The 72,089-nt window shown below is 41.1% G+C and overlaps 3 protein-coding genes, 2 long non-coding RNA genes and 1 pseudogene across 7 annotated transcripts in view; 4 read left to right on the top strand and 2 right to left on the bottom strand.

Moving 5' to 3' along the window:
- LOC137796279 (catechol O-methyltransferase-like) overlaps positions 1-441 on the top strand; it is a 4,115-nt gene extending 3,674 nt beyond the window's left edge. For both annotated transcript variants that reach the window (XM_068594133.1, XM_068594125.1), the window contains one exon: positions 1-441. This exon is cut by the window's left edge and continues 49 nt beyond it. In XM_068594133.1, the coding sequence (XP_068450234.1) occupies positions 1-284 (284 nt within the window). In that variant the 3' untranslated portion in view covers positions 285-441.
- A 20,688-nt stretch (positions 442-21,129) lies between these two features.
- Positions 21,130-24,773, top strand: LOC137788446 (uncharacterized). Of its 2 annotated transcripts, XR_011077741.1 has the most exons (4): positions 21,130-21,297; positions 21,517-21,649; positions 23,078-23,215; positions 23,678-24,773. It is a non-coding gene; the product is annotated as an uncharacterized lncRNA (long non-coding RNA). The 2 variants fall into 2 exon arrangements; XR_011077740.1 differs by having other exon boundaries at positions 21,130-21,649.
- On the bottom strand, positions 22,456-29,339 carry LOC137788453 (uncharacterized). The gene is made up of 3 exons (XR_011077742.1): positions 29,066-29,339; positions 23,539-23,828; positions 22,456-23,199 (listed from the first exon to the last, which is right to left on the bottom strand). It is a non-coding gene; the product is annotated as an uncharacterized lncRNA (long non-coding RNA).
- A 14,999-nt stretch (positions 29,340-44,338) lies between these two features.
- LOC137794794 (signal-regulatory protein beta-2-like) lies at positions 44,339-49,312 on the bottom strand. The gene is made up of 7 exons (XM_068591812.1): positions 49,308-49,312; positions 48,416-48,441; positions 45,861-45,992; positions 45,304-45,645; positions 45,032-45,163; positions 44,900-44,943; positions 44,339-44,783 (listed from the first exon to the last, which is right to left on the bottom strand). The coding sequence occupies exons 1-7, from the start codon at positions 49,310-49,312 to the stop codon at positions 44,661-44,663; spliced, it is 804 nt and encodes a 267-aa protein (XP_068447913.1). The 3' UTR covers positions 44,339-44,660.
- A 1,835-nt stretch (positions 49,313-51,147) lies between these two features.
- Positions 51,148-52,573, top strand: LOC137794745 (immunoglobulin kappa light chain-like; annotated as a pseudogene).
- A 15,199-nt stretch (positions 52,574-67,772) lies between these two features.
- LOC137788391 (uncharacterized) overlaps positions 67,773-72,089 on the top strand; it is an 8,426-nt gene continuing 4,109 nt past the window's right edge. The window contains exon 1 of the mRNA XM_068581195.1: positions 67,773-72,089. This exon is cut by the window's right edge and continues 1,399 nt beyond it. The gene's annotated coding sequence lies outside the window, so the exon portion shown is untranslated.

Raw genomic sequence — 72,089 nt, 5'->3', positions numbered from 1 at the left:
CATGTCTTGAGCTCAACCGAGGGACCAGCGAGGGGCTCAATCTGGTGCTGATGGACCACGACCCCGAGCGGTACCTCCCAGACCTGCTGGCTCTGGAGAGAGAGGAGCTCCTCTGCCCCTCTGGCTGCTCCGTGCTTCTGATCCACAGGAACCAAACAGCCGGAGAGCTTAGAGGAATCCTGGGTCACATCAGAGCGAGGCCCGACTGCTACAGCGTCAAGTCACAGCTTCAATCCATGACGGAGATCTTCTACCAAAAGAAAAGCACAAAGGTGAACATGTGAGATCAGAATGTAAAGATGTGTGCTTTCAGTTTGTGTGGACTGTTTCAACCAGTGGTGTTGAATACTTGACCTTCTCTTGTATTACTCTTTCCACAAGAAATACAGAATGAAAAATATATAATGAATAAATGATTTTTAATAAAACTGTTAAGTTAATTCTTTCCGAAAGAAACTAAATGAAATTGTTCATTTTTAAGTGATTACAATATCAGTATGTAAAAAAGTATTTATTGTATAAATTACTTACTACTGATTTACAGCCAAGAAGGAACTGTTAATATTGCTATGTATGGAGCTAGTTTGAACTATTTTACAGTTATTTATTCATACAGTTATTTAGTGAGTATGACTGTAAATATTTCCTTACAAAATAATGCTGCAAAGTGGGTATTGCTGCCAAATCAGATTATGTTGTGTTTATTAACATACAATGACAATAAAGCATCTAATATTCAATAGACCAGTAAATGGAGAGCTTCCCCTTCCAACTCAGCTCCCTCTTCCCCAAGACGGACCGGTACAGCGCCTGTTTTACTGCTGCAGTCGCACCAATCCGCCTGTCGATCTCACGCTCCACCTTACCCTCACTCGTGAACAAGACCCCGAGGTACTTGAACTCCTTTTGCAGGCATTTTGTCCCCACCTGAAGGGAGCAATCCACCAGTTTCCGGCAATGAACCATGGCCTCAGATTTGGAGGCGCTAACCCTCATCCCCGCCGCTTCACACTCGGCTGCAAAGCGCCCCAGCGAATGCTGGAAGTCATGGTCCGAGGAGGCAAACAGGACCACATCATCTGCAAACAGCAGAGAGGTAATCCCGAGGCCCCCGAACCGGATTTCCTCCGCCCCCCGGCTGCGCCTAGAAATCCTGTCCATGAAAGTCACGAACAGGACAGGTGATAAAGGGCAGCCCTGGCGGAGGCCAACACCCACTGGGAACGTGTCTGACTTACTACCGAGGATACGAACGCAACTCCTACTACAGGCGTACAGAGACCGGATAGTCCGCCCAGCACCCCAACAAAACCCCCCGAGGGACCCGTTTAAAAGCCTTCTCCAAGTCCACAAAGCACATGTGGACTGGTTGGGCAAATTCCCATGACCCCTCCAGTAGTCTTGCAAGGGTAAAGAGCTGGTCCACTGTTCCGGGACGGAATCCGCACTGCTCCTCTTGAATCCGAGGTTCGACAAGCGGTCTGAGTCTCCTTTCCAGCACCCTGGCATAAGCTTTTCCCGGGAGGCTGAGCAGTGTGATACCACGATAGTTCGAGCACACACTCCGGTACTCCTTCTTGAAGATGGGAACCACCACCCCCCGGTCTGCCAGTCCATGGGCACTGTTTCCGACCCCCATGCGACACTGAAAAGGCGTGTCAGCCAAGACAGCCCAACAATGTTCAGTGCTTTCAGCATCTCAGGGCGGATCTCATCCACCCCCGGCGCCAAGCCACCAAGGAGCTCTTTAACTACCTTAGTGACCTCTGCCAGGGATATGGGTGCACCCACCCCAAAGTCTTCAGGCTTTGGGGTGGGACATGTTGGCCGGGTTTAGCAGTTCCTGAAAGTGCTCTTTCCACCGCCCGACGATGTCCTTAGTCCGAGTCAGCAGTTCCCCTCCCCCGCTGAGAACAGCCTGGGGCAGGCTCTGCTTTCCCTTTCTGATCCGTTGGATGGTTTGTCAGAACCTCTTTGAGGCCAACCGAAAGTCCTTCTCCATGGCATCCCCAGGCACCGACGACCTTCCGACCACAACTCCTGGTGGCCGCTTCCACGATAGGCAAGCCATTTCTCCCAATCACCCCCCGCCAGGTTTCTCTGTCATTACCCATGTGACCGTTGAAGTCTCCCAGGAGAACTATGGAGTCGGCAGGAGGTGCCCTCTCCAGGACCCCTCCAACCGAGTCCAAGCAGGCCAGATACTCCAAGCTGCTGTTCGGTGCATAAGCACAAACAACAGTCAGAGCCTTACTCCCCGCAACCCGGAGGTGCAGGGAGGCGACCCTCTCGCTCACCGGAAAAAACTACAACATAGCGGCGCTCAGACGGGGGCTCGTGAGTATCCCCACTCCCATCCGGCGCCTCTCACCCTGGGCAGCTCCAGAAAAGGACAAAGTCCAACCCTTCTCCAGGAGCTTGGGTCCAGAGCCCTTGCTGTGTGTGGAGGTGAGCCCAACTATATCTAGCTGGTACCGCTCCACCTCCTGCATCAGCTCCGGCTCTTTCTCTGCTAGCGAGGTGACGTTCCATGTCCCTAGAGCTCCCGGGTCTGGCTCCAGGAGGTTGCCCTGGTTTCCCTTGTCCGGGCGAGGTGACTATGGTCCGTGTGCTGCACTCCATCAAGGTTTTTTGAACCGCTCTTAGTCTGGGCTCTCCCCCGAGACCTGTTTGCCTTAGGAGACCTTACCAGGGGCTGATTCCCCGGACAACATAGCTCCCAGGATCACTGAGCCACTCAAACTCCTCCACCACGTTAAGGTGGCGATTCGTGGAGGAGTCAGTACCTGCCCATTTCTCTTTTACTAGTAGAGCCGATACTCTCCTCTCAATCAGTGTGATGCTTTTGGAGGAAGGAGTTTCTGATGAGACCTGAGGGATATGTTGGTGAAACACTCACTATGTTATCAAAGAACCAGGTTAAAAAAGAACCAGGATTACATTACATAATCCTGGTTCTTTAACCAGGTTAAAAAAGAACCAGGATTATACCACATAATCCTGGTTCTTTGATAACATAGTGAGTGTTTCACCAACATCTCCCTCAGGTCTCATCAGAAACTCCTTCCTCCAAAAGCATCACACTGATGAAGATAAGAGTCTGTATCTCCCACAGTGAAACAGCGAACGAAGTTAAAAAAATAACTGTTTTTCTAACTTTGTTTGGTGTTTCACTGTGGTTCGACAAGCAGTCGGAGCCTCCTTTCCAGCACCCTGGCATAAGCTTTTCCCGGGAGGCTGAGCAGTGTGATACCACGATATTTCGAGAACACACTCCGGTACCCCTTCTTGAAGATGGGAACCACCACCCCGGTCTGCCAGTCCATGGGCAGCCTGGGGTAGGCTCTGCTTTCCCTTTCTGATCCGCCGGATGGTTTGTCAGAACCTCTTTGAGGCCAACCGAAAGTCCTTCTCCATGGCCTCCCCAAACCTTTCCAATGCCCGAGTTTTAGCATCCGCGACCGCCGCAGCTGCAGCCCTCTTGGCCTGCCGGTACCCATCAACTGCTTCAGAAAACTCCTGCGCCAACCAGGCCCGAAAGGCCTCCTTCTTCGACGACGCGACAGGCACCGACGACCTTCCGACCACAACTCCTGGCGGCCGCTTCCACGATAGGCATTGAACAAGGTCCACTCGAATTCCATGTCCCCAACCTCCCTCAGGATGCGTGAAAAGTTCTTCCGGAGGTGGGAGTTGAAGACCTTACGGACAGGATCCTCAGCCAGATGCTCCCAGTTCACCCTCACGACACGTTTGGGCTTGCCAGGTCTTTCCTGCCGTCTCCCCCGCCATCTGATCCAACTCACCACTAGGTGGTGATCAGTTGACAGCTCTGCTCCTCTCTTCACCCGAGTGTCCAAGACATACGGCCGCAGATCAGATGATACAATTACAAAGTTGATCATCGATCTCCGGCCTAAGGTGTTCTGGTACCACGTAAACTTATGAGCCACCTTATGCTCGAACATGGTGTTTGTTATGGCCAAACCGTGGCTAGCACAAAAGTCCAACAACAGAACACCGTTCGGGTTCAGATTGGGCAAGCCGTTCCTCCCAATCACCCCCGCCAGGTTTCTCTGTCATTACCCACGTGACCGTTGAAGTCTCCCAGGAGAACTATGGAGTCGGCAGGAGGTGCCCTCTCCAGGACCCGACAGATATGACAAAAGAACAAGATGTGAAGTCTGCCAAAGGATTGTCCTCACAAAAATGTAGGCGATGAGGCGCTTCGTTTTACGAGGCAGAGAGCCGTCTGAGGAAGCTGAGCGGTCTGGGTGGAGGTGACAAGCCACTGACGGCTCCACTTCTAAGGGTCCAGCCAGACCCAGCTCTCACACCCCCTTAATTTCTAGCTTTGAGTAGTTAGCCCTTGGTGGGAAGCTTACTCTTAAGCTGACTGGACCAGTACCTGCCTATTTCTTTTTCAGTAGTAAAGAGGCGATACTCTCATCTCAATCAGCGTGATGCTTTTGGAGGAAGGAGTTTCTGATGAGACCTGAGGAATATGTTGGTGAAACACTCACTATGTTATCAAAGAACCAGGTTAAAAAAGAACCAGGATTACATCACATAATCCTGGTTGTTTAACCAGGTTAAAAAAGAACAAGGATTATATCACATAATCCTAGTTCTTTGATAACATAGTGAGTGTTTCACCAACATATCCCTCAGGTCTCATCAGAAACTCCCTCCTCCAAAAGCATCAAACTGATGAGATGAGAGTATTGCCTCTTTACAGCTTCCTCTGACGGCTCTCTGTCTCGTAAAACGAAGCGCCTCATCGCCTCTTTTTTTGTGAGGACAATCCTTTGGCAGACTTCTTGTTCTTCTGTCATATCTGTCGACATATCTATCCACTATCGAGTGGGTTTGTCCCTTATTGAACAACTTTTTGGTTTTGTGGGACAGGACATTACTTCAATGCTTGCCTGTAAAAAGTGTGTAGTAGGCAGAGTTGCCAGCAGTCACACTCACACGGAGGTCATTAGCTCCCTCTTGTGGAGAATTATCTGTCAGTCAACAATTCTTTTGATAATAAAGTAACGTTGCATTCTTCAACATCTGCCACCTTCTCATCTTCTGTCAATTTTGTATCGGTTGATATCTCCCATGAAACACCAACCAAACAAAGTTTAAAAAAAGAACCAGGATTACATCACATAATCCTTTCTTTCTTCTTCTGCTTTCTTCCTCTGTGGTCTTCTTTTGCGGTTCTTTGATAACATAGTGAGTGTTTCACCAACATATCCTTCAGGTCTCATCAGAAACTCCATCCTCCAAAAGCATCACGCTGATGGAGATGAGAGCTTGTATCTCCCACAGTGAAACACTGAACAAAGTTAAAAAAAGAACCAGGATTACATCACATAATCCTTTCTTTCTTCTTCTGCTTTCTTCCTCTGTGGTCTTCTTTTGCGGTTCTTGGATAACATAGTGAGTGTTTCACCAACATATCCTTCAGGTCTCATCAGAAACTCCCTCCTCCAAAAGCATCACGCTGATGGAGATGAGAGCCTGTATCTCTCACAGTGAAACATCGAACAAAGTTAAAAAAAAATAATAAAAAAAAGAACCAGGATTGCATCACATAATCCTGGTTCTTTGATAACATAGTGTTTCACCAGGTCTCATCAGAAACTCCCTCCTCCAAAAGCATCACACTGATGGAGATAAGAGTCTGTATCTCTCACAGTGAAATATCGAACAAAGTTTAAAAAAAAAAAAAAAAAAGAACCAGGATTGCATCACATAATCCTGGTTCTTTGATAACATGTGTTTCACCAGGTCTCATCAGAAACTCCCTCCTCCAAAAGCATCACACTGATGGAGATAAGAGTATTGCCTCTTTACTACTGAAAGAGAACCAGGCAGGTACTGGTCCAGTCCGCTTAAGAGTAAGCTTCCCACCAAGGGCTAACTACTCAAAGCTAGAAATCAAGGGGCTGTGAGAGCTGGGTCTGGCTGGACCCTTAGAAGTGGAGCCGTCAGTGGCTTGTCACCTCCACCCAGACCGCTCAGCTCCCTCATCGTCTACATTTTTGTGAGGACAATCCTTTGGCAGACTTCTTGTTCTTCTGTCATATCTGTCGACATATCTATCCACTGTCGAGTGGGTTTGTTCCTTATTGAACAGCTTCATGGTTTTGTGGGACAGGACATTACTTCAATGCTTGCCTGTAAAAAGTGTGTAGTAGGCAGAGTTGCCAGCACTCACACTCACACGGAGGTCATTAGCTCCCTCTTGTGGAGAATTATCTGTCAGTCAACAATTCTTTTGATATTAAAGTAACGTTGCATTCTTCAACATCTGTCACCTTCTCATCTTCTGTCAATTGTAATTGTATCGGTTGATATCTCCCATGAAACACCAAACAAACAAAGTTTAAAAAAGAACCGGGATTACATCACATAATCCTTTCTTTCTTCTTCTGCTTTCTTCTTCTGTGGTCTTCTTTTGCGGTTCTTTGATAACATAGTGAGTGTTTCACCAACATATCCTTCAGGTCTCATCAGAAACTCCCTCCTCCAAAAGCATCACGCTGATGGAGATGAGAGCTTGTATCTCCCACAGTGAAACACCGAACAAAGTTAAAAAAGAACCAGGATTACATCACATAATCCTTTCTTTCTTCTTCTGCTTTCTTCTTCTGTGGTCTTCTTTTGCGGTTCTTTGATAACACAGTGAGTGTTTCACCAACATATCCTTCAGGTCTCATCAGAAACTCCCTCCTCCAAAAGCATCACGCTGATGGAGATGAGAGCTTGTATCTCCCACAGTGAAACACCGAACAAAGTTAAAAAAAAAAAGAACCAGGATTACATCACATAATCCTTTCTTTCTTCTTCTGCTTTCTTCTTCTGTGGTCTTCTTTTGCGGTTCTTTGATAACATAGTGAGTGTTTCACCAACATATCCTTCAGGTCTCATCAGAAACTCCATCCTCCAAAAGCATCACGCTGATGGAGATGAGAGCCTGTATCTCCCACAGTAGAGCCGATACTCTCCTCTCAATCAGTGTGATGCTTTTGGAGGAAGGAGTTTCTGATGAGACCTGAGGAATATGTTGGTGAAACACTCACTATGTTATCAAAGAACCAGGTTAAAAAAGAACCAGGATTACATTACATAATCCTGGTTCTTTAACCAGGTTAAAAAAGAACCAGGATTATACCACATAATCCTGGTTCTTTGATAACATAGTGAGTGTTTCACCAACATATCCTTCAGGTCTCATCAGAAACTCCATCCTCCAAAAGCATCACGCTGCTGGAGATGAGAGTCCTTTATGCTGCATCAGATTGGCGTGTGTTTCCTCCCTTTTGTGTGCGTGAAACAACTTGATAAATGACCTTCTGAGGGGACGGAGGAACTCGAAAATTGAGACATACAACCTTGAGATTGTTTTTTGTATGATGGCGCACTGCCAGGAATGTTACTGTGTAGTTATGAGGGAATATTGGCGGTTCAAATCTGTTCATGGTATTGTCTACCATGAGCCGGATGTTATCTTCGTCTTTGTGGTTGACTTTTAGGCCATAAACCCTTCCATCAATTACTCCAAAGAGTAAACTACCTCCCTGGTTGCTCATCAAGTAGGATCCGTGAATTACAATGTTGCCACAGAACACGTTATTTGGAACATCTGTGTTATAGCTCACAGATTTAAGGGTTTCTGTGTTTTCAATCTGTTCTCTGAAGTACAAAAATGGACGGTTGCTGATATCTTGGCAATACATCGTCCGTTGCAGAGGACTGTTGCGGTGAGGGGAGCGGCTTCTCTTAACTGTGTTCTGCGGATCTTTACTTTTATTCTGTTTAGGCGTCTCGCCAAGTCCTGTGATTGTTATTCGAACAAAGCCCGTCTGGGTTGTCACTCTTCTTGCTGTTGGTACTTCTACAACATCACGTTGCTGTTCGTTAATGTGATTAGTAAAAAGGGCACTTGTATCCTGTGTAGGCGTCTCGCCCAGTCCTGTGATTGTAAATTGAACAACGCCTGGTTTGGTCTTCAGCCTTCTCGTGGTTGGTTCTTCCACAGCATTACGTCGCTGTTGGTTTACGTGATTGGCAGAAAGGGCTTCTTTTTGTCTGTTTAACTCTTCAATCTGACATGTTTTTAATGGCCCCCAAACGCTCGCGTCTCGTCTCAAATAGACTTCCCATTCGTTGACCTGATGGATTGTTGTTGAGAAGGGCTCCGGCGCACTGAAATGTAGATATATCACCTTCAGGTCTCGTATCTGACGGGTACCAGGAGGGCAAGTCACCTTCAAGAAACGCAGTGTGTATTTCTCACAAGAAAGTGGTGGAGTAAACATTTTCACGGTGCTGTCCACTGACTTGTGGAGCTCGTCCTCTGTGTTTTTGCTAATACACCTTCCAACAACTATTCCATCATCATTTACACCAAATAAAATAGTTCCCCCTTCCGTGTTTGAAAAAGCACATCCATATCTTTTGACGAATGCTGGAAACCTCTCAATCAATAGTGATCCTCCACTTAACTTGAACTCCAAGTGTCTGGTCTCCGTTGAAAGATATGAACCATATTCAAGAGTTTGGCAACTGGCTAGGTCCAAAGCTCCCTGCATTCTTGCTAATTGTTTTAAGAAAGTCTGGAAATAATATTTCTTAAGGAAACTGTATAGCTTGACCTGGCTAAAACATACCTGACCTTCTTTATACATACTTTGTTACGATAACCCAATCAAAGGCACTTTGTCGTCACAGGGGGCGTCCCACGTCTCTAGCGCAGGCTTCCAGGAAGTGTTTTAACGCTGGACACGCCCCCTCACTGTTCCTCTGTCATCTGATTGGACGCTGCAGCTGAGCGGACAGATCGCTGGAGTTTCATACCAGAGTGAAGACGATCAAAGAATAAACGTTATATATTTTTAGTGTTTTCTTATTCACCATCTAGTTGAAATATGCGTTCATTCATTCAAAAAAGGAGCTCAAACTATTTTCTTCAAAGATTTGATCTGTTGTTTCACGGTCCGTTTACGTTACACGAACCCCGGCCGGGTACGTTTTGTTCGTTTTGTACGGGAAAACGGAAAACCACTTCCGTTTTCCGGGAAAACGGAAAACCGGTCCGTGTACGATTTGTTCGTTTGTTTTTCCGTTCATTCCAAAATACGGAAATACGGAAAAACCACCGTGGTCCGTGGAGGTCCGTGGTCCGGACCACGGTCGTTTTTCCGTATTTCCGTATTTTGGAATGAACGATAAAACAAACGAACAAAACGTACACGGACCGATGGTTTTTCCGTATTTCCGTATTCTCGAATGAACGGAAAAACAAACGAACAAAACGTACACACACACACGCGCACACACACACACACACACACACACACACACACACACACACACACACACACACACACACACACACACACACACGTAGCTACTTTGAGTGACAGGTTATACAGCAACACAACTTATGTGACATTCACTGACCTTCCGAACTAGTAACTAACAATCAACATTTAAACCATAACATTACATGTCTTGAGACCGTTACAATATAGTGCAAACATATTTTCCTATATTGGTGTGGACAATTGTGTCTTTCTCAAACTTTGGTGGTGACTAGTCCCTAATGGAGTCCATAAAACCTGCGCCTTGCTTTGAAAAGACACCCAGTTGAACTGTTCACCGTGAACGTCTCCACAGGAAGTTAAATTTAAAAAATAAACATGCTGCGTGTCTCTGTGAGCGTCGCCCGGCCTCACTACACTGTCCATCTGCTAATTGTAAGAGATAAATATACCCACTGATATCTACTTATTATCCCAGCACGGTGGGTGAATGGTTAGTGCGCGCGTCTGTCACACGAGAGCCCCGGGTTCGATAATAGGGTAAGCAACATCATATCCCCCCGTTAGGTTGTCAGCGCGCTGGGCTGGTTGTCAATTGTCTGGCCCAATGACCTGGTAGGCAAGTGGAAGGTCCCGCAACTATGGCTCGAAGAAGTAGCTGTCCAAGACTAGCCCCGTGAAGATAGATCAACGAACTCTCTGTTTGTGTGGCGCGTGAACCGACTACCGTGTGTTTTTTGTTCCTTTAAATAAAGATAACGCGATAGTGTGACACTGCTACGGAAAGCTGCGCTTCTTGGGCTTCCAACCAGCCTAACCATTTCAAGATCGGACCACCACAGCAGCTACAGTTCACGTTAATGTCCAGACAACAAATATTTATTGAACCACAATACATATAACCACGAGAGACATTCTGCTTGCAAAAATAATATTTTAACATTAAAAGGGAAATATAGTCAGTTGGAATCGGCATCAGTTCAGGTATTTCCTCTTTGCAGGAGACCCATCAGTCTGAATCCTTGTGTGGTGGATTTACTGGATTGTGAGTTGGTTGAATTGTTATGATCCAGGAGCAGATGTATTCAGTCGAAGCACTTCCGGTGATATTTAAAGTCAAATATGCAGAATGTCTGCATCTCGTTACTTATATTTTCCAACATTAAAAAGACGAGTTAGGGGTTGATATATTAAACATATCTTAAAATACCATAATGTGGCTGCAGGTTGTGCATTCAAGGCACCAAGAAGTTCAAGAAGTGGTAGATCATGTAATTGCATCTTTGTTTATCCCTCCTCTCTTACCGTAGTTAGTTATCATTCCACTGAGAAGACATGCTGCAGCTACTTACATATAACTGCAAAGTTATCAGCCATAACATTCCTCACACTATACTAATAAGACAACGTTTAAGTTTATGCTGGTATTTGGTCTATTTGACAGAAAAACATATCTGAAAAGGATGAAGTCAGCATCAATCAGATGAAGGGATCAGCATCACCTGTCCTCTCCTGTAGGTGAAGCCCTGGATGAAGCGGTGAGGCGTGTCCGTCCCTTCCAAGTGTTGGAGCTGGGGATGCACTGTGGCTACAGTTCTGTCTGCATGCTGCGTCTGCTGCCCCCTGCTGGCAGGCTGATCACAGTGGAGCTGGACCCACTTACAGCAGAGCTGGGGGAGGAAATCAGTCTGGGGCCGTTTTTCCGTATTTCCGTATTCTCGAATGAACGATAAAACAAACGAACAAAACGTACACGGACCGATGAGCTTCTTTTACTTCACTGCACTTAGAGAAATGATACAATGACAAATTATACTCCTTAAAAAGGAAAGCTAATTTGAACAAAACTGTTGTTTTCTAAGAAACTCAATGAAATTGTTCATTTTTAAGTGATATATTACAATATCAGTATGTAAAAAAGTAATCATTATAAATTACCTACTACTAATTTACAGCCAACAAGAAACATTCAGTTTAAAAGCCAGATCTTCTGCTGCTGTGACCCGGTACATAGTATCAATACCCTTTCACAAGTACTGCAGTAAAAAAAAAAAATGACTCAAGTAAAACTATTAAAGTTTAGCATAAAAAAAACATTACTTATTGTACGTTTTTTCGTTCCTGGCTCGGGCATTTGGCAATCTACAAGGCTGTGGTTCAGACCAACGTCTTCAGAGCAACCAGAGCTTTCCACCGCAGTTTGTCGCGAGCAAATCAAAGCAAGAGAAGTATTTTTTTCGGCTTAAAAGGTGCGCGGGTGGGATTTATGCAAAAAATATTACCCAGCATGCTTCAGTCCGAGCATTTTAGGGGCTAAAGATTATAAATCTTCCATTTTTGAAGTAAACGACACAGTTTTTGGACTAAAATCCTTGGTAACTGGCCAGTGCTTGTCTATGACGTGACAGTTGGTCAGACGACTCAATTTCAAACAATAACACCACACTATAAGCCGGACTTATGTAATTTTTTTGTGGCTTGGGCTGTGGAGTAGCGAGAAGGCTGCGGTTTGGACCAACGTCTTCAGGGGAACTAGAGCTTGCCATTGCTGTTTTTCGTGAGTACGTCAGAGCAATGTAAGTATTTCCTCCTGGTACAGCTAAGATTCGAACCTCAGTCTCCCGTGTCCCAGGCGAACGCCATATCCATTCACCCACGGTGTAGAATAGCCGGGTTGTATCCCTTAGTGCCGGCATAGGTCACATTGACCAAGCGAGTTAGCTCGATAGATAGATAGCTGGGTGGGTGGGAGGAAGGAAGGAACGATGGATGGATAGATAAATATTATTGATGCTGTCTAAGGGCAAAGCCACATATCAAAGATGAAGAGATATTTATGAAGTAATACAAGTAAATCCCACTTAATTTATGATTCCAGAGGAATGTTTCTGTTTCCTGATTGTCCCTATTGAATTATTAATGGATAATTACCTTATCGAGTCCAGTTTTTAATTGCAATTATATCGCTAAATAGTTCTTTCATGTTAAGTGTTGACATAATAATAAGACATGTTCAATAAATATAATCATCAACCGCAACAGAGATTCGGGACAGTCCCTGTGACTGGATCTCAAAAGTAGAGAATTGTTAGATCATAGATAATATAATGTGAGTCCAATACAAATATTTATCCATCCATCTGTCATATAATATAATGTGCGTCCAATTCAAATATGTATCTGTCTGTCTGTCTGTCTGTCTGTCGTTTCCCCCTGTTCACAGTCTTTATGTAAAGCTAAGCTAACTGTTTCTCCCTGTTTCTAGCCTTTATGCAAAGCTAAGCTAGCTGTTTCTGCCTGCTTATAGTCTTTATGCTAAGCTATGCAGCTGCTACTTCTGAAACTATTATTTTAGACAGAAGCCACAAAAACATCCAAAGAAAATAAATGCTTTAAAATGGATTGATTGGATTCGTTACACAAAAGGATTTCTTAGAAAGGTTCTTGTTCAAATAATTTTACCGCTTAAGACTAATACTTTCATCCCTGTATAGAAACTGTTTACACCCCTTTCCAAAATGTTAACAATGCTGAGGCACCACACCCAGAAGCACTCCATGTGGCCCATGTTTGTGTTATTTGCAAAAATATTTTCCCATATTGGTGTGGATAATTGTGTCTTTCTGAAACTTTGGTGGTGACTAGTCCCTAATGGAGTCCATAAAAACCTGCGCCTTGCTTTGAAAAGACACCCAGTTGAACTGTTCACCGTGAACGTCTCCACAGGAAATTAAATTTAAAAATAAACATGCTCCGTGTCTCTGTGAGCGTCGGCTGGGCTAATTGTAAGAGATAAATATACCCACTGATGTAGCCAACAGTTCCTCTGTGAATGATAGACAGAGGTATCTTTAGTGAATTTTTAGTGAACTTTAGTGAAACAGTGTTGTGTTGAGTCTGTAGAACAGAGCTCTGTCTCTTTAAGAGGAGCAGGAAGACGTGCTGTTTGCAGGCTGCAGACCAAAACCTGTGCTCGTGTTTAACCTTAATAAAAGTACGAGGACGTGTTTGTGGACAGTTCGTTTTAAGAGTGCATTATTTTCTAGCGTATTTGAGTAGCTTCATGTGTCAGACTACTGCCAGCTCTCTTTCTGCAAGTCAAGATTCACGTCGTGTTTCTGACTCCTACTTCAGCCAATCCAATGACAGCATCTTGCAAAACATGGAAATGTATTTTTCACGAACATAGTTTAGACAACAATACGAATGAGTTTTCAAAATATAGTGCAAAATATTTTCCCATATTTGTGGGGAGAATTGTGTCTTTCTGAAACTTTGGTGGTGACTAGTCCCTAATGGAGTCCATAAAACCTGCGCCTTGCTTTGAAAAGACACCCAGTTGAACTGTTCACCGTGAACGTCTCCACAGGAAGTTAAATTTAAAAACAAACATGCTCCGTGTCTCTGTGAGCGTCGCCCGGCCTCACTACACTGTCCATCTGCTAATTGTAAGAGATAAAAATAACCACTGATATCTACTTATTATCCCAGCACGGTGGATGAATGGTTAGTGCGCGCGTCTGTCACACGAGAGCCCCGGGTTCGATAATAGGGTAAGCAACATCATATCCCCCCGTTAGGTTGTCAGCGCGCTGGGCTGGTTGTCAATTGTCTGGCCCAATGACCTGGTAGGCAAGTGGAAGGTCCCGCAACTATGGCTCGAAGAAGTAGCTGTCCAAGACTAGCCCCGTGAAGATAGATCAACGAACTCTCTGTTTGTGTGGCGCGTGAACCGACTACCGTGTGTTTTTTGTTCCTTTAAATAAAGATAACGCGATAGTGTGACACTGCTACGGAAAGCTGCGCTTCTTGGGCTTCCAACCAGCCTAACCATTTCAAGATCGAACCACCACAGCAGCTACAGTTCACGTTCATGTCCAGACAACAACCAACAAATATTGGTGAGTCGCTTGATTTGTTATGATCCAGGAGCAGAGTTATTCAGTGGAAGCACTTCCGCTGATATTTAAAGTCAAATATGCAGGATCTCTGCATCTCGTTACTTCTATGTTCCTACATTTAAAAGACGAGTTAGGAGTTGATCTATTAAACATATCTTAAATACCATAATGTGGCTGCAGGTGGTGCCAGAGCTCAGTTATCTCTTTTTACTGGTTGCCAGTTAAAAATACTTATAAAATGCAGATATGATGAGTGAGGTTAAGTACCCGGATGGCGCACTGCAAACGGTTAAAAAAATGTAGTGTAAAGCGATGGACACTACTTGCACTGAACTGACGCCATCTTGGCTACGTACCGGAAGAGGAGGAGCCATTTCGCCAGTTTTTTATTAATTTATTTATATCCTCCTGCTGCGATTGTGGAGGTGTCGCAGTGTCCACATAGGTTGGAGAAAGGGGAACACAAGGGACAAAAATAGTGTAAGAAGTGCGTTCATTTTGTCAGTTTTAGTTTCGCGGGTATCGCGAGCAGATTTGCGGACGTCACTTCCGGCTTAATTTTCGCGGGTGCCGCGAACAGATTTGCGTCCGTCACTTCCGCCAATTGGTTAACGTAAGTGTTCCATTTGATACAGCGCTTATCAGCAACACAGTGCACTACATATGTTAGTGCTGTGTTATAGTGCACTGTATTGCAGTGTACTTCGTAAAGTGTTCGGTAGTAGACACGGCCATATCTGAATGGTGGGCAGGGGAGGGGGAGCGGTGCTCATGCGATTGGTTGAAAATGAGGGCGACATCTGATTGGCTACAGGTAGATCCAGTTTGAAAAAAGACATTTGCGAATCGAGCCACGGCAGGGGAGTCTCAAAAAAGCAACTTGTACATGTGGAGCCACAAATGCAGTGTGATTCACAAATAAATACATACAAATGCAGACATAGATTTGTGATTTTTTTTTTACATTTATATAAATCATTGGAATGTATTTGTGAATCCTTCTGTGTGCATTTGTAAGTCAAATATATTTGTGAATTTTTGTGCACATTTGTGAATCTTGAAAAAATTAGCGAATCTTTCTCTGTGCATTTACCATTATTGAGACTGTACTGGCTCCATATTCGCCTGAAGCCCTGATGGTGCAGCTGCTGCTTCCTGGACCTCCACCGCATCTGCACTGGACTTCTGAGTTTCCTAAATGCATTTCAAAATAATGCCTTAATCAATAAATGTAGACATGATATGAGTAGTATATGTATTTATTTTGAAAGAAATTTAGACTACTTAGGTAATAGGTTCAGTTTTCATGGAACAGGCTTATTTTTTTAATAAATTCACAATCACATAATTCACAATACAAAAGTGCTGGGTCTTTAACTTGTTCTGCCGAGCCATTCATCTGGTATCATCCATGACCTACTGCTCTATCAAGGGGCAACAGGCCAGCAGGGGGCAGCAGACGCAGCATGCAGACAGAACTGTAGCCACAGTGCATCCCCAGCTCCAACACTTGGAAGGGACGGACACGCCTCACCGCTTCATCCAGGGCTTCACCTACAGGAGAGGACAGGTGATGCTGATCCCTTCATCTGATTGATGCTGACTTCATCCTTTTCAGATATGTTTTTCTGTCAAATAGACCTAATACCAGCATAAATTTAAATGTTGTCTTATTATTATCATAGTGTGAGGAATGTTACAGCTGATAACTTTGCAGTTATATGTAAAATATTACACAAAGAAAATGATGTGACACAGTCTTGATTTTAAGAGTTAAAAGGACTTCCAACAGCTTTGTATCTGTGAGATGTTCATATAAAATCATCTTCTCTGATTTTACGAAGACAGCTCCTCTTAACTCAATGCACTAAAGTGATTCTGCATACACTGACCAGTCTGTGGGCCGGCGCAGAGGGACGGGTGTGTGTGAGCGTAGAGGTCAAAGGTCTCCAGGACGCTGTCGGCTTTGCCGTGGGTGCATTGCGTGAACAGGAAGGAGTGGGTGCTCCTCACACACACTCTCCCTCGCAGCATCCTGAGCGCCCAGGCCAGAGCTCCACGGCACAGTGACACGATGACGACCGGACGCCACGATGAGGAGGGCGGGAAGAAGCAGCGGCACAGAAGCGACCACGAGCCACATTTCAAAAGACGTGACGGAGACAGAAAGACCCGTGAAAACCTGGAGATGAAAAGAGGATGTTGGCATGATGCATTCACTGTATCACACTTTCTCCGTTAGTCTAAATAAAATATGAATTTGGGGACATTATGAAACAGTTAATATTCTGCCCTTAATTTTATAAGTCAACTTAGCAGATAGCTAACAGCTGATCCATAAAATAAAGACCTAGGAATCCAGAGTGAAGTTAAATATTTTTAGTTAGAATCTTGGTTTTGTAAAACTGAAAAACAGAACAAGAAATGAGCTTACAAAAAGTCCATAAACACACACATGAACATACAGTCACTATGCCAGAAAAGGTTAGTAGCCATTAACCTAAAACTCCCTTGACCAGTTAGCGTCTTAGCTCATTTTAACATTGATGTCAATGCAGAAAGCATCTAGACAACACAAGGTTGTACTAACACAGTGAACACAGTGCTACATACAGATTTACTGACAGACCTAAATCTTTAAAGGCTACCAGACAACAAGTTTGAAAAGTAGCTGCAGCATGTCTTCTCAGTGGAATAAGAACTAACTACGGTAAGAGAGGAGGGATAAACAAAGATGCAATTACATTATCTACCACTTCTTGAACTTCTTGGCGTCTTGAATGCACCACCTGCAGCCACATTATGGTATTTTAAGATATGTTTATTTGTGAATCACACTGCATTTGTGGCTCCACATGTACAAGTTGCTTTTTTGAGACTCCCCTGCCGTGGCTCGATGCGCAAATGTCTTTTTTCAAACTGGATCTACCTGTAGCCAATCAGATGTCGCCCTCATTTTCAACCAAACGCATGAGCACCGCTCCCCCTCCCCTACCCACCATTCAGATACTGTTGTGGGACTACTTACAATGTTATGAACCCAGACACAATGGGGTTTGATATTCCGACGTTTGTGGGACTTCCACAACAAGTATGAAGCAGAACAGCGTCAACAGCGTTGTGGTTTTGTTATTAATATTACAAAAAAGGAGGTTGTGTGTTTGTGTCTCCTCCACCTGAGTGTGTTATTGGAATAATTATGTGTAATTGAAAATACCAAATCTCACAATTCACTCATGTGCACAATGTTTACTAAACTCTGCAATATCAATACTTCATATGCAATAATGTGAATTCAGCAGTTAAATAGTTAGTTTAACGTAGTTAGTTCACAGTGGAATGACAACTAACTACGGTAAGAGAGGAGGGAAAAACAAAGACGCAATTACGTTATTGAACTTCTTGGCGTCTTCAATGCAAAACATGAAAATGTATATACAAGTGTTTCGTTAATGTATGGCCAATATAACCATTATTGGTGATACACAGCTCAAGTTGTCAAAATGACGGTTTTATAACCAGTAAAAAAGAGATAACTGAGCTCTGGCACCACCTGCAGCCACATTATGGTATTTACGATATGTTTAATAGATCAACTCGTCTTTTAAATGTAGGAACATAGAAGTAGAAGTGCAGAGATCCTGCATATCTAACTTTAAATATCAGCGGAAGTGCTTCCACTGAATAACTCTGCTCCTGTATCATAACAAATCAAGCGACTCACCAATATTTGTTGGTTGTTGTCTGGACATGAACGTGAACTGTAGCTGCTGTGGTGGTCCGATCTTGAAATGGTTAGGCTGGTTGGAAGCCCAAGAAGCGTAGCTTTCCGTAGCAGTGCCACACTATCGCGTTATCTTTATTTAAAGGAACAAAAAACACACGGTAGTCGGTTCACGCGCCACACAAACAGAGAGTTCGTTGATCTATCTTCACGGGGCTAGTCTTCGACAGCTACGAGCCATAGTTGCGGGACCTTCCACTTGCCTACCAGGTCATTGGGCCAGACAATTGACAACCAACCCAGCAACCTGACAACATTTTGGGGGGATATGATGTTGCTTACCCTATTATCGAACCCGGGGCTCTCGTGTGACAGACGCGCGCACTAACCATTCACCCACCGTGCTGGGATAATAAGTAGATATCAGTGGGTATATTTATCTCTTACCATTAGCATATTTTTGAAATTAACTTCCTGTGGAGACGTTCAAGACTAGCCCCGTTTCAAGATCGGACCACCACAGCAGCTACAGTTCACGTTAATGTCCAGACAACAACCAACAAATATTGGTGAGTCGGTTGATTTGTTATGATACAGGAGCAGAGTTATTCAGTGGAAGCACTTCCGCTGATATTTAAAGTTAGATATTCAGGATCTCTGCATCTCGTTACTTCTATGTTCCTACATTTAAAAGACGAGTTAGGAGTTGATCTATTAAACATATCTTAAATACCATAATGTGGCTGCAGGTGGTGCCAGAGCTCAGTTATCTCTTTTTACTGGTTGCCAGTTAAAAATACTTATAAAATGCAGATATGATGAGTAAGGTTGAGTATAAAACCGTCATCTGACAACTTGAGCTGTGTATCACCAATAATGGTTATATTGGCCATATATTAACTAAACACTTGTATGTGAACTGTTCTGCCCCACATTTTCATGTTTTGCATTCAAGACGCTAAGAAGTTCAAGAACGTAATTGCATCTTTGTTTGTTCCTCCTCTCTTACCGTAGTTAGTTCTCATTCCACTGGGAACTAACTACGGTAAACTAACTATTTAACTGCTGAATTCACATGATTGCATATGAAGTATTGATATTGCAGAGTTTAGTAAACATTGTGCACATGAGTGAATTGTGAGATTTGGTATTTTCAATTACACATAATTATTCCAATAACACACTCAGGTGGAGGAGACACAGACACACAAGCTCCTTTTGTTTGTAAAATGAATAACAAAACCACAACGCTGCTGACGTCATCGGCTCCCCTATTGTGCTGCTCTTTTAAGAAATCAACTGTCGATGTGTAATGAACATGTTATTTCAATCAAAGACAGCCTGGCCACCTTTGAGTAATGATGAAATACAACTAGAAGCACAGAGGGGAACCTCTGTAAGTATCGTATAGAAATGTGTGATTATCCTTTTGTCTCTAGGGTCTCATTTACTTTGTACCTCAACGTGGACACATGAGGAAGTTGAGAAACCAAGTGGCCACACAACCTCCTTATTATAAATGATACAGTTTTTCTTTAATCATTTTTCTTCAACATGTATTTAGTCTGTTATAATCACTAATATTGCTCCATTAAAGACTGGGGAATGTAAGAAAAGATTGCTGCTGCCACAGGCTATAAATGAAGTGCTTTCCTCTGTTATGCAATCATTAGCTACTTTTCTTTCCTTTTCTTTTGATGATAAAGCATCACATGGAGGTGACAATAGTTATTGACAATTTGATAATATCTATTGATATGTGACTGATGGATTCATCTGAATTACTTCTACAGCTGCAGGGAAATAAGAATCTGTCTTCATGGCGACAGCAGCTGCCATGTTTGGCTGTGACAGGACGACAGCCAGGCTGCACAGAGTCAAGTCCAAATCTCTCCCCGGTGTCTCAGTGGGTGATCTGCAGAGATGGATTTATATATATATATATAATTGGAAAAAAACAATGACCAAGAGCTCTCTGTGAGGCTTGGTGACGTGTGCCGCCCGGCCTCACCACAGTCTTCATCAGACTCCTTCTCCTCGAAGGCCGTAGGTTTAGTCTCAGCGTTGGTAGGGACCCCGCCATAAAAAAACTGTTGATATTATGTTGAAGAGGCAAACTTTATGAAAATATATTAACATTTGTGTAACTTGGAACTTATTTAAACATAACAATGATACAACCTTACTTTAAATACAAAACAGTATTGTGCACCAAATAAATACATAATAATAATAAAAAAATGAATAAAAAGCGTTCTGCTAAAAAACTTTTCAGCAGTGTAGTGAATACAGACTAAATAAAAAGTCAAATGAATCTATTCCGCAGCACTAAACAGGCTGTCATGCAATCAATAGCTACTTTTCTTTTGATGTCTTATTTAAATTCACTAAAAAGATACCTCTGTCTATCATTCACAGAGGAACTGTTGGCTACATCTTTAAGATCAATTTTGTCCAGAGCAACTGTAACTTCTTGAGCTGAAGTTACTGTACTTGATGAATTTGGGATCAGGCTGGTCTGGTTCACTCCCTATGTCAGGACTCTGCTGCACCGACTTCTTTGATGCTCAATGTGGCTCAAACTGACTGTTCCCTAAAGAGCAAAGAAAACTTATCCTCGTCTGCACATGCATATTTTAACATGATGATAATGCAGTTAAAACAGGTAGACAATGTTTACACTGTCAGTCATGATAATACACCTCAACACAGAATCAATGCAAGACTCGTTTTGTGGAACAACTTTGTTTTTTTATTCAACATCACATAATTCACAATTCAAAAGTGCTGTTGTGGCGACCTGAAATATGATCATATGTCTCACTGATTTAATACGACTGTGCCCATTTCTAATCATTTACTTTATATGTGTGTTAAAGTTAGTTCATATGTTGTTGACGTGTTTGTGGACAGTTCTCTTTCTGCAAGTCAAGATTCACGTCGTGTTTCTGACTCCTACTTCAGCCAATCCAATGACAGCATCTTGCAAAACATGGAAATGTATTTTTCACGAACATAGTTTAGACAACAATACGAATGAGTTTTCAAAATATAGTGCAAAATATTTTCCCATATTTGTGGGGAGAATTGTGTCTTTTTGAAACTTTGGTGGTGACTAGTCCCTAACGGAGTCTATAAAAACCTGCGCCTTGCTTTGAAAAGACACCCAGTTGAACTGTTCACCGTGAACGTCTCCACAGGAAGTTAAATTTAAAAATAAACATGCTCCGTGTCTCTGCTAATGGTAAGAGATAAATATACCCACTGATATCTACTTATTATCCCAGCACGGTGGGTGAATGGTTAGTGCGCGCGTCTGTCACACGAGAGCCCCGGGTTCGATAATAGGGTAAGCAACATCATATCCCCCCGTTGTTGCTGTCAGGTTGCTGGAGTAGCGGTCGTCTATCCGTCCAATGACCTGATGAGCATGAGGAAGGTCCCGCAACTATGGCTTGAAGAAGTAGCTGACGTAGCAAGACTAGCCCCGTGAAGATAGATCAACGAACTCTCTGTTTGTGTGGCGCGTGAACCGACTACCGTGTGTTTTTTGTTCCTTTAAATAAAGATAACGCGATAGTGTGACACTGCTACGGAAAGCTACGCTTCTTGGGCTTCCAACCAGCCTAACCATTTCAAGATCGGACCACCACAGCAGCTACAGTTCACGTTAATGTCCAGACAACAACCAACAAATATTGGTGAGTCGCTTGATTTGTTATGATCCAGGAGCAGAGTTATTCAGTGGAAGCACTTCCGCTGATATTTAAAGTCAAATATGCAGGATCTCTGCATCTCGTTACATCTATGTTCCTACATTTAAAAGACGAGTTGATCTATTAAACATATCTTAAATACCACAATGTGGCTGCAGGTGGTGCCAGAGCTCAGTTATCTCTTTTTACTGGTTTCCAGTTAAAAATACTTATAAAATGCAGATATGATGAGTGAGGTTAAGTACCCGGATGGCGCACTGCAAACGGTTAAAAAAATGTAGTGTAAAGCGATGGACACTACTTGCACTGAACTGACGCCATCTTGGCTACGTACCGGAAGAGGAGGAGCCATTTCGCCAGTTTTTTATTAATTTATTTATATCCTCCTGCTGCGATTGTGGAGGTGTCGCAGTGTCCACATAGGTTGGAGAAAGGGGAACACAAGGGACAAAAATAGTGTAAGAAGTGCGTTCATTTTGTCAGTTTTAGTTTCGCGGGTATCGCGAGCAGATTTGCGGACGTCACTTCCGGCTTAATTTTCGCGGGTGCCGCGAACAGATTTGCGTCCGTCACTTCCGCCAATTGGTTAACGTAAGTGTTCCATTTGATACAGCGCTTATCAGCAACACAGTGCACTACATATGTTAGTGCTGTGTTATAGTGCACTGTATTGCAGTGTACTTCGTAAAGTGTTCGGTAGTAGACACGGCCATATCTGAATGGTGGGCAGGGGAGGGGGAGCGGTGCTCATGCGATTGGTTGAAAATGAGGGCGACATCTGATTGGCTACAGGTAGATCCAGTTTGAAAAAAGACATTTGCGAATCGAGCCACGGCAGGGGAGTCTCAAAAAAGCAACTTGTACATGTGGAGCCACAAATGCAGTGTGATTCACAAATAAATACATACAAATGCAGACATAGATTTGTGATTTTTTTAAATTACATTTATATAAATCATTGGAATGTATTTGTGAATCCTGTGTGCATTTGTAAGTCAAATATATTTGTGAATTTTTGTGCGCATTTGTGAATCTTGAAAACATTAGCGAATCTTTCTCTGTGCATTTACCATTATTGAGACTGTACTGGCTCCATATTCGCCTGAAGCCCTGATGGTGCAGCTGCTGCTTCCTGGACCTCCACCGCATCTGCACTGGCTTTCTGAGTTTCCTAAATGCATTTCAAAATAATGCCTTAATCAATAAATGTAGACATGATATGAGTAGTATATGTATTTATTTTGAAAGAAATTTAGACTATTTAGGTAATAGGTTCAGTTTTTATGGAACAGGCTTATTTTTTTATAAATTCACAATCACATACTTCACAATACAAAAGTGCTGGTGTGGGTCTTTAACTTGTTCTGCCGAGCCATTCATCTGGTATCATCCATGACCTACTGCTCTATCAAGGGGCAACAGGCCAGCAGGGGGCAGCAGACGCAGCATGCAGACAGAACTGTAGCCACAGTGCATCCCCAGCTCCAACCCTTGGAAGGGACGGACACGCCTCACCGCTTCATCCAGGGCTTCACCTACAGGAGAGGACAGGTGATGCTGATCCCTTCATCTGATTGATGCTGACTTCATCCTTTTCAGATATGTTTTTTCTTTCAAATAGACCAAATACCAGCATAAACTTAAATGTTGTCTTATTATTATCAGAGTGTGAGGAATGTTACAGCTGATAACTTTGCAGTTATATGTAAAATATTACACAAAGAAAATGATGTGACACAGTCTTGATTTTAAGAGTTAAAAGGTCTTCCAACAGCTTTGTATCTGTGAGATGTTCATATAAAATCATCTTCCCTGATTTCATGAAGACAGCTCCTCTTAACTCAATGCACTAAAGTGATTCTGCATACACTGACCAGTCTGTGGGCCGACGCAGAGGGACGGGTGTGTGTCAGCATAGAGGTCAAAGGTCTCCAGGACGCTGTCGGCTTTGCCGTGGGTGCATTGGGTGAACAGGAAGGAGTGGGTGCTCCTCACACACACTCTCCCTCGCAGCATCCTGAGCGCCTAGGCCAGAGCTCCACGGCACAGTGACACGATGACGACCGGACGCCACGATGAGGAGGGCGGGAAGAAGCAGCGGCACAGAAGCGACCACGAGCCACATTTCAAAAGACGTGACGGAGACAGAAAGACCCGTGAAAACCTGGAGATGAAAAGAGGATGTTGGCATGATGCATTCACTGTATCACACTTTCTCCGTTAGTCTAAATAAAATATGAATTTGGAGACATTATGAAACAGTTAATATTCTGCCCTTACTTTTATAAGTCAACTTAGCAGATAGCAAACAGCTGATGCATAAAATAAAGACCTAGGAATCCAGAGTGAAGTTTAATGTTTTTAGTTAGAATCTTGGTTTTGTAAAACTGAAAAACAGAACAAGAAATGAGCTTACAAAAAGTCCATAAACACACACACATGAATATTAAGCTCTGATTCAACATACAGTCACTATGCCAGAAAAGGTTAGTAGCCATTAACCTAAAACTCCCTTGACCAGTTCGCGTCTTAGCTCATTTTAACATTGATGTCAACGCAGAAAGCATCTACACAACACAAGGTTGTACTAACACAGTGAACACAGTGCTACATACAGATTTACTGACAGACTTAAATCTTTAAAGGCTACCAGACAACAAGTGTGAAAAGTAGCTGCAGCATGTCTTCTCAGTGGAATAAGAACTAACTACGGTAAGAGAGGAGGGATAAACAAAGATGCAATTACATTATCTACGACTTCTTGAACTTCTTGGCGTCTTGAATGCACCACCTGCAGCCACATTATGGTATTTTAAGATATGTTTAATATATCAACTCCTAACTCGTCTTTTGAATGGAGGAACATAGAAGTAACGAGATGCAGAGATCCTGCATATTTGACTTTAAATATCACCGAAAGTGCTTCGACTGAATACATCTGCTCCTGGATCATAACAATTCAACCAACTCACAATCCAGTAAATCCACCACACAAGGATTCAGACTGATGGGTCTCCTGCAAAGAGGAAATACCTGAACTGATGCCGATTCCAACTGACTATATTTCTCTTTTGATGTTAAAATATTATTTTTGCAAGCAGAATGTCTCTCGTGGTTATATCTATTGTGGCTCAATAAAGATTTGTTGTCTGGACATTAACGTGAACTGTAGCTGCTGTGGTGGTCCGATCTTGAAATGGTTAGGCTGGTTGGAAGCCCAAGAAGCGTAGCTTTCCGTAGCAGTGTCACACTATCGCGTTATTCTTATTTAAAGGAACAAAAAACACACGGTAGTCGGTTCACGCGCCACACAAACAGAGAGTTCGTTGATCTATCTTCACGGGGCTAGTCTTCGACAGCTACGAGCCATAGTTGCGGGACCTTCCACTTGCCTACCAGGTCATTGGGCCAGACAATTGACAACCAACCCAGCAACCTGACAACATTTTGGGGGGATATGATGTTGCTTACCCTATTATCGAACCCGGGGCTCTCGTGTGACAGACGCGCGCACTAACCATTCACCCACCGTGCTAGGATAATAAGTAGATATCAGTGGGTATATTTATCTCTTACAATTAGCAGATGGACAGTGTAGTGAGGCCGGGCGACGCTCACAGAGACACGGAGCATGTTTATTTTTAAATTTAACTTCCTGTGGAGACGTTCACGGTGAACAGTTCAACTGGGTGTCTTTTCAAAGCAAGGCGCAGGTTTTATGGACTCCATTAGGGACTAGTCACCACCAAAGTTTCAGAAAGACACAATTCTCCCCACAAATATGGGAAAATATTTTGCACTATATTTTGAAAACTCATTCGTATTGTTGTCTAAACTATGTTCGTGAAAAATACATTTCCATGTTTTGCAAGATGCTGTCATTGGATTGGCTGAAGTAGGAGTCAGAAACACGACGTGAATCTTGACTTGCAGAAAGAGAGCTGGCAGTAGTCTGACACATGAAGCTACTCAAATACGCTAGAAAATAATGCACTCTTAAAACGAACTGTCCACAAACACGTCCTCGTACTTTTATTAAGGTTAAACACGAGCACAGGTTTTGGTCTGCAGCCTGCAAACAGCACGTCTTCCTGCTCCTCTTAAAGAGACAGCGCTCTGTTCTACAGACTCAACACAACACTGTTTCCTTCACAGTCAGTATGTGTACATGTAATCAATGTTCTCAAACATTGGAATAACAAAATATGAACTAACTTTAACACACATGTAAAGTAAATGATTATAAATGGGCACAGTCGTATTAAATCAGTGAGACATATGATCATATTTCAGGGCGCCACAACAGCACTTTTGAATTCGGAAAACTATGTGCCGAACAAACAGCTGATCTGTAGTTTTAAAGATACAAATTAATATATATGTATTTATTAATTGTTAAAAAAAAAAACATGACCAAGAGCTCTCTGTGAGGCTTGGTGACGTGTGCCACCCGGCCTCACCGCACTCTTCATCAGCCTCCCTCTCCTCCGAGGCCGTAGGTTTAGTCTCAGCGTTGGTAGGGACCCCGCCATAAAAAAATGTTATGTTGAACAGGCAAACTTTATGAAAATATATTAATATTTGTGTAATTTGGAACTCATTTAAACATATTAACAGTAATACAACCTTAATTTAAATACAGTATTCTGCACCAAATAAATAATACAAAATAAATAATTAAATAAATGAATGAAAAGCGTTCTGCTAAAAAACCTTTCCCAGTTGTGCAGTGAGTGAAAAAAGAATAAATCAATAAAAAAATCAAATAAATCTATTCTGCAGCACTTAACAGGTTATAAATAAAGTGTTTTCCTCCGTTATGCAATAATGAGCTACTTTTCTTTCCTTTCCTTTCGATCTCTTATTTAAATTCACTAAAGATACCTCTGTCTATCATTCACAGAGGAACTGTTGGCTACATCTTTAAGATCAATATTGTCCAGAGCAACTGTAACTTCTTGAGCTGAAGTTGCTGTACTTGATGAATTTGGGATCAGGCTGGTGTGGTTCACTCCCTATGTCAGGACTCTGCTGCACCGACTTCTTTGATCCTCACTGTGGCTCAAACTGACTGTTCCCTAAAGAGCAAAGAAAACTTATCCTCGTCTGCACATGCATATTTTAACATGATGATAATGCAGTTAAAACAGGTAGACAATGTTTACACTGTCAGTCATGATAATACACCTCAACACAGAATCAATTGAAGACTTGTTTTATGGAACAACTTTGTTTTTTTATTCAACATCACATAATTCACAATTCAAAAGTGCTGTTGTGGCGACCTGAAATATGATCATATGTCTTACTGATGTCTTACTGTGCCCATTTCTAATCATTTACTTTACATGTGTGTTAAAGTTAGTTCATATTTTGTTATTCCAATGTTTGAGAACATTGATTACATGTACACATACTGACTGTGAAGGAAACAGTGTTGTGTTGAGTCTGTAGAACAGAGCGCTGTCTCTTTAAGAGGAGCAGGAAGACGTGCTGTTTGCAGGCTGCAGACCAAAACCCGTGCTCGTGTTTAACCTGGGACTTGTTTGAATAAAAGTACGAAGACGTGTTTGTGGACAGTTCCTTTTAAGAGTGCATTATTTTCTGGCGTATTTGAGTAGCTTCCCGTGTCGGACTACTGCCAGCTCTCTTTCTGCAAGTCAAGATTCACGTCGTGTTTCTGACTCCTACTTCAGCCAATCCAATGACAGCATCTTGCAAAACATGGAAATGTATTTTTTTACGAACATAGTTTAGACAACAATTGGAAGGAGTTTTCAAAAATTAGTGCAAAATATTTTCCCATATTGGTGGGGAGAATTGTGTCTTTCTGAAACTTTGGTGGTGACTAGTCCCTAATGGAGTCCATAAAAATCTGCGCCTTGCTTTGAAAAGACACCCAGTTGAACTGTTCACCGTGAACGTCTCCACAGGAAATTGAATTTAAAAATAAACATGCTCCGTGTCTGTGAGCGTCGCCCGGCCTCACTACACTGTCCATCTGCTAATTGTAAGAGATAAATATACCCACTGATATCTACTTATTATCCTAGCACGGTGGGTGAATGGTTAGTGCGCGCGTCTGTCACACGAGAGCCCCGGGTTCGATAATAGGGTAAGCAACATCATATCCCCCCAAGTGTTGCTGTCAGCTCGCTGGGCTGGTTGTCAATTGTCTGGCCCAATGACCTGGTGCGCAAGTGGAAGGTCCCGCAACTATGGCTCGAAGAAGTAGCTGTCCAAGACTAGCCCCGTGAAGATAGATCAACGAACTCTCTGTTTGTGTGGCGCGTGAACCGACTACCGTGTGTTTTTTGTTCCTTTAAATAAGAATAACGCGATAGTGTGGCACTGCTACGGAAAGCTACGCTTCTTGGGCTTCCAACCAGCCTAACCATTTCAAGATCGGACCACCACAGCAGCTACAGTTCACGTTAATGTCCAGACAACAAATATTTATTGAACCACAATACATATAACCACGAGAGACATTCTGCTTGCAAAAATAATATTTTAACATTAAAAGGGAAATATAGTCAGTTGGAATCGGCATCAGTTCAGGTATTTCCTCTTTGCAGGAGACCCATCAGTCTGAATCCTTGTGTGGTGGATTTACTGGATTGTGAGTTGGCTGAATTGTTATGATCCAGGAGCAGATGTATTCAGTCGAAGCACTTCCGGTGATACTTAAAGTCAAATATGCAGGATCTCTGCATCTCGTTACTTCTATGTTCCTACATTTAAGAACTCAGTTATCTCTTTTTGCTGGTTGCCAGTTAAAAATACTTATAAAATGCAGATATCATGAGTGAGGTTGAGTATGAAACCGTTATTTTGACAACTTGAGCTGTGTATCACCAATAATGGTTATATTGGTATATGTTCCTACATTCAAAAGACGAGTTAGGAGTTGATATATTGAACATATCTTGAATACCATCATGTGGCTGCAGGAAAAACACACGGTAGTCGGTTCACACTAACAGAGAGTTCGTTGATCTATCTTCACGGGGCTAGTCTTGCTACGTCAGTTACTTCTTCAAGCCATAGTTGCGGGACCTTCCTCATGCTCATCAGGTCATTGGACGGTTAGACGACCGCTACTCCAGCAACTACGGGGGGACACGATGACTTCAACCATTGTCGTGGCAGCAGACAAAAGAAACTATGTTTTGTGTGTCTTGATGGCTCATCAACATATACAAAAGGCCAGGAGCCACCTTGATGCTCTAGCCTGAAGCTAAAACACACGCAGACGTTGGGGGTTGAATTGGTATTTTAGATAAAGTTATAATCTGATATGATATCCACCCAAATCTAACAATGTCCAACATGCGTTCTGCTGTGGGAAAGATAAAACATTAAACTCTAACACAGGCATCTGCTGATGTTGACACTCACCTCTGCAGCAATCCTTTAAGCTTATTAGCATCCAGCTAACCAGCTCCGGTTAGCATATAGGCTCGAGGAGAAGCTCCAGTTGGTTGTCCTCTCGCGGTCACTGCTTTGCTGCTGGGTTATTTAATCCGGACGTTCGGGTCCAACTGGTTCAGGCTCTTCTTGTCAACATCTGATCGTCGATTGAAAGATGTTTCGCGCAGAGATACCACATAGTTTTCAGTCGCCATGTCTCTGCTAGTTATGTTGCTCGCGTAGCTACGTGAGATATAGGAAGTGCGGGAAGGATACAGGTCTCTGATTCGACGAATAGTCCAGTCACGTTGAAATAAGAAGCGATGTCATTGGCTAGATTCCAGTTTCATCCGCCATTGAGAAGCTCTCTTTGCCGTAACGACCGTGAAAACTTTGCTCGCTGCATTTGGCCGGCGCCCGAGAAAGAGGGAGTGGCTTTTCTCAGTGAATATTTATATTTGGTCACATTTAACTTAGATTACGGTCTCCCACACACTTCTAACGCGTCAACACGGTATATTTCTTGTTTAAATTAGTCGGTGTATTTTTTGACGGTTTATATATATTATTATTTTTTTCTTCTTCTTTTTTCATCTCAAAATGTAAAGAGGGGCGTCGCCTTAGCGCCCTCTATTGACGAACCGCCACTGCATGTAACTGCAGTTATCAGCCATAACATTCCTCACACTATTATAATAAGACACTATTTAAGTTTATGCTAGTATTTGGTCTATTTGACAGAAAAACACATCTGAAAAGAATGAAGTCAGCATCAATCAGATGAAGGGATCATCATCACCTGGTGCTCTCTCCCTGTAGTAGATTTGTTTTATATATATATATATATATATATATATATATATATATATATATATATATATATATATATATATATATATATATATATATATCCGCTGTGGTCCAGGACTTGGACGATGCCTCCTGTTTTAATGGGTCCGGTGCGAGTGGCTGGAGGAGAGGAGGATACAGGCTGCGGGGCTGTACATAAATACAATGTATAAAGCAAATGTTTATTATAGTGTTTATTGTTAGAATACAATTAAATGGCTGTTAAAACATACATACATATATAGTATATAAATATGTTTTCTTTTTCTGAACAGGTACAAGTAATACCATTTGTATTTTATCAGGGAACAACATAAACAGTGTGTTCAGTAGTAAGGGTCCCAGTGAGGGACAAACCACTCCTTCTTTTGTCCACGTTCAGTCTGTTGCTTACCTTAAAGATGTCTGTTAAAGACCAGCAACTGATTCACTTTATACTGAAGCAATAAGTTCATGTTTTTCAGTTCAGTTCAGTTTTTCTTCCTCAGTGAGAAAAGTCCAGTCTGTGGTGTCTTGAACAAGTGCACCGAACATCTTGTGATGTGAGGAAAGTTTTCTTTTAGAGAAGAGTAAAGATCCAGAAGTGATGCTGACTTAAAGTGCTTTGCCATAGTGGGTCAGGAGCTGTGCGCATGCGCGATTAATGTTCAATCGAGACGCGCAGCCTGCAGCGCTGAGACTCACCGCCTGTGAGAGCTTTGTGAGGCGTAGCGGCTCACGCCGTCTGGAGAGGTTTAAAGTGCAGCACCTGTGTGCGGCAGTGATAGGACCATAACAATGCAAAATCAAATAATTAACGCCATTAAAGAATTGAGAAGTAAACACGTTAAAACGCTTATTTGCCCAGCCCTAATGTATATACATTGTGTATTGTTTCACCAGGTGGCAGCAGAGTATTTGTTAAGAGAAGATAAAATGATCCAATTTGTCAGGCCTTCAGATCAGATGACCTGTCAATTACAGCATTCATCATTATTATTCATCTTTTGTTGTTGTAGTAGAAGTAGTACTATTTGTTTTACTTGTAATACAAGTAGCAGTTGTTGAAGTAGTAGTACTATGGTTGTGCTGTTGCCTTGGAATAACATTAGATTCCCTGACACATGGCATTTCGAATGAAACTAAACGATGACTTCAGGCGAATGGGTGGGCTGAAATTCATGACAAGACGTTGTTGGTGTGAGTTTTGCTCATACGTTCTGATGCATCACATTACTCTCTGTTCAACTTCCTTTCCTGTCTTTCTGTGATAGACGTTTCAAAGAAAGAATGGCCAGAATGACTTGATACAACAGAAACTCATATCCGGTGTTTAATGTCTCTAAAATAATGTCGTAATGTATATGAGAGTCTTTGGTTGCTGTCACGCACACAGCAGAGGTGAACACCTTTAAAGCATTTTCTAACAAGGAAAGTGTAATGAAACATTTCTTGACAATAGCAGCTGTAACGGACCCACACACGCACACACACCTAGCAGTGATACCACAAAGTGTTTCCAGTGCAGTAGTTGGGGGATGTGGTTTTCTTCTTCTTTAGTTGTTGAGAAGAGGAAGAGTGTTGCTCAATCACTGGTCTCACCTAAATCTTTGTGGCAGCTGCTGCTCACTCTCCTTTTCCTCTGACCTGTAGTTCGATCTTTACCCAACTCCCTGCTTTTTTCTGCAAAAATGACACCTACAGGCCGTATGTTTTTGCTGGTTATATTTTAATCTCACCAAATAAATTGGTCAAACGACTACTTATTGCTGGTATTACTTGTATTGAACTTGGAGTAATAATATGAAGAACTGACAGAAAAAGCTTTCTCTCTTGAGGAGAGTGTGATGAGAAGATTGATATCTGTCTCATGTCAATATGGCGCCACAGCCAGCATGCCGGTTAGCTTAGCTTAGCACAATGACGAGAAACAGGGGGAAATAGCTAGCTCGACAAGCGGACTAGAGAAGCTGGGAGATCAAACTGCCAATCTTCCAATTGGAAGAAGACCCGCTCAACCTTTGAGTACAGAAATACTAGCAGACTGATTTCAGTCAGGCGAGCTTTGTCTCCTTGTTGCTAAGCTAACTTGTTGCTGGATGTAGCTTCAAATTCAACAGCTCTCTATATTACATTAAGAGCATTAATATAGTGTTGAACGACTTTTCTTAATGTAAAGATATCATGGAGTAATGTTCACCTGAGCAGAGAATAAAGTTGTTCTCCCTCTTTGTGAGTTGTAATCCATGTCTCTCAAAGCTTTGCCTCCATAGCTGAGCTGGCCATGTGTACCTCTTAGTGCATGTATTGAATGTCATGTGATTAACTGATGTTGTATGTTTAGCGTACACATTTTAAACGGCTCAATCCATAACCTTTCGCTTTTGAAGTCATTTCCTCAAAGTTGATGTGGGAACTCCTGCTAATGTCCCATCAAATAAAGTACTGAACTTTGGAACAAGACTTAGTCATGTGGCATATTCCTCTGCTTTCATAATGACCTGTTTTAGATGAAAACTTACACACTTCTACTTGTGACATTTGTCATGATCTAAATTTGTTCAGTTAAACCTAATGATGATAATAATAATAATAATAATAATAATAATAATAATAATAATAATACCTGTATCCATATACAACCTTTTAAAAACAAATTTACAAAGCGCTTTGACAGACAAAAACAAGCTAAGGTCAAAGTGATACCCTGAAACAAAAAGCCAATTAATATGATGAAAATAAACAAAGAAAATAATAACAATTATAATAATATAAAGCAGTAAAGCCACAACATTAAATAAAAGCTATTCTGTAAATATGGGTTTAAAGAAGCGTTTTAAAAGAGATTACTGATTACTGCAAGCATTACAGTATCTATGGTGTGATTGGACTGGAATGTCTGGTTTGATTGTTTTGAAGATTGTTTTTTAGTGTCTCACTAAACTAAACCACACACACAATACACATGTGGTGGTCTCCGATGGTTTGTTAGACTGTGAATACGTTCATGTAAATGTTGGTGAAACAGTGACGTCTTCAAATCCCCACTGAGTTTTAATTCAACCTTCAATTGAAGACTTTGATCCCATAAACTTAAAATGTTATAACATGTATCATGAAACATTTTGTGAGACTGAACTTGATTCATGTTTTTTTTAAAATATCAATCATGATTATAAAACAATACACAATCTACTATTTAAAAACAACTCAGGTTTCATGAGGTTATTTCCTAGACATTGATTTAACTAAACAAGGACGCATCCAGTAAAGCAGAATACAAAACGATCAGGTCAACTGTTCTCGCTATATCAGCCTTTTTTTTTTTACCTCAGCTCCTCTTCCTGTTGATGCCCAGAGTCGAGTACATTCGGAGGAAACATGTTGAGCGGCCAGCCACAGCCTACATCTCACAGTTTACCTCTGCGGGTGTCTTTGCTTGTTTCATAGTTTATTGACGTGAGCTAAAAGACCAGTGTTGAATAAAGCAAACTATTTTTTGAGTATCTATACATATGACATATTTAAGCATTTCAGAAAGTATTTCTAAGTCTATTTTTTGTTTCCATCCAGATATAAAAGCTCTCTGCAGTAATCTAATGCAGCTATTGTAAACCACTAATCTATTTTATGTTCGAATTCATTATTTTGATTCATAATATTCTTTCTAAATTCATAATTATAGGATCATTCACCATGGAAAATATCATATCACATGTACAGCAAAGAGAGATTGAAGCAGGTTACTCCAGCTCTATTTCTGTAACATGGAGGCCGGGTCTCGCAGGTGACTTAGTCCCTGAGGTGAGAAGATGTCTGCTCTGAAGTGGTAAAGCCCACCATCGGACACCACCATTTTACCATGAAAGCACAATGATGTGCTTCATGGTGTGAGGAGAAACCTCTACACTCCTCTGGGGTGATGCAACACAGGGACATAATTATATCAACACAACATGATGCAGCGTTTGAGTCGTTCTAAAAAGCGTGTATATTAATACAGGAAGAGTATCTGTTACATATTCCAAATAGCAGCAGTACTTTTAACAGCATTTGTATAATGATATTAACAAATCCAATATAATATAATACAAATGTAAGATATTTGCTTATTTACTCTCACACTACATGTTATTCTTCACGCCCATTTCACTGATGGCAGAGGTTACCGTGCAGGTGCCACCAGCCCGGCTCTCTCTCCTCCTGGAGGCACAGCCCACGGGAGCAAATTGGGGTTGTGTGTCTTGCCCAAGGACACATCGACATGGACCCGAGGAGCCGATCATCTGCTTGAAGGACGACCCGCTCCAGCTCCCCTTTAGCAACCTTGCATTGTCCTGATGTAAAAGCGTCCACTGGAGCAGCGAAAGGTTCAGAGCCTTTCTGTGGAAGATCTACTCTCAATCTTAAAGGTTACGATGCAGACGGTTATTTGTCTTTTGCCCAATTTTGATCTTATTTCTGTTCTCTCTTAAGTTGAGTTACGTAAATCTTAATGAAGTCATCCTGGTAAACATATAGCATAACAATTTTGACATCAGAGAAACAATGAACCATAGTTTTAAACAAATTGATCTGTATTTATGTGTGATTGTATCATACATATGTTTTTGTCATGATAATGTTTTGTCATGATTGTGTCATTACCTCTCACTGAAAATGGGTCGTGGGCTGAAAAAATGTAACAGGAAGTGCATATGTTTCAGCCAATCAGTAGGATTTACACTTAGTTAACCTTAATCATCCTGTGACTAAATCTTCCATTGTGGCACTTTGTGTAAGAAAAGAGGACTGTGCTACGATGATCAGAAGACTGGCTGCTTTATTCTTCTGAATACGTTGAGTGAGTGTAACTTTACTCTTCTATTTAAACATTTGTTCTAAAAAAAATACAACAAAAACATTCTGTATTTTTATTTACTTTTGAGTATCATTTGTTTTGTTTTCCAGTGTCTTCTGTTTGTAGTGTTTGTCCTGTTCGGTCCTTGTGAGTGTTGTCTCTTTCCTCCAGCCCTGCTGCAGGCTGCAGAGGGTCCTCCAGGTCTCTTGGACTGTGCTTCAGCTTGGTGATAATGCGACTCTGTCACGTGCAGTCCTTCAAAATGAATCCGGGTTGTTTTACTGGTGTAAACTGAAGTTTGGCTAAATGCTCGAAGCTGTTGCAGCAGGAAACTTTAACAAAATAAAACTCAGAGAACGATTTGACAAGTCAAGATTCTCAGTCACAAAACCCAACGCTCGGCACGTTCTCAGCATCAGAAATGTAAGCGAAGAAGATGAAGCGACATACTTCTGTCATGCCGCATCGGCATAGATCATGAGATTTATAAATGGAACACATTTGACTGTGAATGGTGAAGTATGTTCATTTCAGAGTTTTTGCCAAGTTAACTGTCTTTTGATGATTCACGCAGACTTTAAGAGGTTTCTCTACATGAAACAGAGTCCGCACACTGAGTCGGTGCAGCCGATATTGATATTGTTTCAACCAGTTTTTACAGTAATTTCAATGGTTTTGAAGTCTTTGGAGTCTTAAAGGTCTGATGTCATCCGTTAGTTTGTGCTCCTGAGATTTAAGACATTGAAGTGAAATGACAGCAAAACCTTTACTGTGTTTAATGGCTTTTCATTAACAGGAGAAGCTTCCAATCAGGCTCAACATGACAGATCAGCTGAGGATCAGCCAAGCAATGCAGTAACTATCATTTAAATAGCATCTTATTAATGAGCACCTGGTTATTCTGCACTTGCTGAGTTACAGGTTTAAAACACACAAAACACGACAAAAACGTTCTTCAAAAGTACAATTAAATGACCTCTGAGCGTCATATGTTAAGGTGTAGTATGTTTACACCTTAACTACACCTAGCATCATCCAACAAGTCCTCCAAACTAAACCACAAAATTTGTTTGTGACCTCCACAACGAGACACTTTCTGATCTGTTGCTCCTCTCAACAGGACAACACTGGTTTCTGACCTTCTGGGGGTTCAGGTTTGGTCAGGTTTAGGCGCTGAAACTTTGTTAGAGCTTGAACAACATCATAGTTTGGGTTAAAATAAGTATACGGCCTTCGTCTTCATGGCTACAATGGGGACAACTTGCTGAAAAGGTTATGGAACAAAGTTTTTGGGAAAAAGAAACTAACAGGCAATGTCAACTTTTTGTCTCTAATGGGAAATGAACATCGGTGCCGCTTGACGTGACCTGTCTGATATTCTGTTGAGCCATCCTTCCGACCGTCTTCCTCTGTCTGCATCACACTACTTCCTCCTCTGCTCCTCATGGAAACAAGTCTCTTGAATTTCCCCTTAAGAAGTGCTAAAAGATGGAAGAATAGCAGTGAGTTGCCACAGGAGTGTCTGTCCTCTGCCCGAAGAGATCCTCAGTGACGTGAAGTCACATGAAGAAGAAACATCAATGAAAGCTGCAAGAAGGAGTCCTAACACACGGAAAATAGGTTATTTTAGGACAAAGACGGCATTTATGTTTTGTGATGTTCTTTTAGTATTATTATTATTACTGTTTAGATTAATCTTGGACAATTGAGTTGATGTAAAAGTGTCCTAACAGCCTCCTCCCTCCTGCCCCCAGATTTGTGTTGTTTGGAGTATTTGTAGGTCACATTAAGACCAGTCTCGATATAAAATAATACTGTGGTCCTTCAATCAGAGGATCGGCGGTTCAATCGGTGGTTCGATCTCCAGCCAGGGTCGATGTGTCCTTGAGCAACACACTTAACCCTAAAAATTGCCCCCATAGCTGCGACTGCGGTGTATGAAAGTTGGATAATCCTCATGTGGCACCTTGCATGCTGGCTCCTCTCATCACTGTGTGAATGATTCCCATGAAAAGCGTCTTTGTGTATTCAGAAAAGTGCTGTATGAATTCAAACCATTATTAAAAGAGGAACATTTCTAGATATTAATAAAATCCAACCAGTCGCCATCTGAACTCGCAGGCCGCTTCCAGTGACTTAAGTTTCTTTTCTAGTGAACCTATTAGTCATACGCAGAGGGGGATTTCTTCATGTGCCGTCTGCTCATGAATCTGGATTGTATGTGTGAGTATTAACAACCACCATTTGCTGTTAGTTTACACAACATTGCACAGTAGATGTGCTGTCGATGTTTTAAAAGTACATGACATACAAAGGGACAGATCGAAACATCTTCACAACTTTAATAACAGCTCACAATGAAACAAACACTCAGATATGAGATCCTTAGAGCACATGTACATGTATTGGCAAAAGCTTAGTTATTATACTATTTTTTTATTATAAAAAAACAAACAGTTGAATACAATTTTAAAATAAATGTAATACATGCTCCTTGAAATCAACCAAAATAAATAAAGTTTTACCAACTCAAGAGGAGAACTTCACTTCCCACAGGGTGCAGACGTAGCATCCAGTGTTAGGACTGTTAATCCAACCCTGGAGCCCTGACGTCAGCGTAAACACTCTTCCTCTGCTGTTTTTAAAGTCTTTGACCGACCTGGTCTTGCGGAGTAGGTCAGTGCAGAATAAACTAACGAATCTTCATCTGTCTGAACAAAGATATGAGAAATGTTATGCGATGACAACAGCGAAAAGGTACATGCAGACTACTTTACACATGCATCTTTTCTCTTTTACCTGATGACCCTGCAGATGACCGCTGGCTGTCTCCACACTTGTTTTCAGGACAAGGGCGGCTGTGTGATGAAATAAAACAAACGGCATTAACATGTATCCAGTTCTACCAAATACGGTTTGATAGCAAGTGAGTTTGCTTACCGTTACAAACGCCACAAGCTTTTTTCTTGAGTTTCTTGTTCGAATGAATAAGAATGGCAATAACAATCAGACTTGTAGCCAAAGCAGCACATAACAGAAAGGGAAATGTGTTGTCCTTCTGCCAATTCCTTGTGTCTGCTGACACAATATGAAAATTATGAAAGTTAACAGTTAGTAAAAAAGTGTTATGTATGATGTTGTGGTACATTTACTTGACCTTGATACAAGACAATGTTTATTTTTCCATAAATATGATGTGGTTACCTTTCTTTCCAGAAAACCTCTCCTCACACGGAGCCACAGCACAGTGGTAGGATCCAGCCTCAGAGTAGCTCACGTTCATGAAGAAGCTGGAGATGCATCTCTGTGTTGGGAGTCCCTCTGGGTTCCTTTCATGTTCTTCAACCCCGTTTCCTTGAGAAAAATTCAAACTGGGATGGTATTGATGGGATCCAGCTCTAACACAGCACACACCGTGTTCTCCTGCACATGTTTTGATCTCAGAGTCGGAGAGGACCGAGTCCTTCAGGGTCAGCGAGTCTTCTGGACGGACCGGATCAGATGGAGGGACCGTAATGACATCAGGTTCTGGTGCGATACAGGAAAAAGTTAAGAACTTCATTCATTTTACAACTAAAGACAACGGTTGACATCATTATTTATTTGAAACAAAGTTGTAATGAAATAGTTTGTATTTACCTTCAACTCTCAGGTCTGTTCCTTTCAAAAATGTGATGTGGTTTTTGAATGTTTTTATACAGTAGTAAACTGCAGTGTCACCCAGTGTCGCTTTTTTAATGTGCAGAACAAATGCTCCATTCTCTCCTATGGCTGTAATGCGAGAATCACTCGGCAAGTTATTCGTCTTTCCTAAGAACTTAGGAAGGTTTCCAGAATCAATACTGATCCAAAACAAGCTTCCTGAAGACCCAAGGGGACAATACAGGCTCACATCATTTCCAACTGCAACAGTCCTTGTCTCAATGATCTGATCTGAGCATCCTGAAAAGATATTTATTTACATCAACAGCAGATAGAATCATGTTTTGTTCTCTATAAAACCTACAAGACGATGACTGCACTTCAGAAGATATCTGAAATTTCTGCATGTACTTACGGTTCATTCTGAGAATCAGCATGAAATAAAACACGATCATCATTTTCTTTTTCTTCCACTTCAGACTGCTGTAATTCAGAAAGCATTAAGATGTTGTTCACCTTCGTGTAATCATATCAAAGTGGGAGGCAACAGCTGCAGAGCAATCTGATTGGTCTCTTTTATGTTGGGTTTAACCCACAGAGGAAAGAAAATCTGCTATCTTTCCAAACATGAAACTGCAAGAGCACGTTTTGATTTGATGGTGGGTAACTGACACCAACACAACACGTTATTTGATCTAAATAGGAGCTTTTTAAATAATGTATTTTTACAGGGTGGTTAAGATATGATTGTGGTTATGCAACTAAACTAAAGTGATTGTGGGAATGGAAAATACAATATATAAAGTACATTTTATCAAGGCACACAACTTCCTTGAGTACATTGTATTGCATGATCAATGCTTTAGCAACGCTAATTCATGCCTGTAACACTGAAAGGTTATTTGATCGTATTTGATCAAAACATTCAGTTTATAGACTGCTCCGTATTATAGAAAAATATAAAGTACATGGTCAGTCCGTATCACCAGGATTCAAATGGTTAAAATGATCAAATTATACTTTGAAAAGATATTTGTGATTCCACCTCAAGCTGAAAATATGCTGCATTAAAAAAGAAAACATCAAAACAATGAGTGGAAAGAAGCTGCAAGCCTCCGCAGAGCTGAGGGGCTGCAGGCCTGTCCTACATCGCCATGAGATCCATAGCTGATGTAGAATATAGATCCCTGCAGCTTTGAAAGGGCATTTGATCAGTTTGAACAGTGAATGTATCCAGCTATTTATTACAGTTTTACAGAAAGACAAAAGAGACAAATTATGTTGAATATAATGGAAGTGTGACCTGGTGATAAATCCCCCACAATACCCAGAATAAACTGGAGTCAGAGACTAAATACCAAACAAAAGCTTTATTAACAACCAGGGCTAAAAATAATCAAATCCAAAATGTACAAACTAAAAGTAAGTCTTGTGGTACTTAAACTGCACGGTCAGAGGGAGAAGGGCGACGGAGCTACAGTAAGTAAGGACAGTAAATAAATCACACAAACAAAATAGAAGAACTCAGGCACAGCAAACCAATCAAAATAACAATAAAATGCCGATGTAAAATGGCTGCCCTGTCACTCTGCCCCTCTCCTCAGCCCAACACAAAAACCCACAAGCTCAAATCAAACAAACGGCCCATGCTAAATGAATACTTTAAAACAACAACATGTAAATTATAAAAGGCCCGGGAAAAACAGTGGTGTTTCTTTCAAAGGCTCTTTACAAACAAAAGAAAGAAAGCATTACAACAACACATTACAACACACTAAACACACTAAAATCATGCTTTTAAAACCTACATCAAAAGAAAAGAGCTCACCAAATTGATCACCACATGGCTGGCCTCAGCTGCTCTCAGGTGTGTGAGCTATCAAAGGCACAGGTGAGCTTCCCACCCCTTTTTAAAGGCCCTGCCCCCTTGCACGGGTCCCAAATATCAGGCTGCCCATGGCCTGCCTTACCACAGAAGCAAACCAATCCAGATGTTCTACATCATCAATGATGACTAGGAATGGGAATTGATTCAATTCTATTGAGACCAAGGACGATTCTGCTTATCGATCCGATTCTTTATTGATTTTTCAGATTCCTGATTACAATGCTACTTTTTCATTAAAGGATATACCTTGAAAAACAAATATCAAACTGACTGATAACATACATATAATTTCTTCTGCATAAAAATAGACATGTTTGCCTTGCAACATTGAATAAATTACAATTCTCCTTTTAAAAAGAGAATAAGAAACGCTCTCCCCTATTCTTCTCGTGTCAAGTCAGACAGCAGCGTGGAGTTTGACGTCATGACGCGTGAGATTGATGACCTTAGAGGCACAATTGTGATGAATCGGATCAGCCGGTGTACGGTAGTGTAAAAACACATCAGAAGGAAGAGCACAGTGGACAGAGTAGGGGAGGGCTGTTACGCATCATGACGTCATACTAGTCAAGAGGTGACGGCGAGGAGCAGAGAAACATCACAGAAAGGTCTGTGTTCTTTGATCGCAAGACAATCCATATAAACCAGAGAGAAAACCACAAGTAACATCACAATAAAAGTAACACAAACACCAGTACAACACCAAAAACTCTGGCATCAAAAGAATGACCAAAACAGACCGGGAGGTTTTGAGCACACTCACAATGTCTCGTGATTGAAAATAGATTATAAATAAATAAATAATAATAACCTGCAGTGACACTTGTGAGACCGCTGCATTGTGATTTTTGGCCTTGATCTGGATCAACATATTGTTGACCACAAGTCATGGTATAAGTTAAACCAACTAAAGTTGTTCTTAATAAAAGTGTTTCTGGACAATTAAAATAAATACCATACAGTTAGATCATTGCTGTGTTCACCCCCTGTGCACATAATACACACTCACAGTTAAATGGAAGGGAGGAAAAAGTCTCAAGGAGGAAACTGTAAACAAAAACAACTCTAAACAAAAGCCCTGCATTGGATACTTTCATGTACTTTGAGTCCTGCTTTGATAAACTCAGACAGACACAAAATCTCCATCCTCACTGACACACAAATGACTCATGGAAACTTAAGCATCGTTGTGGTTAGCCTTCAACCGAAGGTGCAAAGGGGCTTTTCTAACTTTGTCTCTCTGTGTTTTAGCTTCAGGAAGCTGGGCGTGCACTGCTGCTTTTAAAAAGGCAAGTGGTCATTTATATTTTTTTATAGTTTAATTTAATTGTCATTCATTTAAAAAGTTGTGTACTTTGACTGAGCACAACACATTCGGACAGTTCATTCTGTCATTCCCTGACACAATGTGGTGTCCATCCCATGTACACATAATACACGTACACACTTAAATATACTGACGGGTGGATGCAGGAAATGTTCTGTAAAGGAAAATTCAACACAGAAGCCCTGCTGTGAGTACTTTCATGCGCTTTGAGTCCTGTTTACTACCACCTGCTTTGTGTTTGTGTGCACACCACAGCTTGCAGCAGACACACAGACAGACACAAAATCATTGTCATCACTGAAACGTATGCATTGTTGTGGTTGGGCTTCAAACTAAGGCGGCAATACAGAGGGGTTTAAAAAAAAAAAAAGTTGTAGATGGTTGCATCTTTAAAAACATATAATGGACACTATATGCACTTTGACTGAGCACATAACATATTGTAAAGTAAATCAGTCACTTCCGTCCTGGAAGTCCATCGTGATGTTTGTTCTCAGAAAACAGCCACGAGGTGAGATCAAATGGTGGAGAATCACACCCGCTGCAGCGTGCGTCTGTTGCATGTGGTTTTACTTTTCTTCTCACGACAGATATGCAGAATGTGTCCACAAGGTGCTGTGAGACCTGAGAAATGGAGGGGTTTATTCATTTGAGTGGTTGTCCACAGCATTTTGTTCCTCATGTAAAGATGTTTTTAGAGGAAGCTGTGGTGGACAGATACACAGACGTTCATGAATAAGAACGGCTGGTCCACAACGCCGCACCTACAATTTGTTTCAATAAATTGTGTGGACCAAAATTCCTTGCAATCCAGCAAGTACACACGTTACACAATGACAGCAATGTCAACCTGCCAGTGGCTCAATGAAAAGTCTTAATCTTTTGAAAACCTTGACTCTTTTGGTAAGGATCAGTAGTGTAGCTCACATATGTATATCAATGTTGCTCATATTGTCATATTGTTTATTTGAAAAATACATATGTTTTTATTAGGGTCTTAATTTGCTAATAGCTTCTCAATCTGAGTTCAGAGTTCCATTAGACATTTATATGACATTATTAGCATTAATGGATGTTGAATTGCTTGCTAGACGTTAGCTCGTTATGTAAAGATAGCTAGTTAGCTAGATTTGCATAGATAGCTAGTTAGTTCCGATCGTGTAAATCAGTTGTTTCACAATGTGATTTCAAAGAAAGGAAATGACCACGACCTCTGAACAGTGCAATGCGTTGTTGTGGAACGGACGGTGTTAAAATTGCATGTCGGCACCAAAGACACAATGTAACGTTAGTTTTAGGCACCAAAAACACTAAAGGGCGAATTATACTCTTGCAACTACAACTCCGGCTGACCACGCAGTCGGATTGATGGACTCGTTTTGGTTTATAGTTGCCCTGCGTTTTCCATACTCCAGAACAGTAGGTGGCGTAGCGACCGTTTAGAGTCGACCTGCACACCGACGTTCACCGATATCTCCCTCCAGGAATTCACCTCAATCTGCGTGTCAGACGGGTTTTATAAATGCTCATATTTGTGGACCTCTTCAGCCAAACGTTCTTCAACAGGATCCATTGTTCCTGTTTCTGCTGTGGCTTTTAAAAACAGCGGTATTATGCTATGAAACCGGAAATGCGAGACGCAGAAAGGACGTGTTTAGCAGATCAATCACAGTCTTGCGGGCTTGCGTTGCTTTAACGGATAGTCAGAAATTTGGGGTGACGCATGCAAACACGCAAAATGGCCGATTTCACCACGCAAGGGCGGCCATGCGTGTCTTGCGTGATTGTGTCTCTGCGTAAAACCCGAGTATAAATCAGCCTTTAGAACTTACAACGTGACTTCAGAATTACTCAACGACAATTTGGTTCACGACCACCGGACTCGCAGTTGGAAGTCTCATTTTGACGTCACAAGCTCTGACGGTTGCATCTAGTCACTTGAATTAGTTTAGTTTGTGGTACAAATTACTTACGTTTACAACGACAATTACTTTGTTACAGTAGCTGCTGCCAGCGTCGTTCAAGGAAAGGCAGAGGCGACTACAGCCTCTATATATGTATATATATATATATATATATATATATATATATATATATATATATATATATATATATATACATATACATATACATATATATATATATACATACATATATATATATATATATACATACATACATATATATACATACATATATATATATATACACATACATACATACACAGATATATATATATATATATACATATATATATATATATATATATATATATATATATATATATATATATATATATATATATATATATGTATCACCATCTAATATAACCTTTTCACAGCATACCTCAAGATTATGATACTAGAAACAGAATCATAAAATATGTTTTATAAGAGTTACATCAACACATTACTTATCCAATTACCATCTTTATTTGCCAAATACATTTAAACATATTTTTGTTCAGAGCCTTGATAGTGTGGAATGTAATTGTTTTTTTTTTAATTTTCGTTATTTATTATTTAAAATACTTAATAGTTAGATCTCAAGTTGATGGTGGTTACATACATACATACAACACATTGCTTTTTATTTACAGGAATTATGAAATATATATATATATATATATACTGTCCTCACAAGGTTTTTATTTTTTCTTCATTATAGTAAATAAACCTTCTGGATTTTTTAATTTTTTAAAAATCCAGAAGACAGAAAACGGCGCGCCTTAGCTCTGATACGTATCGGAGAAGTTAAAACAGCACATCAGATACAAGAGAACTTCCTCAACCCTCTGACTCTTTCAATCTTTCAAACAGTGTATTTGAGTGGTAGCATTTTATAAAATATTGGAGATATAAGATTTAACATTGCAGGTAGAATATCAACAAAAGCCATTAAAACACAAGATAAACATTTTTTTTCCGAGGTTGTCAAAGTGAAAAACTAACCAATATCAGGAGTGAAGCAGCATATTTACAACAGTGTGCCAGACAAGATGCATATTAGCTTTAATGACCAAATCCATCAGATTGGATGGACAAGTCCATCCAATCTGTCAAGTCCTGACATCAGAGTAGATGGTTTCTTCCTCGGATGGTTTTACGTTCTTTCTTTCTGTTCTGCCAGTGTGCCTCTTGGTAAAGGTTGGTGCCGAATATGCCAATAAGTCCTCATTTCTCTGAATAAATAGAGGAACTATATTATAAAATAGCATATTTTATGTTCTAGATATGTGGAGAGGAAAACAACATGTCAATAACTTCTCCAGTGTCATCTTTTCTTCTTAAACCTTACCTGCTGATCGGATGTTGCAGCATTTGTTTGCAGAGCAACGGCAGCTGTATTTTAAAATAAATACAGATTTAGGATGAATATTTACATAAATCAGTCGTGGTAACTCAACATACTGTGAGAAACTGATATTACCGTTGCAACAGGCACATGTTTTTGTCTTGATGGTGTAAATCAGGACGGCAATAACAATCAGACTTATAGTCAGAGCTGCTAAGAGCACAATCACAACTGTGTTGGCCTTCTGCAAATCCCACTTGTTGGGTGCTGAAATAATGCAGAAATGAGCATATTATCAAAGTTAACAACTATTTTGACAAGAGGTACAATTGCTTTGTAATACGTAATATTAATGGATTCAAAGGTAATCTTTATTAATGATTTATTTGAAAATGTTTGGCCCTTACCTTTAATGTCCAGTTTTGTTCCTTTTCCAAATAAGATCTCTCCACATGTGACCACAGCGCAGTGAAGAGTCCCGGCATCAGAGGAGCTGACGTTCTGAGAGAAGCTGTACACACATTTATCCTCAGGACTTTTCTCACATGCAGCTCTGTTTCCATGAACATACATTAAACTGGGAGGAGAGTCATCTGATCCGGCTCTGAACCAGAACACCCTCTGTTCTCCTGGACACGCTTTCTTCTCAGAGTCTGAGAGGACTGAACACTGCAGAGTCACTGAGTCTCCTGGACGGACCGGCTCAGATGTACGGTCCTGGAGGACAGCATTGATATCAGGTTCTGGTCCTGGGAAATGATGATAATGATAATAAACATTGTTAAAAATGATTGTTTATACAAACACTGTTCTATAAATATCACACATGTACTATATTTATATATGAACACACACACACACACGTACACACACACACACACACACGTACACACACGCACGCACACACACAGACGCGCACACACACAAAGGGAAATTAAAAGTAAAACTGCTAAATAATATTTACCTCCAATTCTCAGAAATGTTCCATTCAAAAATGTCATCTCAACGCCGTCTATTTGTAGACAATAGTAAAGTCCAGCATCGCTGAGCTTTGCTTCACGAATATGAAGCAGAAATGTTCCAGGTTCTTGTTTTGCTGTAATGCGAGGAGTCTTATTAACAACATCAAAATCAAAAGTAAATGTTCCTCCCAAGACTTCAGGTAAGTTTCCAGAAACAAGTCTGATCCAAAACAAGGTTCCTCTGAGCACAGATGTGTCGCGAGCACAAGTCAGAGTCACATTTTGTCCAACACCAACAGTCTTTCTTTCAGAGATCTGATCATCTGTGCATCCTGAAAATATCAGAGGAACACAGATCAGTGATTAATGACAGAAAAAGAATCAGGTATGTCCTGCTAAATTACTGTGAAAACATGACCATAATATAAATGTGTATCCAAAGTAAATCTGACATTTCTACTCGTACTTACGCCCCACTCTGAGAATCAGCAGTAAATAAAATATGGTCATCATTTTCTTGTGAATCCACTTGAGACTGCAGTTAAAATAAACCATATTAGAAGATGGCATGCCTTAATGTAATCATATGACGTGGGAGGGACCAGTTTCAGAGCAATCTGATTGGTCTCTCAATATTTTCCAACCGTAACACATGAAACAACTCCATCAGCGCACATTTGGTTCATGGTGGCTTCTACAGCTGATAGAGTCAATGTAACATATGGTTTCCAGAAACCCTGAAGTGAAGCAGACACATTGTTTTTGAGATTTATGGTTGAGATATTATCTCTGTCCAGAATACACTTAGCCATTTCCTCCCCTCATGTTTAAGCTGGGGTAAGTTAGACCACAATAAAGACATTGTGAAAGTTAAGATCATCAAAATGACACACTTACAAGATTTAAGGGCAATCCAGCAATGACGTATTCTCCATTCCCAAAATGTCGGGGAACTTGCAAAAGACAAATATCATAATAAAAAAGAAGAGTCATCAAAATTGAAGGAGCAGAGACAAAGACGTCCTGATTCTTTCTTCCAACATCGAGCTCCAAAAACACTGGATCCTACATTTTTTATATTTATATTTTTTTCCCTTTTATTTAACCAGGTGAAATCCATTGAGAACCAATTCTCATTTACAATGACGACCTGGCCAAGAGGCAGCAGCACAGTCCACACAAGTGACACAAACAGCAAGACAGTGTGACACATGAGAAAATGACTAAACACAACATGGGTCAATCTATAAGCACTACGTACACACAAAGGTGGATAACTGGATGTTCTTTGTAAAAATGGAAGAGAGAGAAGTGAGGGCTGGTCAGCAAGTACAGCTGTAAACTGTGACTTGTTGCAGCTTTTGTTTGAACATGTTGAGAGAGGTGAGAGCTGTTAGTTTGAGTGTTTTGTAGTGACTTTCAGTCATTTTCGGCGGCAACATGAAAGGCGTTTTAGACCAAACATAGTACGCTCTTTTAGAATGATGAGACTAATGAAGTCACTAGATCGTAAATGGTGATTACTGTCAGAAATGTGCAGACGTTTTGAGAGGTAGTGAGGGGTCAGGGAGTTCGTGAACTGATAAGGGTTTGATTTCCCAGGCTAAGGGAAATTGTAACTTTTTTGATATCTCAAAGACCAAGAGACAAAAGGTCGAAGATGGGCCAGTACTTAGTGTTCCCTTTGTTTCACGTGTCATGAAGGTGTGACTCAACATGTATAAAAGAGGGCTGTGACTTTTGCTTCATTGACTCTTGTGTCACAGGCTGACCTGAGTGGCTGTGCATACCTTTCCTTCTTGCAAGAATAAATGGACGAAAGACAATTTTGATTCAGAGATTTCATTCCTCCTTAGCAGATCAACTGAGGAAATCTTCCATTACGTTCCTTAAATGGATTTGTAGACCACGAGCAGTTCGTGTTGTGGCCGCCTGGTGTGGAGGGAGGAACAATCCACCAGTCTGTAAAGATCAGTGGTGAGTGGTGAAGGGTGCACATGTGGCAAAACCGAGTGTGTCAGTTTTCTGAGGGTAGTCTTTGATGCCATTTTATAAAATGATATCGCCGTAGTCAAATAGAGGAAGGCTGGTCGTACTCACAAGGGTGAATTTGTGAAGGAGGCCTTGTTTCAATACAGGAAACCCAGAAGGTTATTGATGTGTATGTTAAATGAGAGCGATGATTCTTTAAACTCAAAAGCTCCGTATTGCAGGATTTGAGTTATACATTTCTCTCCAAACCGGAGTTTGAAATCAAATTATCCTGTTCATGTAAACACCTTTATTCGAATAACTGCGGTCCGACTACGATCCGATTAACACCTCTGGATAACTCGATCCGACTGGGTTGATAATTCGGACATCCCGGCATGTAAACGGTGAATTGGATTAGGAACTGGACTATGCGCCTTAGCGCATGATCAAGATCCCGCCGCCCTCTCCCTCCCTCCCTCCCAGGTCGTGGCCCAGAAGTCGAAAGAGACGATAAGTTGTCACTGCCGGGAGCCGGCCGGCAGAAACAAACAAACATAAAAGTCGGGTCACAAGTCGATACTACCTTCGGTGGGTGTCTCTGCTAGCTCCCTGCTGTAGCCAGCTAGCGCTGCTGCTAGTTCCCTGTTTGCTCTCCGCTAGCTCCCCGACAACCACCGAAGGGAGCGGGGTTCTCTCCATTATGAAGAGTGAAGAGGTCAAGCGGATGTAACCAGAATAATTTAATCTGGGATCTTAATTATTATGTTTGAACTATGTTACTGTCCCCTTCAGTGAGGTCGACAGGTTGTCACGCAGCAGTTTTTCTCTGTACACAGAAAACAGCTAGGAGAGTCAATCTTTTCCATAATATACAATCTTTGTTACTTAATGTACAGAGATCGATAGAAGTGATAATCCATCTCTTAATAGAGGATCTTTGTTTTTTTTATGTCTGCGTTTCAGTATGGTAGGAGTTATGAGGAGGAAAAGATTAGTTTGATTCCGACAGAGAAAAGTTAGTAACTTTAAATTGAATGTTGAACGACGAGTCATTGAAGAGCTGCAGTTTCGCCCAGAGATACTGAGAACTTTGAACATTTGATATCCTGGTGAGTTGGTTGACGTTAAATGCTTTTACCGTTGTGTGTTAGCTTCGTTAGCAGGAATGTTCGATGATATGTTGAAGTTAATTGTGTATTCTACTAAAACCAGTCGGGATAAATCTGAACGGGATACAAAAAACATTTATGAAGGTGTAATGATTGTAATTGAATGCATTAAGTTATGTATGTTTGCTAATTAGTTGCTATATTGTGTGTGATGTTTACAGCCATGCGGTCTGCAGGCCCAGTTGAATGAGTTGTATTAGTAATGAACTATTGTCCTGCACATGTGCATAGGCTGGTTTTTTTGTATAGCTTCTTTGTTGGAACCAGAGGTGTCGTCCATCCACCGTCCTGCATGCCATCACTCACCCCATCTTCATTCATCTCATTCATCTATCTGCAAATAGGTGAGCGAGTGTTGCTTAAGTCTCTGCCTTGAAGGTTTGTCAAAGGGTGTAAAAATGTCCCACCACAGCTTGTGTCTGTCTGTGCAGCTGTTGCATGCAGCGTTGCTGGTTCTTCTCGCTTCATGCAGAAGGCATTTACAAAGTGCTGCGAGACCAGAAAGAATGACGGGTTTATTCAATTGAGTAGTTGTCCACTTACATGTTTTACATTGTGTATGTCACAACATGGAAACTAACTGTGCCTACAACCTAAAATGCACTGATGTGTTTTTGTCAGCTTTGCTGTACAGTCGTGGGAGGTTATGGGTGACAGCTACACAGCAGTTCATCGGTGAAGACCACAGACAGTCGGCTATTTGATCTCTCACTTTCTGTTTGAATGTGCACATGCATTTCAAAGCAGACATTTAGACTCGGAAAACAACGGCCAGTTAAAAAAGAGGAAATAATAAATGAAGCAAACTATTTCAGAGTGCTGCCAAGACCATGAAGATATCAAGACCAAGAGGCGCTAATGAAGTAAAGAAGGTCATGAGATGGATGATGAAAAAGTCCATCGTGCTCTGTGTGGCTTTGGCCAAATTTCGTTTCACCTTTCCACGCAACTGTCATTAAAACCTGCAGGCTACCAGCTACGCTGAAGCTAATGCTGTTTCAGAAGTCCTCCTTTTCACTTCTTAGTGTTGACTGGATGTCCAAATTTAGACAATTATCAAAAGTGCATGAAGTATCACTGTAAAACTGGACTCCAGCCATCGGAACGAGCTGTTGTTGGCCATAAATGGCTCCATTGTGTAAACCAACCGCTCAGTAAGTCACAGGTTTGTTTTCGGAGGCAAGTTACGGCTCAGCTTGCACGACTTCTCGCGATATCGTAAGATCATGCGAGAATCCATCTTGTCAGGCTTCAAGTAAAGCGTTTGTGCCCAAACCATTGTGGCTTTGACCAATCAGCATCCTGAGAGGCGACACGGAGAGCCAAATTGTTCAAAACAACAATTCTAATCAATTACATTAATTCTGAATAGGGGCTTGGCCTCGTTACATCAGATCTGGAGAATATTTCTTCAGTGAAAGAAGAACAAAGAACAGCACTGAAGGCATTTCTCAAAGGAGAAGGTGTTTGTTCTCGACTGACGGTGAGAAACAGATCACCAATCACCGACAGAGTACTTTTTGAAAGTGCCTGCTCTTTTCCAAACAATGACGGCTTCGCAGATTGTTCAGTGTAACAAACCATGTGGCAGCCTAATTGAGGGCGAGTTGTGGATTTTTTGGTTGACCAGTAGAATACCATCGAAACGGGCAGGAAATGGAAAACGTGGATTGTGTGACCTGTGTGCATGCTATCAAAATGAATAAACACATTTCTACACACCACAACCTTTAAATACACACGTGCAGTCAAGAAGTCAGTACTTGCTCTTAAAAAAGGAAAAACACAATGGCTATAAAAAATGAAAAAAATCGCAATGAATTCAGTCATGCGATCTAAATAAAGACACTGTATTGAAATACAACACATACTAGAACATGTAGATTTTCCCATCCAATGAAAAAATTTGCCGAATGAAGGAGGAAGGTCACTTTCTATAGCTCAGCCCATCATATACTTTGACTATGTTCCACTTGGTTGTGTGACATCAGTAGTGCAAGACAAGAGTGCTGCACCACAATGAACTCGGGACTGGCTGCTTTAGTCCTACTTTGTACAGTTTGTAAGTACAATTCTTAACTACTTTGAGAAGACACGACCATGTAATAATCTTTTGAAGAGTAAACACTTTACTTGACCTATTTACTTATCGTGTGCTGTCACGCTGTTACTGTCTGTCTCTTTTCTTCAGATGTGATTCAAACTGCAGAGGTTCCTCAACACGTCTCTTTGACTTTGGCTGAACTTGGTGGAAATGTTACGTTGCAGTGTCCAGTTTCTGAGATGGAAGGCAAATTATTTTACTTGTACAAGCAGCCTCTGGGAAATATACTTCAACAAGTCGTGGCTGTTATTCGTCGCAAAATGACAGTTAGTGAAAAATTTTACAACTCACGCTTCACATTAAAATATGAGAAGACTCAGATTTCTCTAACCATCAGAAATATCAGCAAAGAGGACGAAGCAACATACTTCTGTATCAATGTCGCTGCATTTTCATCCAGTTTTGTCAAAGGCATCTTCTTGGCTGTTAAAGGTAAAACATATTTTACTTGCAGAGTTTGAGCCACATTTATTTTCATGAAGATCAATAATTTCCTCTGATGTCTTGTGACCTGCATCACACAGGTTGTAATCATCAGAGGTCTCTCTACGTGAAACAGAGTCCGCACACTGAGTCGGTCCAGCCGGGCGGCTCAGTGACTCTCCAGTGTTCACTTCTCTCCAAGAACAAAGAGGACAGAGTCCAGTGTCCAGGTGGACACAGTGTGCACTGGTTCAGATCTGGATCAGGAGAATCTCATCCAGGCTTCATTCTCACTCACAGTGACACACAAGAAGAAAGAAGTTGTGCGTACAGTCTGTCCAAAACTATACACAACTCCTCTGATGCTGGGACGTACTACTGTGCTGTGGCCGCATGTGGAGAGATCCTGTTTGGTGGAGGAACCAAAGTGGACACAAGTACGTTTTTACAGTTCAAATCATGTTCATGTGATTGTAAATCAATATAAGATTGTTGATTAGTCTAAGTGGATACCTTAGCGTTAATACAAACTTGAAGCATTAGTTATCAACTAAATGTTATAACTATTTCATAGAGGCAGTACATTATTAAGTTAGCGCAGTAATTAGGTTTTGTTCCCTATGAGCTTTACGTTTTTCAAGTTGCATTTATAAATCACTGTTCAGTATTTTGTGTCACTCTTCAATGCAAATATAGGAAAGCGTATTCTTGACTTTACACTTTATTGAACATAAACTTATAAATTGTGGCCGTCAATAGTTAATAGTCTAAATGTCACTGTTTAACATGTAACATAGGAATACTCCCAAGAGTCTACAAACTGCTTTCTTTGTGATTCAGAAACTGGGTCCAGTCCAGGACCACAACCGGACCCAGTCGTTGTGCCTGTGCTTGGAGTACTGCTGGCCTGCTGTGGGATTGTGATCATCGTCCTCATTTTCAATCAAAGGAAAGTTTGCAAAAATTGCAAAGGTAGGTTCATCATATTTTACTTTCACTTCTGTTGCGCTTTTTGAGATTGTACCATAAAGATCTCAATGAATGAAAATGCTTTGCAGTTAAAACAGAATATGTGAGTTTAAGTTGAAATTCTTTCGTTGTCTCGTTGAGTTATGTTCGACCACAATATAATAGTGAACATCCAACTTCCCTGTCATTACAAACTATCACCCAGCTGCTCTTGAGTAAAACACCACGCCACCCTGACTGCAGAAAGCTCCAATGGAGCAGTTTACTGTTTATTACATCACTTACACGTCTCCGTGAAGGCAAACGTGAACATGTGATCTATACCACATCGATATGTGTGTACACATTCTGATGGCTTTGTTTCTATTTTAACAGGAGCAGAGATCGCTTCCCACCATCCTGGACATGACAGGTCAACTGTGGATCAGTGTGATGATCTGGTAAATATGTGGACGTGTGTGTCTGCTTCGCACTAGCTAGCAATCTAGATCTGTAGGTGTGATAAATATTCTGCCACTAGCTCCACAAGACACATCTATAAGTGTTGAGTATGTACATACAAAATAATATCTGTCACTAATACATGATTAAGTATAGTGCTCATGACGAAAAGTATGTTCAGATCAATGTAAATTTACTGTAAAATAATCTGCACTCTTGGTCTTGAGCACCCCAAATCTGAAATATTGGTCATTTACACAAATATTCTTTGCAGGATGCTGAAGCAAAGAGAGTTAACTATTCAGCACTGGATTTCTCCACAAGGAAAGTGAAAGGAGAAAAGAGGAAGAAGAGAGAGTTGCCACAAGAGTGTGAGTACTCTCTTGTGAGAGCAGATTACCACAACCAGCAGCACCCTCGTCCATAGAAAGGGCCCCGAAGTCAGAGTGCTCCAGCCTTGGTCTCCTCATTTAAAATAACTGCATCTTCACTCATCACAAATAGTAGAAAATCGATCATTTCAGTTTACTGGGGGAGATTTCCTGAAGTTTCATCAAGCTGAATCGGGCCAGAGCCCCGTTCCTCGTATCGGGCTGACTCAGTTAGTTAGTCAGGATAAGATTACATAAGTCAGGCTTTTCGGTTCCACGAAGCAAGTTTGGCAAAATCACCAGAGCAACTCATCCATAAACTTTAACCTGCTCCATTGCAGGCGAACTTAAGTTAGCTGGATAAGCTGGCCACTCCTCTGGGAATAAAAGGGGCAGCTCCCTTCCTCAGAGATCCCATTGATGATGGAGCAATATCAGTTAGATTAACGTTTCATAGGGAGAGAGTTTCTTCGTTATCATCATGAGGACTTTCTATATGAGCGCTATCGATTCTGCCAACAAGGAATCATTTAAATACAAGACCTTCTCTAACCTACATTGAACACCACACGACGCAGCTGAGCATGGACTGTCTCACAGACTGGATCACAGACTAGACCACAGACTGGATCACAGGCTAGATCACAGACTGGATCACAGCCTTGGGCTATTTTAAGAGTGGTACAGTTTTGTAGTGTCACCGATGCGGAGAACATCCAGGGTGATTCAACAGAAGGGATACTTCACAACTCAACACAGTACAAATACATCTCAAACATATTCAAAAGAAATGCAGAGCAGTCTGTAGACACTGGCTTGTGTTTATACCAACATGCATTGCTGATGGTGCACCAGAGAGTTACATTGTGTTCTTTTGTTTGTTTCTGGTGTTCATGTTGTGTCTGTTTCACCATGAATAATATTTTATCTCTGTAACCTGTAATGTTAACTTCCCATGCTAAATAAACAATAAAATAATACATATTCTTGATACCAGATCTCAGACAAAGATCTTACTCTACATCAGTTATTTATACCACATACACTCCCATATATATATATATATATATATATATATATATATATATATAAATGCCCACAGGCACATCAGAGTGTATATATGTATGTATATATATACATACATATATATACATACATGCATATATATATATATATACATGCATATATATATATATATATATATATATATACACACACACATATACATATATATATACATATATACACACATACATATATATATACATACATATATATATATATACATATATATGTATATATATATCACCATCTAATATAACCTTTTCACAGCATACCTCAAGATTATGATACTAGAAACAGAATCATAAAATATGTTTTATAGGAGTTACATCAACACATTACTTATCCAATTACCATCTTTATTTGCCAAATAGATTTAAACATATTTTTGTTCAGAGCCTTGATAGTGTGGAATGTAATTGTTTTTTTAAATTTTCTTTATTTATTATTTAAAATACTTAATAGTTAGATCTCAAGTTGATTGAGGTTACATACAAACACATTGCTTTTTATTTACAGGAATTATAATTTATATATATATATATATATATATATATATATATATATATATATATATATATATATATATATATATATACATACTGTCCTCACAAGGTTTTTATTTTTTCTTCATTATAGTAAATAAACCTTCTGGATTTTTTAAAAATCCAGAAGACAGTAAATGACGCGCCTTAGCTCTGATACGTATCGGAGAAGTTAAAACAGCACATCAGATATAAGAGAACTTCCTCAACCCTCTGACTCTTTCAATCTTTCAAACAGTGTATTTGAGTGGTAGCATTTTATAAAATATTGGAGATATAAGATTTAACAATGCAGGTAGAATATCAACAAAAGCCATTAAAACACAAGATAAACATTTTTTTCCAAGGTTGTCAAAGTGAAAAACTAACCAATATCAGGAGTGAAGCAGCATATTTACAACAGTGTGCCAGACAAGATACATATTAGCTTTAATGAGAAAATCCATCAGATTGTTACTCTAATCTAATGGATTTGAGTCCAAAATCCATCAGATTGGATGGACAAGTCCATCCAATCTGTCAAGTCCTCACATCAGAGTAGATGGTTTCTTCCTCGGATGGTTTTACGTTCTTTCTTTCTGTTCTGCCAGTGTTCCTCTTGGTAAAGGTTGGTGCCGAATATGCCAATAAGTCCTCATTTCTCTGAATAAATAGAGGAACTATATTATAAAATAGCATATTTTATGTTCTAGATATGTGGAGAGGAAAACAACATGTCAATAACTTCTCCAGTGTCATCTTTTCTTCTTAAACCTTACCTGCTGATCGGCTGTAGCAGCATTTGTTTGCAGAGCAACGGCAGCTGTATTTTAAAATAAATACAGATTTAGGATGAATATTTACATGAATCAGTCGTGGTAACTCAACATACTGTGAGAAACTGATATTACCGTTGCAACAGTCACATGTTTTTATCTTGATGGTGTAAATCAGGACGGCAATAACAATCAGACTTATAGTCAGAACTGCTAAGAGCACAATCACAACTGTGTTGGCCTTCTGCAAATCCCACTTGTTGGGTGCTGAAATTATGCAGAAATGAGCATATTATCAAAGTTAACAACTATTTTGACAAGAGGTACAATTGCTTTGTAATACGTAATATTAATGGATTCAAAGGTAATCTTTATTAATGATTTATTTGAAAATGTTTGGCCCTTACCTTTAATGTCCAGTTTTGTTCCTTTTCCAAATAAGATCTCTCCACATGTGACCACAGCGCAGTGAAGAGTCCCGGTATCAGAGGAGCTGACGTCCTGAGAGAAGCTGTACACACATCTCTGTGTCGAGTTATCCTCAGGACGTTTCTCACATGCAGTTCTGTTTCCATGAACATACATTAAACTGGGAGGAGAGTCATCTGATCCGGCTCTGAACCAGAACACCCTCTGTTCTCCTGGACACGCTTTCTTCTCAGAGTCTGAGAGGACTGAACACTGCAGAGTCACCGAGTCTCCTGGACGGACCGGATCAGACGTACGGTCCTGGAGGACAGCAGCGATATCAGGTTCTGGTCCTGGGAAATGATGAAAATGATAATAAACATTGTTAAAAATGATTGTTTATACAAACACTGTTCTGTAAATATCACACATGTACTATATTTATATATGAACACACACACACACGTACACACACACGCACACACACAGACGCGCACACACACAAAGGGAAATTAAAAGTAAAACTGCTAAATGATATTTACCTCCAATTCTCAGAAATGTTCCATTCAAAAATGTCATCTCAATGCTGTCTATTTGTAGACAATAGTAAAGTCCAGCATCGCTGAGCTTTGCTTCACGAATATGAAGCAGAAATGTTCCAGGTTCTTGTTTTGCTGTAATGCGAGGAGTCTTATTAACAGCCTCATACTCAAAAGTATATGTTCCTCCCAAGAATTCAGGTAAGTTTCCAGAAACAAGTCTGATCCAAAACAAGGTTCCTCTGAGCACAGATGTGTCGCGAGCACAAGTCAGAGTCACATTGTGTCCAACACCAACAGTCTTTGTTTCAGAGATCTGATCATCTGTGCATCCTGAAAATATCAGAGGAACACAGATCAGTGATTAATGACAGAAAAAGAATCAGGTATGTCCTGCTAAATTACTGTGAAAACATGACCATAATATAAATGTGTATCCAAAGTAAATCTGACATTTCTACTCGTACTTACGCCCCACTCTGAGAATCAGCAGTAAATAAAATATGGTCATCATTTTCTTGTGAATCCACTTGAGACTGCAGTTAAAATAAACCATATTAGAAGATGGCATGCCTTAATGTAATCATATGACGTGGGAGGGACCAGTTTCAGAGCAATCTGATTGGACTCTCAATATTTTCCAACCGTAACACATGAAACAACACCATCAGCGCACATTTGCTTGATGGTGGCTTTCTACAGCTGATAGAGTCAATGTAACATATGGTTTCCAAAACCCTGAAGTGAAGCAGGTACGTTGTTTTTGAGATTTATGGTTGAGATATTATCTCTGTCCAGAATACATTTAGCCATTTCCTCCCCTCATGTTTAAGCTGGGGTAAGTTAGACCACATGTAGGAGCCAAATGGGGGCACATTGTTTTATCTATGCTTCTATGTTTGAACACTGGGTGGTGCTGTTCGGGTTCACTATTTAACTCATCAGAACGTGATTGAGGTGTCAGACCCGTGTCAGACCCCGGAAAGGGCACAGGGTTTTGACCGCACCAAACCACAACATCGAAGGACAATAAACACGTTACATAAACCAATCATTTGTAGATCCTTCTTGCGCGTCAGCCTAACTAAATCCGGAGGAAGAGGCACCTCAGTAGCCGCCAGGTACACGGCTCCTTTAACATAAAGTCAAAACCCCTACCCCGTCAGGGAACGTCGCTGTCGCTGCGGAGTCTGCGGGATGAGGACGAGGCTACGCTACCAATGCTACAGCGGCTGCGGAGTAGCGGATCACCGGAGCAACTCACGGCGCCCATGCAAGCGAGGTACATGTAGCGCTACACTGTTGGTGGACATTTACATTGTGTGCACACATTGCGGGACAATAAACCCAAGGCATTGGCCGCCGACGCGGGTTGACAGAGACCAGAGACCTTTTTTGTGTTTGACCCAGTGGGGCGGACTATTCACAATTTATTATGGAAGAGTGCGATGAGGTGTTGGATAATGTTTTTGATACTCATGTGCAAGCTGATAAAACCAGTGTGGTGGGCAGTGTTGATACACAAATGCAAAAACGGGTTGTTAAGCTCACTGCAAAGGCGCTCGCTGATAAATTAGAAACGTTGCAAAATGGCAGAAAAGCAAGGTTAACTAAAGCAACCACCAAAAGAAAGGAAATACAATGTTTCATGGCTAAGGGTGATAAAGCCCGGGTACAAGGCACCCTTAAAGAGTTAATGGAGGTATGTGGGGAAGCAGAGGGTATGCATAGCTGTCTGTTGGGGTTGCTACCAGGGGAGGAAAGGGAAAAGCATGAAACATGGTTTAAAGCAAAAATGATGTTCAACAATGACTGTGTTGCCGATAACAGGTGGGTTGCGTCCAATACAGAAAATGTGTGTAAAAATGGGGAAGATTGTATTGATCCAGAGGACAGTGTGACAAATGTAGCTCGTAACTACTCAAGTCATCGGAGTAGCAAAAGTGGTAAATCCAGTTCCACCTCATCCGCGAGGATCAAAACGGAGGCAAATAGAACTGCACTGGCAACTCGTGCCGCAGCTTTAAAGGAAAGCCAAGCTTTGGAGGAGCAGGAGCAATAGCGGAGGAGGAAAAGAGAGCAGCTTAATCTGGGCACTGAACGAGCTGCTTCCACTGCTAAGTTGGCAGTATTTTAGGCCTCGTATTTGAAAGGTTATTCGCAAGGACCCTAAGATGGCATGGCTTCCTATTTCGAACGGGAAACAAGAAAAAAGGAATTGATCAACATCTTAAATCCTTTGGTAAAGGAGTACATGCCGGAAGGAAAAGAAAGAAAGAAAGCCGACCTAACAAGCTGGCAGTTGCCACGTGATAAACCTCTGCCAGCGGACGTGCGACCAAAGAAGACGGCACAATGGTTCAAACCTACATCAGAACCGCAGTGCAGCCCCAAGGAACATGAACGAACTCATTAGCAAGGCTTACGCAGAGCAAGTACCTCCACAACAACTGCGTTGTTGGAAAAGGAAGGTGTGGTACATTCCTCACCAACCATGGCATCCACCATCCAAGGAAGGGATCCCTTAGAGTGGTGTTCGACTATGGGGCCACATTTCAAGGAGTATCAGTGAATAACAAACTCTTGTAGGGTCCTAACCTCACAAGCTCACTCCTTGGTGTTCAGCAGCAGCCGGGTTGTTCTGCAAACCATTCCAAAGGATCGAAGGGCCAAGGATCTAAAATCATTGGACTTGGACCGAGACAAACTACCAGTGGAAAGAGCTCTGGGTCTACAGTGGTGTGTGGAGACCGACTCTTTCAGGTTTAAGATGGAGTTAAAACAAGTCTTTCACCAGACGTGGTATGCTGTCTGTTACTAGCTCAGTGTATGATCTGTTGGGCTTCCTAGTTCCAGTCACTTTGTTGGCCAAAATGATGCAGCAAGAACTCTGTAGGAGAGGTTGTGGCTGGGATGATGCTTTACCACAAGACATCTTACCCCAATGGAAAAAACGGTTGGAGGATTTGGATCAGCTGGCTACCTTCAAGGTGAATAGGTGCATGAAGACAGTGGACTTTGGAGAGGTTAGACATGCCCAACTACATCACTTTGCGGATGCCAGCGAAGGGGGATACGGAACTGTAACTTACATCCGGATGTTAAATCAAGAGAACCGCATCCAGGCCACCTTGTTGCTCTGTAAGGCCAGAGTGACACCAGTAAAGGCCGTAACTATACCAAGACTGGAGTTATCAGCGGCTGTCCTGGCGGTCTGAGTAGATGTAATGTTGAGGAAAGAGTTGAACCTACAGTTGGAGGACTCAGTATTTTGGACTGACAGCACTGCAGTATTAAAATAGCTTAACAATGAGGACCGGCGGTTTCACACGTTTGTGGCTAACCAAATTTCGACCATCGGAGAAACCTCCGAGCCGTCACAGTGGAGACATGTTGGTTCCAAGGACAATCCAGCTGACGACGTGTCAAGGGGAATCAACGTCGCAGACTTTCTAAAGAATAGCAAGTGGCTTGAAGGTCCTACGTTTCTCTGGAAGCAAGAGGAGGACTGGCCTAAACTTGCGTTGGAAGTCTCATTAGACTTGGACGACCAAGAGGTGAGAAAAGAGGCAACAACAAATGTCATCAGTGTTGGACATTGCTAATCCTACTGACCAACTTATTGCGTACTTTTCCGACTGGAGGAGGCTCAAGACAACAGTCGCTTGGTACCTCAGGTTAAAGACCATGCTGTTGACACAGACTCGTCACAGAAAGCAGTCGGAAGTATCTGTGGCTAGTCAGTTGAAGGATACCAGTCAGACCAGATCAGCACGGGCCGCCAAACGACAGAGCGCCGCAGCAGAGTCAAAGATATTGGTCTTGACACTGGACGATCAAATAGCAGCAGAAGTTGCCATTATTGGCTACTGTCAGAGACAGAGATTTAGGGAGGAGTTTTCGGCCCTGTCGTCCAGGAAAACAGTGAGCCGACGAAGTCCAGTCTATAAACTGGATCCAATTTTGGAGGACGGACTCTTGAGAGTTGGAGGGAGGCTGGGAAGAGGAGTAATGCCTGAAGAGGCCAAACACCCACTCATTCTCTGCAAAGATCAACATGTATCTACGCATATTTTACAGCATATACACCGTAATCTGGGACACGGTGGATGGACTCATACACTGTCCACACTAAGGAAAAGATTTTGGATTACAAACGCCAATTCTGCTGTCAGAAAGATCATAGCTGAATGCAGCTTTTGTCGACGTCACAATGGAAGAGCGATTGAACAAAAGATGGCAGATCTTCCTAGAGTGAGAATCCTTCCAGATGTACCACCATTCACCAACACAGGGGTAGATTACTTTAGACCAATCGAAGTAAAGAGGGGAAGGTCAACCTGTAAACAATACAGTGTTATTTTTACCTGTATGGCGTGTAGAGCCGTCCATCTTGAGGTAGCAGTCTCGTTGGAAACAGACGTCTGCATCAATGCTTTGCGGCGTTTCATCAGCAGGAGAGGGCAAGTGGTGCACCTAAGATCAGACAACGGTACCAACTTGTTGGGGCAGAAAGGAAACTAAAGAAGTCACTCAGTGCTCTGAATCATGATCGGATTCAGGGAGTTTTGGCACAGACTGGAATTCGTTGGAGTTTTAATCCACCAGCAGGTTCACACAACGGTGGGGTGTGGGAACGGTTAATCCGCCTGATAAGAAGGGTTCTCAGCTCCATTCTCCGTCAGCAGAGGGTGGACGACGATGGACTACATACAGTGTTTTGTGAAGCGGAGGCTATTCTGAACGACCGACCAATTACCAAGCTCTCGGAGGACCTCAATGACTTGGAACCACTCACACCTAATCATCTACTTCACTTGAAGGGCAAACCAGCTTTGCCACCAGGAGTTTTCGATTCTCATGACCAGTATGGAAGAAGAAGATCGAGAAGGGTGCAGTACCTTTCAGATCTTTTCTGGAAGAGATGGGTGAAAGAATACTTACCCCTTCTTCGAGAGGCAAAAATAGAACCATAATAAAAGAAGTTTAGTTGCTGGAGATATTGTGGTAATAATGGATCCTCTAGCTCCCCGTGGTTCATGGCCACTTGGCAGGGTTTTGGAAGTATTTCCTGACCAAAAAGGATTTGTGCGTTCTGTGAGACTACAGACAAAATCTAACATCATTGAAAGGCCAATAACAAAACTATCCTTGCTACAAAGGGTGTGAATGCATTTCTCGGGGCTTGGTTATAACGTAGCATTTGTCTCCTTTGTTTTTTGTTTGTTTAAATTGTTATGTCTACCGGCATTATCAATTAGGGCCCGGTGTGTAGGAGCCAAATGGGGGCACATTGTTTTCTCTATGCTTCTATGTTTGAACACTGGGTGGTGCTGTTCGGGTTCACTATTTAACTCATCAGAACGTGATTGATGGCAGGTGTCAATCACCCTAACCCTAAACGGTGAATCGGATTAGGAACTGGACTTTGAGCCTTAGTGCATGATCAAGATCCCGCCGCCCCCTCCCTTTCTCCCTCCCAGGTCGTGACCCGGAAGTCGAAAGAGACGATAAATTGTCACGGCCGGCAGAAACAAACAAACGTAAAAGTCGGGTTACGAGCCGATGCTACCTTCGGTGAGTGTCTCTGCTAGCTCCCTGATGTAGCCAGCTAGCGCTGCTGCTAGTTCCCTGCTTGCTCTCTGCTAGCTCCCCGACAACCACCGAAGCTAGCGTGGTTCTCTCTATTATGAAGAGTGAAGAGGTCAAGCGGAGATGGCTGTATCATCACTAGATGTAATGAAAACAGCGCCACCTATCGTATCAGATATGACATGCATTCGGCCAATGATTCGATTGATTCACTGCTATGTATATTATTATAACAGCAGTTGAATGAATGAAAAATACTTTATTAATCCGCAAGGAGAATTTTTTTTGCCGTAGTAGCAGCATCCCACACTTACAGACATCAATGAAATAAACTAAACTAAACACACAAAATAAAATAATTCAAAAATAAAATTAAATAAATAAGAATAGGAATAACAGATATATACAAAAAAATATGTACGTAAATAAATGAATATATATATATATATATATATATATACATACACACATATACATATACATATATATATATATATATATGTATGTATATATATATATATATATATATATATATATATATATATATATATATATATATATGTATAACTTTTTAGCAGAGTAATCTGTCAATCTTTGTTTTCTGTGTGTTCATTGGGTTATCCTGATATCAGCCAATCCAATGTGCTTCTCAGGTAGAGGGGCGGGACAGTAGATTTCGCGGCATTGCGTTATAGTGAACGGCAGAAGCTACAGACCACCGTTGAATGAACCTCATAGTCTTGTATGAGAGCATAATGTTCAGAACTTAATGGCTGACGACCAGTTACCCTTTGGTTTACATTTATGTGATCTACGCAAGGTAAATACAAGTTGTTTATTATTTTCTATACTTTGACAAACTGTTAAATTGTAAAACGGTGTTGTGTTGCTAATCGCGATTAGCGATTAGCATTAGCGATTAGCATATTATGGTTTTCTTTGCTTTCACACTGTTAGCTCTGTATATAAAACCTGTTAAGATAAGCTGTGCTATAAAACGTCATGAATCAGCATATGGACTGGGTGTTTAGCTGATTTATGTGATTCAGGAGATGGACCTTGGTGACAGAGGAAGGATCGGGAAAGCTCTTTTTGGACCACGATCAAGAACAGTTTCCTGTCTGCTGTGTGGACTGTTTCTACTGTTTTTCTTCTACGCTTTGAAGCCGACCATCATCCCGTTTTCCGCATCTCCCCCCTCCTAATACTCCTTGGATTTTGTGAGTACTAACAAAACCTGCACGTGCCTTTTTTTTTGTTTTGTTTAAGCTTGTGTGGACAAGTGAAACGGCCATTACGTTTTAGGCCTGCAACAGGGGTTTTGTTATTTTGAATGTGTGTGTGTGAGAGTGTGTGAGAGTGTGGGTTTAAACGTATATTGATGTTTCCTGTTAATAAATGTATCACTGTGTTTTAAGACAGTTGATGTATTTTTAAAGTGTGTTACTAGAACTGTTTATATTATTATTTCAAAACCAGATAAAGGGACAACATTAGAGGCACAGACCTTTTATTTGTTGCAGTGTTAAATTCTATTGGAGGCACCGCCAGTAATGAAGTTTTCATTATTAGAAAAGTAACGGTTGTAGAAAACCAAATTATTAAATTTATAACACAGGTAATAGCGCCATCATATTTAAAACTGTACCCAGGACCCCACCCATAGTACTTATACCACAAGCCGATTCAGATAATATCATAGAGCTACATGGGACGGGTGCTACATATATATATATATATATATATATATATATATATATATATATATATATATATATATATATGACCCGAAAGAGAGCATAGTCCGACTAAACCAAGGTCCTAATTAATATCATCATGTAAACGCACTGAGTGTCTCTATTTGTGTTCCCTGTGATAAACTGACAACCTGTCGAGGGTGAAGCCTGCCTTTCGCTCGATGTCAGCTGGGATTGCCCCTGTGACTCTGAACAGGAAAAGCAGTTTGGATAATGAAATGGAATTTCTCTCCAAACCCACAGATGGATGTAAATAACTCATTACAGACAAGTCCAATATGAATGTGTCTCCAAAGAGAACCAGACACAATCACTGCCACTTATTAAGTTGGCTTATGGCCTTTGAGTATAAATACATGTCATTTATCTGTAAATATGTATGTCTGTCTTTCTGTCTGCATCACGTATTTGATTTGTGCAAAAAAGATGCTTTCAGTCGTTTGCCAGTGATACACAAAGAAAGAAAAGACAGATTAATTGTTGTGCGAGCTAGTCAATCATCAATTGTTGACCCGCCCTCTCCTGGTTGACATTCCCACAATAACAAAGACACCTGACAATATAATGCAGCCGGTACAACGCCACAAACTCCAGCAATAAGATAACTATCCAAACAGGGTTAAAATAATTAAAAAGACAACCTATCTATCTGCAGCGTGTAACCAACACTTTCATAGCGTTTGTTAGAGCAGCTCGTTGTGGTTTGCGGACTTCATTTAGGTTTTTTTTTGTATTACACTCTTTGTACTTTCACACACAGACAGACACACATTCACAGTCATCACTGACAAACAAATGATGCGTGGAAACTTTGGCATTGTTGTGGCAGGGTCGAAGGTGTCAGTACAAACCTACTTTCCTCACTCCGCTTTAGCCTCAGGAAGCTCAGCTTGACTTATATTCACACTAACATACTAACACACTTGTGTTTCATGATGGCTACTAATGTCACATGAACTTACAGGAAAAGGTAAAGGGTTCAGGAGGGACGGACAAATGCACCGAGTCACGCGATCCCATGAGCTCTGTTCATTAGTAGTTGCTGTCAGAGAGGGAGGTGCTAATCATTCACTGGTCTATTTGTCAAAGCAGATTTATTTTTAACCTTCCTCTTGAGTGAAGTTTGCCTGATTATCTGCAAATAGGTGAGCGAGTGTTGCTTAAGTCTCTGCCTTGAAGGTTTGTCAAAGGGTGTAAAAATGTCCCACCACAGCTTGTGTCTGTCTGTGCAGCTGTTGCATGCAGCGTTGCTGGTTCTTCTCGCTTCATGCAGAAGGCATTTACAAAGTGCTGCGAGACCAGAAAGAATGACGGGTTTATTCAATTGAGTAGTTGTCCACTTACATGTTTTACATTGTGTATGTCACAACATGGAAACTAACTGTGCCTACAACCTAAAATGCACTGGTGTGTTTTTGTCAGCTTTGCTGTACAGTCGTGGGAGGTTATGGGTGACAGCTACACAGCAGTTCATCGGTGAAGACCACAGACAGTCGGCTATTTGATCTCTCACTTTCTGTCTGAATGTGCACATGCATTTCAAAGCAGACATTTAGACTCGTAAAACAACGGCAATCGGTGTCAAAAAAGAGGAAATGACAAATGAACCAAACTATTTCAGAGTGCTGCCAAGACCATCAAGATATCAAGACCAAGAGTCCTTATACTCCATCAGATGGGTTATATAAATGCTTTTTTTTGCTGGACCTCTTCAGCCAAACGTTCTTCAACAGGATCCATTGTTCGTGTTTCTGCTATGGCTTTTAAAAACAGCAGTATTATGCTATGAAACCGGAAATGCGAGACTCAGAAAAGATGTGGTTAGCAGACCAATCACAGTCTTGCGGGCTTGTGTTGCTTTGACGGATAGTCAGAAATTTGGGGTGACGCACGCAAGCACGCAAAATGGCCGATTTGACCACGCAAGGGCGGCCATGCGAGTATAAATCAGCCTTTAGAACTTATATATATATATATATATATATATATATATATATATAAGATTATGATACTAGAAACAGAATCATAAAATATGTTTTATAAGAGTCACATCAACACATTACTTATCCAATTACCATCTTTATTTGCCAAATAGATTGAAACATATTTTTGTTCAGAGCCTTGATAGTGTGGAATGTAATTGTTTTTTAAAATTTTCTTTATTTATTATTTAAAATACTTAATAGTTAGATCTCAAGTTGATTGAGGTTACATACAAACAACACATTGCTTTTTATTTACAGGAATTATAATTTATATATATATGTATATGTGTGTATATATATATATATGTATATATATATATACTGTCCTCACAAGGTTTTTATTTTTTCTTCATTATAGTAAATAAACCTTCTGGATTTTTTAATTTTTTAGAAAACGGCGCGCCTTAGCTCTGATACGTATCGGAGAAGTTAAAACAGCACATCAGATACAAGAGAACTTCCTCAACCCTCTGACTCTTTCAATCTTTCAAACAGTGTATTTGAGTGGTAGCATTTTATAAAATATTGGAGATATAAGATTTAACAATGCAGGTAGAATATCAACAAAAGCCATTAAAACACAAGATAAACATTTTTTTTCCGAGGTTGTCAAAGTGAAAAACTAACCAATATCAGGAGTGAAGCAGCATATTTACAACAGTGTGCCAGACAAGATGCATATTAGCTTTAATGAGCAAATCCATCAGATTGGATGGACAAGTCCATCCAATCTGTCAAGTCCTGACATCAGAGTAGATGGTTTCTTCCTTGGATGGTTTTACGTTCTTTCTTTCTGTTCTGCCAGTGTTCCTCTTGGTAAAGGTTGGTGCCGAATATGCCAATAAGTCCTCATTTCTCTGAATAAATAGAGGAACTATATTATAAAATAGCATATTTTATGTTCTAGATATGTGGAGAGGAAAACAACATGTCAATAACTTCTCCAGTGTCATCTTTTCTTCTTAAACCTTACCTGCTGATCGGCTGTAGCAGCATTTGTTTGCAGAGCAACGGCAGCTGTATTTTAAAATAAATACAGATTTAGGATAATTATTTACATAAATCAGTCGTGGTAACTCAACATACTGTGAGAAACTGATATTACCGTTGCAACAGGCACATGTTTTTATCTTGATGGTGTAAATCAGGACGGCAATAACAATCAGACTTATAGTGAGAGGTGCTAAGAGCACAATCACAACTGTGTTGGCCTTCTGCAAATCCCACTTGTTGGGTGCTGAAATTATGCAGAAATGAGCATATTATCAAAGTTAACTATTTTGACAAGAGGTACAATTGCTTTGTAATACTTGATCTACATGGATTCAAAGGTAATCTTTATTAATGATTTATTTGGAAATGTTTGGCCCTTACCTTTAATGTCCAGTTTTGTTCCTTTTCCAAATAAGATCTCTCCACATGTGACCACAGCGCAGTGAAGAGTCCCGGCATCAGAGGAGCTGACGTCCTGAGAGAAGCTGTACACACATTTATCCTCAGGACGTTTCTCACATGCAGTTCTGTTTCCATGAACATACATTAAACTGGGAGGAGAGTCATCTGATCCGGCTCTGAACCAGAACACCCTCTGTTCTCCTGGACACGCTTTCTTCTCAGAGTCTGAGAGGACTGAACACTGCAGAGTCACCGAGTCTCCTGGACGGACCGGCTCAGATGTACGGTCCTGGAGGACAGCAGTGATATCAGGTTCTGGTCCTGGGAAATGATGATAATGATAATAAACGTTGTTAAAAATTATTGTTTATACAAACACTGTTCTATAAATATCACACATGTACTATATTTATATATGTACACACAAACACACACATATAGGGAATTTAAACATAAAACTGCTAAATAATATTTACCTCCAATTCTCAGAAATGTTCCATTCAAAAATGTCATCTCAACGCCGTGTATTTTTAGACAATAGTACAGTCCAGCATCGCTGAGCTTTGCTTCACGAATATGAAGCAGAAATGTTCCAGGTTCTTGTTTTGCTGTAATGCGAGGAGTCTTATTAATAACCCCAAAATCAAAAGTAAATGTTCCTCCCAAGACTTCAGGTAAGTTTCCAGAAACAAGTCTGATCCAAAACAAGGTTACTTTGAGCAGAGATGTGTCGCGAGCACAAGTCAGAGTCACATTGTGTCCAACACCAACAGTCTTTGTTTCAGAGATCTGATCATCTGTGCATCCTGAAAATATCAGAGGAACACAGATCAGTGATTAATGACAGAAAAAGAATCAGGTATGTCCTGCTAAATTACTGTGAAAACATGACCATAATATAAATGTGTATCCAAAGTAAATCTGACATTTCTACTCGTACTTACGCCCCACTCTGAGAATCAGCAGTAAATAAAATATGGTCATCATTTTCTTGTGAATCCACTTGAGACTGCAGTTAAATAAACCATATTAGAAGATGGCATGCCTTAATGTAATCATATGACGTGGGAGGGACCAGTTTCAGAGCAATCTGATTGGTCTCTCAATATTTTCCAACCGTAACACATGAAACAACACCATCAGCGCACATTTGGTTGATGGTGGCTTCTACAGCTGATAGAGTCAATGTAACATATGGTTTCCAAAACCCTGAAGTGAAGCAGACACGTTGTTTTTGAGATTTATGGTTGAGATATTATCTCTGTCCAGAATACACTTATCCATTTCCTTCCCTCATGTTTAAGCTGTGGTAAGTTAGACCACAATAAAGACATTGTGAAAGTTAAGATCATCAAAATGACACACTTACAAGATTTAATCCAGCAATGACGTATTCTCCATTCCCAAAATGTCGGGGAACTTGCAAAAGACAAATATCATAATAAAAAAGAAGAGTGGTCAAAATTGAAGGAGCAGAGACAAAGACGTCCTGATTCTTTCTTCCAACAACGAGCTCCAAAAACACTGGATCCTACATTTTTTATATTTATATTTTTTTACCTTTTATTTAACCAGGTAAAATCCATTGAGAACCAATTCTCATTTACAATGACGACCTGGCCAAGAGGCAGCAGCACAGTCCACACAAGTGACACAAACAGCAAGACAGTGTGACACATGAGAAAATGACTAAACACAACATGGGTCAATCTATAAGCACTACGTACACACAAAGGCGGATAACTGGATGTTCTTTGTAAAAATGGAAGAGAGAGAAGTGAGGGCTGGTCAGCAAGTACAGCTGTAAACTGTGACTTGTTGCAGCTTTTGTTTGAACATGTTGAGAAAGGTGAGCGCTGTTAGTTTGAGTGTTTTGTAGTGACTTTCAGTCATTTTCGGCGGCAACATGAAAGGCGTTTTAGACCAAACATAGTACGCTCTTTTAGAATGATGAGACTAATGAAGTCACTGGATCTTAAATGGTGATTACTGTCAGAAATGTGCAGAAGTTTTGAGAGGTAGTGAGGGGTCAGGGAGTTCGTGAACTGATAAGGGTTTGATTTCCCAGGCTAAGGGAAATTGTAACTTTTTTGATATCTCAAAAACCAAGAGACAAAAGGTCGAAGATGGGCCAGTACTTAGTGTTCCCTTTGTTTCACGTGTCATGAAGGTGTGACTCAACATGTATAAAAGAGGGCTGTGACTTTTGCTTCATTGACTCTTGTGTCACAGGCTGACCTGAGTGGCTGTGCATACCTTTCCTTCTTGCAAGAATAAATGGACGAAAGACAATTTTGATTCAGAGATTTCATTCCTCCTTAGCAGATCAACTGAGGAAATCTTCCATTACGTTCCTTAAATGGATTTGTAGACCACGAGCAGTTTGTGTTGTGGCCGCCTGGTGTGGAGGGAGGAACAATCCACCAGTCTGTAAAGATCAGTGGTGAGTGGTGAAGGGTGCACATGTGGCAAAACCGAGTGTGTCAGTTTTCTGAGGCTAGTCTTTGATGCCATTTTATAAAATGATATCGCCGTAGTCAAATAGAGGAAGGATGGTCGTACTCACAAGGGTGAATTTGTGAAGGAGGCCTTGTTTCGATACAGGAAACCCAGAAGGTTATTGATGTGTATGTTAAATGAGAGCGATGATTCTTTAAACTCAAAAGCTCCGTATTGCAGGATTTGAGTTATACATTTCTCTCCAAACCGGAGTTTGAAATCAAATTATCCCGTTCATGTAAACACCTTTATTCGAATAGCTGCGGTCCGACTACGATCCGATTAACACCTCTGGATAACTCGATCCGACTGGGTTGATAATTCGGACATCCCGGCATGTAAACGGTGAATTGGATTAGGAACTGGACTATGCGCCTTAGCGCATGATCAAGATCCCGCCTCCCTCTCCCTCCCTCCCTCCCAGGTCGTGGCCCAGAAGTCGAAAGAGACGATAAGTTGTCACTGCCGGGAGCCGGCCGGCAGAAACAAACAAACATAAAAGTCGGGTTACAAGTCGATACTACCTTCGGTGGGTGTCTCTGCTAGCTTCCTGATGTAGCCAGCTAGCGCTGCTGCTAGTTCCCTGTTTGCTCTCCGCTAGCTCCCCGACAACCACCGAAGGGAGCGGGGTTCTCTCCATTATGAAGAGTGAAGAGGTCAAGCGGATGTAACCAGAATAATTTAATCTGGGATCTTAATTATTATGTTTGAACTATGTTACTGTCCCCTTCAGTGAGGTCGACAGGTTGTCACGCAGCCGTTTTTCTCTGTACACAGAAAACAGCTAGGAGAGTCAATCTTTTCCGTAATATACAATCTTTGTTACTAAATGTACAAAGATCGATAGAAGTGATAATCCATCTCTTAATAGAGGATCTTTGTTTTTTTTATTGTCTGAGTTTCAGTACAGTAGGAGTTGTGAGGAGGAAAAGATTAGTTTGATTCCTACAGAGAAAAGTTAGAAACTTTAAATTGAATGTTGAACGACGAGTCATTGAAGAGCTGCAGTTTCGCCCAGAGATACTTAGAACTTTGAACATTTGATATCCTGGTGAGTTGGTTGACGTTAAATGCTTTTACCGTTGTGTGTTAGCTTCGTTAGCAGGAATGTTCGATGATATGTTGAAGTAAATTGTGTATTCTACTAAAACCAGTCGGGATAAATCTGAACGGGATACAAAAAACATTTATGAAGGTGTAATGATTGTAATTGAATGCATTAAGTTATGTATGTTTGCTAATTAGTTGCTATATTGTGTGTGATGTTTAAAGCCATGCGGTCTGCAGGCCCAGTTGAATGAGTTGTATTAGTAATGAACTATTGTGCTGCACATGTGCATAGGCTGGTTTTTTTGTATAGCTTCTTCGTTGGAACCAGAGGTGTCGTCCATCCACCGTCCTGCATGCCATCACTCACCCCATCTTCATTCATCTCATTCATCTATCTGCAAATAGGTGAGCGAGTGCTGCTTAAGTCTCTGCCTTGAAGGTTTGTCAAAGGGTGTAAAAATGTCCCACCACAGCTTGTGTCTGTCTGTGCAGCTGTTGCATGCAGCGTTGCTGGTTCTTCTCGCTTCATGCAGAAGGCATTTACAAAGTGCTGCGAGACCAGAAAGAATGACGGGTTTATTCAATTGAGTAGTTGTCCACTTACATGTTTTACATTGTGTATGTTACAACATGGAAACTAACTGTGCCTACAACCTAAAATGCACTGATGTGTTTTTGTCAGCTTTGCTGTACAGTCGTGGGAGGTTATGGGTGACAGCTACACAGCAGTTCATCGGTGAAGACCACAGACAGTCGGCTATTTGATCTCTCACTTTCTGTTTGAATGTGCACATGCATTTCAAAGCAAACATTTAGACTCGGAAAACAACGGCCAGTTAAAAAAGAGGAAATAATAAATGAAGCAAACTATTTCAGAGTGCTGCCAAGACCATGAAGATATCAAGACCAAGAGGCGCTAATGAAGTAAAGAAGGTCATGAGATGGATGATGAAGAAGTCCATCGTGCTCTGTGTGGCTTTGGCCAAATTTTGTTTCACCTTTCCACGCAACTGTCATTAAAACCTGCAGGCTACCAGCTACGCTGAAGCTAATGCTGTTTCAGAAGTCCTCCTTTTCACCTCTTAGTGTTGACTGGATGTCCAAATTTAGACAATTATCAAAAGTGCATGAAGTATCACTGTAAAACTGGACTCCAGCCATCGGAACGAGCTGTTGTTGGCCATAAATGGCTC

Source organism: Clinocottus analis, unplaced genomic scaffold, assembly GCF_023055335.1.
Source record: "Clinocottus analis isolate CAN_PGR_092001 unplaced genomic scaffold, fCliAna1.0.p SCAF_10, whole genome shotgun sequence".
NCBI lineage: Eukaryota > Metazoa > Chordata > Actinopteri > Perciformes > Cottidae > Clinocottus > Clinocottus analis.
This window is presented reverse-complemented; position numbering and strand designations above follow the sequence as displayed.

Coding starts and splice junctions, on each gene's coding strand:
- LOC137794794 (XM_068591812.1), bottom strand. Junction 45,646..45,860: donor AACATTTCTGAGAATTGGAG/GTAAATATTATT, acceptor ATCATTTCCCAG/GACCAGAACCTGATATCAAT. Junction 45,164..45,303: donor AACAAAACTGGACATTAAAG/GTAAGGGCCAAA, acceptor GCATTATTTCAG/CACCCAACAAGTGGGATTTG.